Raw genomic sequence first — 72,089 nt, 5'->3', positions numbered from 1 at the left:
CTCCATGGATCCTTCTCTCTCCCTCCCCCAGTGCTGATGACTGGCCAATGAGCTCCATGGATCCTTCTCTCTCCCTCCCCCAGTGCTGATGACTGGCCAAGGAGCTCCATGGATCTTTCTCTCCCCCTCCCTCAGTGCTGATGACTAACCAAGGAGCTCCATGGATCTGTCTCTCTCTCTCCCCACATGCTGAGATCACAGGGGCATACCACAGACCCAACTTTCTATCTGCGTGCCAGGGAATCTGACCTCATGTATGTTTGAACAGCAAACACTTTACAGATTGAGTTTGGAGGACAAACAGCCACCTCCTTGACTCTTCTCCCAGCTATTTTAAAACATACATTAAACTTTTGCAGGCTGCTCTCAGCCCATGGTACCACAGCCCCCTAGATTTGATTCCTCCAGTGTGTAATAATATCTTCGGTACCTGTGCTTCACTCCCTCTCTATCCAAACTCCCTCCCACATTTCCCAGCCTCTCCTGACCTCTGTTCCAGAAGATCTCAGCTAAAGGATACTGAAGAAAATTATTTTCCCCATTACACTATCCTTGCAGTTAACATGGAGTGCTACTCAAAGATTATTGCCAAAATAAATCAATTTCTTAATAGAAATTCAGAGACGTAGAAAGGTCTTCAGAGAGCAACTACAATGGAAAGGAAAGGAAGTGTTCTGCACTAGTCAGAATCTCTTTCTCTGTGTGCCAATAGCAGAGAAAAATGCAAGGTAGATGAGGGAGGGCTATTTTGGCTCACAGTTATGGTCCATCACAGTGGGGAGGGGGCAGCAATGAGCATAATGGTAGCCAGGAAGGAGAGACTAGGGGGAAGAGGAGCGGGGAGAGGCAGAGAGAGAGGGAGGGGGAGAGAGAGACTGCTCTGGTGGGCTTCCTCCTCCTCCTTCCATTCTCTGTAGTCAGCCCTGGTCTATGGGGCATCATCCCCATACCCACCTTCAGGATAGGTCCTGTTCATCATCTCTGAAAACTCCTCACAGATACATCCTGCAGGCTGTAAGCAGGGCAAAGTGAAACCACCAAACTAGGCTGCCCCATGGGTAGAAAAAAAGGTCATTGAGGATTAAACTGCCAAGATATGTCTCTGGTGGGGAGATTTGGAGCAGAGCAATGGAAAAGCAGCTGGATTTTGAGTGACAGCCCACAGGGTGGGGTGGCAGCCGCCAGGGAGGGGTCATTGAGCCAGGCTGCTCACAATGATGAAGAACTAGAGGCTCACGCCCCAGCGCTGATCTTTGAGGCTGAGAAAGGGGAGTCCCTAGTAAACAGAAACCTGCCTTTAGGCCTCTGTTACCCAATAGCAGCCATTCTCTTTACCCAGCCAGGGCCCTCTGTCTAGGACATTACCACCAGCACCGCAACTGGGTGTGTCAGGGGGACACTAACACAATGTGTGTCATTAATCTCACAGGTACTTCTCACTCCATCAAGGTGAGTGTCAACACTGACCATCAGTTACAACCCTGCAACCACAATAGACACCAGGATGGACACCAGGGCTGGTGGTAAAGGATGCCGTGTGCATGCCACAGGCCATTGCTGAGGTCACCTCGGTCCCTCAGACACCTACCTCAGCACTGAACTCTGCTAGCTGACGCAGAGCCTCCTCCCACTGGTGACCTGCTGGCTTTAACCTCCATCCTTCCTCTGTCCTTAACCCCGGCACAGTGGCTTCCTGTCAGCTCTGTGGAATCCTTTAAGCAAGTGTGAGGGCTGACATTATGTTTTAAGTTTTACTTACTGTGCTTAAGAGATCTATAAAATAAAACCACCTCTAACCTGTGAGCCCCACTTGCCTAAGGACAGATAACTTCCTGGAACGCTGGGGGCTGTTGCTCACGTACGATAACAAGCCACATGTCTTCACTTCTGTATACAAGGTTGGCTGCTGCAACTGCACAGGATGTGCTTGATCACACATAGGTGGGAGGTACATAGGCAGGAAGGACCTCAGGACGTATGCTTGCCCCTACTGGGTGAAGATGCAAGTATGTAGCCTGTGGGTTTTGCCTTTATAAGCACCTAATGTAATTTGGTGCCATTCTCTGGGAATCTTCCTGGACCACATTTCATAAAGCTTGCTTCAAATTGGGCTCAAAAATTGTGGTAGTAACCCAATCTCGCCCAGTAGGATGAATAGAAATGACCCAAGCTGAAGGAGATTGAGGGAGCCCCAGGTCTTAGAGATGACATCAGGCGGAAGGGTGGGCTTGTGGGCTGGGCTTCCTCGGACTTCTGCACTGATGTCCTCCCTCTTGGCATCTTGGTTTGTACCCTCTGTCTGTCCCTCTCTGTTTCTGTGTTTCTGCCTTTCTCACCCCTCTATTTCCTTCCCTCTTTAAACTGTACTGACAGGAAAGAAAGACCGTAGCTGGGCTGGAGGGAATAAAAGGAGGCTGCTCCAGGTCTACATCATAAACGCTCGGTCAACCTGGCTTTCCTTTGCCTGGGAACACAAGCTTGTCCTTCAGCAGGGTTCTCATCTAGGATCCCGAGTCTGTGCTCCCACCAAGAGGCTTTCTGACCCTCTGCAGAAGTGGCTGAACTGAGTGGGGGATGGAGTGGGTCCTCCCTCACCAGAACAGCCGCTCACATTTTATCATCTCTATCTCATAGTCTCGTTAACTTCAGATTCATTTTGCTTAAAAAAGAAAATCTGTCTTATAATAGGAAATTAATGTCTTACCATTTTCTGAGTTCTCTTCTGTGGTTAAAGAGTTTTCTGAAGTCTTAGAAAAAAATACCCACAGGCCTGGGACCTGGATGTTTCTTGCCCCCTCTTGGCCTATCAGAGAGTGCCCTGCTTCTCTGGGGAGACACATGGTTCTGACAAATGCCACTGGGAAAGGACTCAGAAGCCAATCTGGTACCCAGACAGAGCACACAGAGTGAGTGCAAGATCAAACACTTTCTCATGCATGCCAGCCTTCCTGTGAAGGGAGAACCCTACCATGTCTGCGCCACCTCTACCAGGAATGCAGAAGCCACCGTATGTCCCCAACATGGCACAGTGGTGGCCTCTGGCTAGGATCCCAGTGCTAGCTGATAGAAGGATTTCCAAGCACAGACACTGTCAAAGCAACTGCTGTGAACTGTACAGAGAGACTGCGGTTCTGTGGGAAGAGTCGCATTGCCATCAGGTCTTTCAGGACAAATTCCATCTCTGTTAATTCTCAGAACATCTGGACACACTTCCCTTTCTGTAACGGAGGCAGCCCTCCCTGGCCTTGACACGAGGTGTACGGAGCCACTGCTGTATTTGGTGAGAAGTGCCAGTCCTTTGCTGACAGGTTAATTAATATTCATTATTCAACGGGGAAGAAAATGCTGAGTTGTTTGTGGTTGGTTCATTAGTTTTAGCCAAATAAAGGATAAACATAATTACTCTCATAAACTACTGTGACAGCACCTAGAAGTTACGGGGTTGAAATGGATGCCCTGGTTGGGGGGAGCCCTGAATGGGACCCTGGGTTCTTAGCAGTGAGTCCAGAGTTTCTGCTTCTGTTGGCTCAGAAGTTCCATCCTCTTTGGACTAGAGGAGTTTGACTGTATCCCAAAACATCACTTATGTTTTTGATGGTGCTTTCGGAAGTGCAGAGGGAGCTGTTCTCTGATGCATCCTGGAGCTAGGAACAAGAACTCTCCTTGTAACCCGATGGTTCTCTCCTGCCCACCAGTTCCTGAATAACTACTTAGAGGCTTAATATTAATAATAAATGCTCAGCTTGTAGCTCAGGCTTATTACCAACTAGCTCTTACACTTCAATTAACCCATATTTCTTATCTGTGTTTAGCCATGTGGCTTGGTACCTTTTCTCAGTACAACATTGTTTCCTCTGCATCTGGCTGGCAACCCCTGACTCCACCCTTCCTCTTCCCAGAATTCTCTGTGTCAGGCTGTCTCACCAGCTATCAGCTAGTCAGCTTTTTATTAACAATGAGAGCAATGCACATTTACAGTGTACAAAGATGGTTCCACAGCATCTCCCTCTCACCTGGGTAAGGGAGTCCCAGGTGTCTCTATTTGGGTCCCCTTCCTCTCCTGTTCCATTCTCTTCCCGACACTCTCAGCATCAACAACTCTACGGGTGAGATCCTACATCTGAGGGGCCCTTGTTTCACTGTATATATGTGTTGAATTCTGCCTAACTAAAAACTATGTATGTGTGTGTTATACACACACATACACACACAAAACACAACACAACACACACACACACACACACACACACACACACACACACACACACACACACACAAACTCAATCCACCTTAAGCCATGCCAAAGAGATATGGGAGGAACAAGCATCCCTTTAGTGTGGGGGGTGGGTGGGGGGAACTGATGGACAGGGGCCTGGAACAAGGTACCCAGCAGTAGAACCGGCTGCCATCAGCTCAGTCAGTGGGCTCACATTGTTTAAAAAAGCCCCAGCTGGCAGAGCGGCCCCTATGCCAGCCCTCCTTTCTGAGAGCCAGTGATGCCTGTGTGTACACCCCAGGCCCCAAGCTCCCAGCGGCCTCTTATCTGAGGCATGTTTCTAGCTATGACATCATACCAGGGCAGGAGTGGAGCCTTCCCAACATGTTCTGTCCTCACACTGTAAATTACTCTCTCCATAGCACCCTCCAGATCAGTGTGTCAGCCATGCCAAAATTTCTATCATGTGTGCACATGTGACTGACATACACACACTCTGGACAGACTGCATACATGGAGTCCTTCTGTGTGCAAACACGTCTATCTGCAGCAGCCCCTTTCAATTCAGCATTCTGTTGAATGGCTCCCCTAAGTGTAACCTGCCAATCCTAGCCAGGCTACTGCATTCTAAGACATGAAAACACCCTTTTATTCGCTCCTCATGCCTTCTCATGGGCTGTGAGCATTTTGTGTTTTATCAACAAAGCTTCCCCAGACCCCTGGACACAGGCTGGCCTGGGTCATTAGACTGAAGGCTTCTCCAAGACAAACTGCAGTTGCCTGTCTGTGTCCCCAACAACCTGCTGCACTATCTGTGTATGACCCACTGATGCTCAGCCGTAAACACTCACCTGAACTGCCTGGGATGAAGATCCCTATATCCAGCTGTCAGAGTAAATAATAAAGATCTGACATTATCCCTTAAGAGTTACTCTATCAGGGCAGGACAGCCCCTAATCAGGGGACCACCCCTAGGAAGTGAAGACATATCCACTTTAGGTCACACTAAAGGAATGGGTGGAATAATTACTCCTTGAATGAGATAATGCACTCTTCTTTCTCCAGAATTTCTACCCTGTACCACAGTCCCAACAAGCCACCATAGAGGGTCTATTGGGTCTGCCCACCTTCGATCCTTACTTCTAGGCAGCTGCTAAGATTTACAGCTCATCTGGCTTTTCATTGAAACTCTAATAAAAAATGTCTTCCACTTTCTTTTTTTAGTCTGTTCTTAAAATCTTTCATTAACCAAGAACCCTAAGAGGGGACCTCAATCTCCTCAGTAACAAGCAGTGACTCCATCAGCCAGTAACACTGCCATCTCAGATTCAAGAGCTAATTCTAGGAACCAGAATGTGAACTTCACAAGGGAGGTGGATACTGCAGGGGCCCATACTAGAGCCAGGGTGCTGTAGCCATTTCACTGAGGCTGTAAACCTGCCCTTCAGATCGAAAGCTCCTGTGGTTGAGGATTCTTTCCAGACAGAGCAGCAGGGTGATATGTATGCAGATGTGGTAAACAAAGAAAAGGGAACAAAAGTTCCCAGCTTCTGTTTTTTAATGTAATCAACATAACAATTGTTATACTAAAAAAAGAGGAAGTAAGCAAAGCTGAAAACAAAATAAAGCCCCATGAGCAATGAGGGCAGATGTTGAGGCAGCATCTGGGCTCCATCAGCAGAGCACCTTCCGCCCTCATCAGATCTTTCCCTCTGTGCAAGGCAGACACTCTGCCTGAGCACTTCACTCTCAGAAATTCAGTCAGCAGCAATTAGTGGGTGGGCTAACTGCTTAAAAACAAGACTGGGTGTGTCCTGCTGGGCTGGGTCCCTCTATCAAGTATATGGTGCCACATCCATGAGAGGGAGCCATCTGCTCCTCTTCCTCAGGTGTAGTGTCTGGAGGGCTCCCTCCCCTCATCAGGCTCCACACCCTTTATGTGAACACAGGATAATCTCAGCACCTGGGCTCCTGTGGCGACACAGGGGGTGGAAGCAGAGGCCCTGTATGAGGTCCTAGCACTCTCATGGTCATCCTGGATAATGAGCCACCCTGGCCCCTGGAGAACCAGCCAATCTAAACAGTGATTATTGATGCTGATGATGACCTTGGCTCAATGAAAAGAAACTGTATTCAGTATTTTCTCAGCAGATGGATGGTGAACCAAAATAATCAATAATAATAAGTAAAGATATGAACATGAATATATATAATTACGAAAATTGAATGGCATAATAAAAACAATCATGGCCTTGGTTCATTAAAAAAAACAAATAACATTTGTAATGCTTTGTGTATTCTTGAAAAGGGAAAGGGGTGGGTATAAAATTTCACCATGGTTTTCACCCTAAAACTACACAAGAATTCCACTCCAAATGCTGGATGAATTACATCAGTGTTATCCCAGATGGCATCCTCCAGTGTCTTCACTGAGTGTCTGTGGAAGAGCATACCCTTTGATTGGCACTGACTTAGAGAAAGCTGCCAGGCAAACAGGAGGACTGGAATTCAGTTCCCAGAACCTAGGGTATGGGATATTAAATGGGAGGTGGGGACAGAAAGACCTTTAGAGTCTGCTTGCCAATTAGCCAACTGGACATCCTTCCAGGCCCAGGGTCCAAGGAAAAATTCTTCCTTGAAAAAATAAGGTGGGGCTGGAGAAAGGGCTCAGTGGTGAAGAGTACATGCTGGTGTTGCAGAAGACCAGAGTTCAATTTTCCAGCATCCACAGCAGATGCTCACAATCACCTGTCACCCCAGTTCTAGAGGAATAAGACACACACACACACACACACACACACACACACACACACACACCACATTTAAAAATGACAAAGTAAATTAAACAAATAAGATGTTCAGCCCCCAGGATGACAGCTGAGGGGGGTTTGGAAGACAGGACTCACAGAGGACACCCTGCTGTCTACACCTCTCCCCCATGCATCTACCAAATTCAAGGAGGTGTCTAAGTAGACTGAAGGCTGGGTGGCATTGAGAAAGTCACAAGGAACCAGAGACACAACTCTCTCTATTCCCACAGAACTTTTGATATTAGAGCATGGTGTTCCAATCCCATTGACCACTCACCCAATATCAAGGGGAAACTTTCACCTTTAAGGGATTAACAGTTAATTTCACCTATGCTAAGTACTTGGAGGTGGTGCCAGATCTCACAGGGTGAGGGTGCAGTCCACAGTTCAGATTCCAGCATCAAGTCTAGACCTCCCAAGACAGAGCCTGTGTTCCTTAAGAGCTTCCTTAGGTTCCACACTTTGCTGAAAGACTTTAAAAAAAGCCTTTAGTCCTAGCACTTGAGACGCAGAGGCAGGTGGATCCCTATGAGGTTGAGGCCAGCCTGGTCTACATAGCAAGTTCTGGGACAGCCCAGGCTACATTGTAAGATCCTGTCTCAAGCGAGGTAGTAGTCTGGAGAAAGAGAAGAGGAGGGGAGAAGGAGAGAGAGAGAGAGAGAGAGAGAGAGAGAGAGAGAGAGAGAGAGAGAGAATGAAACAAGACTATAAAGAACTTGGGCAATGAAACAAAACTCATTAAGAAAGAGACAAATAAAAACTAAAAATTCCTGTAATCAATATTAAAAACTCAGTGAATGGATTTAATAATAGATTAAACACAAATGAAAATCATAACTATAGCTTTGGAACACTGATAAGAAGTAGACTCTGAACTGAATATGAAGAGAGATAAGGAAAGTGGGGGGAATGGAAAATAAAATGGGAGGAGGCAGAGGGCAGCACTGAGGTCTTAGATGACATTGGCAAGAAGGAAGGAGCATGTGGTGGGACAAGGTCCCGAGAAGGTCCCTTTGAAATGTTCTAGCTGATTGAACTGCAGAATGAACAGAAGTGAAGCCGTACATGTGTATGTGGGGACAGAGCACTGTTAAGGCAGAGAAAAGTCCTTGAAAGCAATCAATGTGGGCCTGGCCTTGAGCACCACAGCAGAAAGACGGTAACACAAGGGCAGGGTCACCCAATGGCTGGGGCAAGGCAGCTGCCGATGGGAACCCTGAGAGGATGTTGTCAAGAATGGATGTAAGTGAAGGAATTCCAGAGAACTTGGAGTCAGATGGTCTTTAGCCCGCATTAGAGGAAAGGCTGAGCTGGAGACCAGCAGGTCTGCACGGGACTAAAGTGCACACGATGCACTTAGGTTAGGGGAGGAAAGGAGCTGCTGGAGATGATGCTTCTTCGAGTCTTCTAGATTAAAAACTGCTGGTAACACCAAACTTTGACAAGTCAGTGAGACAGACTGTTGACACCCATGGTAATTACTAAAGACAGTCGAGGGCCAGCAAGATGGTTCACAGGGAAAGGTGCTTGCAGCTCAAGCCCATCCACCTGAGCTTAAGTTCCAGAATCCACTTGGTGGAAGGAGAGAACTGACTCCTGCAAGTTGTCACCTGAATTGGGATGTGTATGCACACATATAAATAAGCAAGTGTAACATTGAGTGAGTTACAGGGTTCCTAGGAGTTGAGTTGAACAAGAAAGTATTTGTGCTTTTCCTCTGCTGACCTACTCTGGTGATAGGATGGCCAAACACCCTAATCTCATCCAATGACTGAGGGAACCAGATGCAGAGATCCATGGCCAGGCCCCAGCTGGAGCTCCAGGAGTTCAATTGGTGAGAAAGAGGAGGGTTTGTATGAGCGAGAATTGTTGAGACTAAGATTGGAAAAAGCAAAGGGACAAATAGCCAAACGAATGGAAACGCATGAACTATAAACCAATAGCTCTGGAGCCCCCAACTGGATCAGGCCCTCTGGATAAGTGAGACAGTTGATTAGCTTGAACTGTTTGGGAGGCATCCAGGCAGTGGGACTGGGACCTGTCCTCAGTGCATGAGCTGGCTGTTTGGAACATGGGGCTTATGCAGGGACACTTTGCTCAGCCTGGGAGGAGGGGACTGGACCTGCCTGAACTGAATCTACCAGGTTGAACTCAATCCCCAGGGGAGTCTTTGCCCTGGAGGAGATGGGAATGGGGGGTGGGCTGGGGGAAGGCAGGGGGAGGGGCAGGAGGGGGGGAGGACAAGGGAATCCGTGGCTGATATGTAAAATTAAATTAAATTATAAAATAAAATTAAAAAAAAAGACGAATCACAAGGACAAACCTATGCAATAAACCCATGGCAATCTTGCTGCAATCCCCTCAAAGCTAATTTTTGCAGTAGCACATTAATAAGCAAGACTTTAGAAGGGAGGATTCCACCTTGGCTAATGTAACAAAGTTACAAAGTTACTTGTTTACCTGGGATCCCTCACTTTTTTTTCTTTTTCTGTAGTTCAAATTGATGTCCTGGGCTGGCAGGATAACTATGCTGTCATCAGGGGCCCAAACAGTTTCTGCTCTCCTGCTCCATCATCTCTTCATATGGAGATGTCCTTGTGGTCCACCCGCCACACATCCACTTTGCAGCTAATAAAGTTTTAAAAAGGGGGAGAGATGAGAGAATATGTCACTTATATCTAGGTCACACTCTAGAATTAGCTGTACAGTTTTTCATGCTTCTCCCCATTGGCTAGGGTTTAGTCACGTGCCCACAGCTAGCTGCAAGGGAGGCTGAAAACAGAACACTGCTAGGCTGATCTATGGGTTTATTTCATTACAAGCAAAAGGGACACAGGTGTTGAGGAGCAGAGAGAAGTCTTTGGCCTTCTCCCCATGGAAGGACTTTTATAAGACTCATGCTTTGTAAACAATATCAAAGATCAAGTGCAAGGAAATTATAACTAAGTCGAAAATACAGGCTTTCGAGTCAGGACAAAATTGCCTGCTGCCTTCAATGGCTTTACACAGCTGTCACTTCTGTGGCTGAGAACAGAGAGGCAGTTGGAGAATGTTTCCTCTTAGATTGATACCCAAGCAGCTGATGCACACACACACACACACACACACACACACACACACACACACACACACACACACAGTGGGTGGCCCATACACATCCTGGGTGTGTTTGGGGACAGTGATGCAGTACCACTGGAAACCACAGGGCTTTGGGGAAGAAAGACCAGGGTGTTCACGGAGCCTGGCTGTGTAAGAAAGATCATGAGGGCTTGTTCCCAGTGTGAGGCATACTTAAAGTCTGCAGGAGTCACAGACAGGGTGGAGGCACACGGCCCCTCTCTCCTCGGGCTGGTGACTGGTGCCTGCTTGCCTCAGAACTCTGGGTGCTGGAAAGTTATAGGCAGTCTGACAAGTGATTGGGCCACGATCACTACCTAAGGTTTTTCATTTTAAACAGATAGTGGGGGGGAGGGGATTGGAGAGGAAGTGAGTCCTGGCCTGTGGGAAGAGAGGACGGGAAATTCTCACAATCGGTCTGAAGGTGCTGCTTTACGAAACACCGTCTTGTGCCAAGTCCGTACACCACCCGTTAGTGCCTTCTCTTTGCTGGCTTGCAGTTCTGCGGAACTGTATGTTAAAAACTGCTTTGTTTTCTTCAGTTTGTTGCTATCGTAGTTCCAACAGCTGCGGAAACTTCTAAACACAGCCGAAGCTCCCACGCCTGGCTGTTCTAAGTCCATTCCAGGATACTGGCTACCTCTTGTGGACACTGTCTTCTTAGTGTGGATACTGGCCACTTCTTTTAATGACTATTTTCCGTATGTAGATTTTGCTGCTTCCCAAAGCCCGCTCTCCTCCAGATACCTCATTACAGCTATGCTTTCAAAGGTACCTAGCAGGAGCCTCCGGGTGCATCTCAGCACAAGGACTCTCATTAGTGGCATGGGCCAGGTGATTATTTATATCGCTTCTATAATTAAAAATTCTGAAAGCTAATTACAATTATCCATCAATGTTAGTGCATGCCAGGGCTGGAGACTGGCGCTGCCCTCTGATAGGGCGCATCCCTCGCTCCCCTTCCTGCTCCTTCTGGGCTGAATCTCTTTGTGAATCTCAGTGCAGCCTGCTCTCCAGTGCGCTCAGTGTTTGAGTTTCGGTAGTTCCTCCACATTCCCAGCTGTCAGAAGAGCTGTTTGTTTGTCGTCTTTGAAACAGGAAGGCAAGTGCCAACAATTGCCTCATCCCAACACCTCAGCTCTCCAAACTGTTCCTGGTTCCATCGCAGCCAGCGCTTCTCGTCCTTCCTTAAAGGGCTCTCCAGTGCCGCCTGGCAGGGCCTCTAGGTGTCGCTTGTAAACACTGCATGTAATTAGTAGCCATTAGTTCCAGCAGAGGCTCAAACAAGGAGAAAACACAAAATACGAAAAGTTTCATTTAATTAACGAAGCTGCATTGAGAGGCCTCCTCGGACAAGCTCTTCTTGCAAGTTAATTGTTAAAACCCCGACAAAGCTGACAGAGATATTTTCATGTGGAAGGGAGGCCTTCTTCCTAACAACAGAGTCCTCATTGCAGTCCCGGACACATACTGCCTGGGACTCTCTCCAGGCCAGCTCCCCACGTGGCCATGTGCTATTCCACTTCTGGACATGGTTTTGCAGACTGCATTGCAAACACTCCTCTCTCTCTCTCTCTCTCTCTCTCTCTCTCTCTCTCTCTCTCTCTCTCTCTCTCTCTCTCTCTCTCGGCTTGTGTGCCCACAGAGATTGGTTTTAAGTGATATCTGTCAAGGAGCATCCCGGTCTGAGAATTTGATGGAAGGAAGCTTATGCAGCACACAAGGCTAGATTTGATAGCCAACATCTTGCTGGAATGTTGGGCAGAGTTTCTCCCCCTTTCAAAACGAATGATGCTGAGTAGGACCAATGTGGAAATAAATCAAGTGTATTAAAAATTAATAACTGTGCCCACTGGCTGCTAACTTTTTTGTTTGTTTGTTTTTCAAGACAGGGTTTCTCTGTATAACAGTCCTGGCTGTCCTTGAACTCACTGAGATCTGCCTGCCTCTGCCTCCCACGTGCTAGGATTCAAGGTGTGCACCACCACCACAAGACTTCTGCATTCTCAGTCCAGAGGCCACTCCCTTGCTGTGAGTACTTTTAGGTAGGGCACAATGGCAGCCCCATGCTCCCCAGCAGAAACTTCTGCTCTCTTGCAGTGGGAGTACAGAAGTGAGGGTGGTAGTGGAAGATTGGGGTGCCTGGGCCAGAGGTACAATATGACACTTCCTGTCAGCACAGCAGAGGAAAAGACCCCAGGAACATGAGGATAATCCACACTGGTTCCCCAACCTTTATCTGCCCAGTTTAGGGTGAATGTTGTTTCTGTGTGGGACTTAAGCACTTCCAGAGGGGTCCTAGAAATAACCAAGTAAGGACAATGAGAGATGATAGTTGACAAATATCCTGTGTTTCTTATCATTGAATTCTGTTTTTCCATCATGTTTTGCCAAGACACAGTCACATGACTTGCTTTGGTCAATGAAGTCGAGTGGTGTACTGTGTGTATTTGGGCGACCCAGTGATCATGGGATAATATGTTTTTGGTCTCAGCAATAATATTGAGTGCTATGTGCAGCAGAGATCAGCCTCGAGGATGAGGAGAGAAGAAACAGTTTAGAGAGCTGATGGCAGAAGATTCACTCCTGGAAACTCGCACGAAGGGAAAACTTTAAAGGACATGCTTATCAGGCAGAAAGAAAGGGAACACGAGACAGAGGGTCTAAAACTCAAGGCAAAAGAAAGAGCAGGCTTGGGTGGAGAGATGGCTCAGCCATTAAGAGCACTGGCTGATCTAGCAGAGAGCCTGGGTTTGATTCCCCGCACCCTCGTGGCAGCTCACAACTGCCTCAACCCCAGCTCCAGGGGATCCAGCCCTCTCCTGATATACACAGGCACAGGTACACAGTGGGGCTCAGACATACACACAGGCAAAACACCCATACACTTCAAAATAATGATAAAGACTTTTTAAAAGGAGGGGAAGGGCCAGGACATTGTAGGATAAGAAAGTGAGGTGGGTCTGGAGGGGGTAAGGGGAAGAGTTTGGGGTGAATGTGATCAAAACATATTACATGAAATTTCCAAAGAATTTATGCAAATGTTTTTTAAAATTAAGTAAATTTTAGTGTTAGCTTTCCCCATTCCCCTTCTTAATCTACCCTCTCACCCCCTTAGTGTTAGCTCCCCCCACACCCCTCCTTAATGCTACCCTCTTACCCTTCCCCATTTAATCCTCCCTTTCTAGTTTCTTCTTTAAACCTTTATAACAATATATTCTATTTCTCCTCCCTTGGAACTGACACAAAGGGACTTTTGAAAAGTCACATGGAAACATACTACTGTAGAAGCTTCTTGGAGTCACATACGATGGGGGAGACAATTCCCCAACTAGACATCTTAGGCTACAAAGTAAAGCCCCAAGTACCAGAAATGGGTTACATATTCTTGTCCTTGTCCGAACAGGGTCTCATAGACCCCCAAACACCACAGGCTACTGTCAGTTCTGATGGTCACCCTCCACACCCTGACGGTAAGACCCTATTGCTGAAGGTACAACTTAATTACAAGGTAGAACATGGATAAATCAACCTGCTACCCAACTAGAGGCTTCACCCCTACTGCCGAGCATCTGTCCGTGGTGCTGGAAGGTACTCTGCTCACCACTGGAGGGGGAAATATGGCCAACATCATCCAGCTATAAAACCTGTGACCCGCTACAGTGACCTGTCTGCAAGACACACTGGTGTAACAGTGCTACAAATGTTATCCTTTGAAGCTGGCCACTTTTTAAAATTAGATTTAAGGCCCAATCTACCAGATGGAACCTGTACCTGACTCTACTGAAGTGTCTAAAAAACTGAAACTAGATAGGTCATGGCCCTAGGGGAAACTCTACTACTGTTATTCTGGTTAAGGGACGTGGCAATAAAATGATTCCTAATGCACACCCACAGATCAGGGCCTCGCTCAGCTGTCCTCAGCACAGCGGTTTCTCTTGTGTGTTTTTTGGTTTTGTTTTGGCATTTTTTTTTGTCTTTTTGTTTTCCTTATTTTTTTTCTGAGAGAGGGAGAACATGAAGTAGGGTGGCAGGGAAAAGCCAGGAGGAGTTGTGGGAGGGGAAGAATATGATCAAAGTATGTTGTATGAAAAATGTTTAAGGCCAATAAATACAATAAAGTTTACTTGACAAATGCTAATAAACCAAAGCTGGCACCACTATTTTAAAAATCATACAGAATACATTGAATATAAGAACTGCCACCAGAGAAAAAGATGACTATTCACAGAAAGTCCAGTTCAAATGACCAGGAAGGTGTTGCAATTTTAAATACACATGAGGCCAATAACATGGATTATAAATTGACGAAGCTAAATTGCATTTAAAGTAAAAAGAATATTTTAAAAATATTTTATTTGGTAATAATTTGATAAAATTGCATATAAATAGACTACTATTGTAAGCTGTTGTTAAGAATCTGGCCCAGTGGGTGTGTAGGACAGGACATTTAAGAGAATATAAATTTCAGATGCTTGGAGTGGGATTCCAAGTCTCAGCAAAAAATGAAGGACCGGCACTATTTGAGCTATCTGTCGAAATAAAATGAGTATTAGGAATCAAGTATTATACATAACTATGAGAACCACTAATGTCTGGATATCAGGAAATGAAATAAGCAACTCTCCTGCTGCAGAATAACCCACAATGGAAATTAGAATAGAGATCTTAAATGATGAAAAAGTACTCACGGAAACAGTGGAGCCATTTCAGGAAGCATTGCTTACCGGAGCTGAAAGACAAGAAAGGTTGAAAGTTAAGGAGGAAACGATTCAACTAAAGAAAGAACATGAATACCAATCAACCTTCCAGAAGCAAATGTTGGATATTAATAAACACAAGAGGAGTTAGGCCAGATAATAAACAGAGACCTAGGCTGGGAGACGGCCCAGGACACAAGTTACCTGTTGTGTGAGTTTGGGTTCTAGGATTCATGTGAAAAAAACTGCAAGTGGGCTACACTCCTGTGACTCCAGCATTGGGGAGGGAGGAAACCTGGATTCTTGAAGCATAATAGATGAGCTGCAGCTCAGGGTGAGACACTGCTTCAAAAATAAAATGAATCTATTTCAAAATAATACAGAGGATTTTGGAAATTATCCAAAGAAAGGATGCATTTGACGTGATAGGCAAGATCTGATCACTACACATTGTACATACATATTGCAATGTCACACTGTGCCCCAATATATGTAATTACTATATGCCAATTTAAAGTAAAACAAATTAAAAATAAATGGCCGTATATTAAAAACAAAGTGAAGAACAACTGAGTAATGATACTCAAAGTCAACCTGTGTACCAGCCCCAAAATCATAACATAGAGGCTTATTATTACTTATGAATGCTCGGCCTTATTGCATGCTTGTTCTCCTAGCTCTCGTAACTTATTTAACCTGTTTCTCTCCATCTGTGTTTTGCCTCAGGGCTTTCTACCTTTCTTTCACTCTGTATGTCCTACTCCGTATCCAGCTGGCTTTCTCCTTCATTCTCTCTTCTCCCCTCCCACTTATTCGCTCTGCCTTCCAGTCCCACCTATCCCTCTACTGCCTAGCTATTGACCATTCAGCTTTTTATTAGATCAACCATGAGCCTTAGGCAGGCAAGAGGAAACAGCAACACATCTTTACATAGTTAAACAAATGCAGCATAAGCAAATGTAACACATCTTTGCCTAGTTAAACAAATGTAACACACCTTTGCATAGTTAAAGTAATATTCTGCAGCATAAACAAATGCAACACATTTTACATAGTTAAAGTAATATTCCACAACAAACCTGAGGTCCCCACATGTACTTGCACCAATGTGCACACACACCTGCATGCACACTACCCAACACTGACAAGCTGACAAGCGTACATACTATACACACACACACACACACACACACACACACACACACACACACACACACACACCATAGGGAGAATCAACAAAGCTAAAAAATACCCAAGTTGAGTCTCGTCTTAGTTAGGGTTTCTATTGCTGTGAAGAGACACCATGACCACAGCAACTCTTATAAAGGAAAACATTTAACTGGGGCTGGCTTACAGTTCAGAGGTTCAGTCCATTATTGTCATGATGGTTCATGGCATCATGTAGGCAGAGATGGTGCTGGAGAAGGAGCTGAGGGTCCTACATCTTGATTCACAGGCAACAGGAAGCAAAGTGTGACACTTGATGTAGCTTGAGCATAGGAGACCTCAAAGCCCACCCCCCAAAATGACACACTTCCTCCAATAAGGCCACACCTACTCCAACAAGGCCATACCTCCTAATAGTGCCATTCCCCATAAGCTCACGGGGGCCAATTGCAAACAAACTACCACAAGTCTTCAGTCTAAAAAAAATAAGTAATTCTTGACAAGACTTATTATCAGAAAGAGAAAAAGGCATAAATTAAAAATAAGGATACTTTTTACAATATGAAAATATAGAAAGCAAATAAATTCATTCTACAACATTAAAAATGTAAATAAGTTATAAGTGAGAAAAAAAGTGGCATGTCTTTAATCCCAGCATTATGGGGGCAGAGGCAAGTGGACTTCTGTGAGTTCAAGACAGGGACCCTGCCTAAAAAACAATTAAAATCCATGAACAAATATCCAAGAAGTAATTTCATATTTCATATTTTTCATATTAAAATTTAAAATTTTTTCATATTTAAAATTTTTTAAAGTAATTTCATATTTTAGAAATCACCAAAATATTGCTAAGATACCCACAACTGATTGGACAAGGCTAACAGTGAACAGAAATTACAATCCCCATTTTCTCTTTAAGATCTCATGTAGAACAGACCTGATCAGGACTCTGTGAATGTGAACAAATGAACTGCGTGAGCTTATCTCAGGAGCACAGGTGGGTTTACCATCACAAAATCGCTCCAGGCTGTTCATCACATGCACAGATTATCTCAATAGATACAGAAGGGAGGGCTTCTAATTACTCCTAAAACCAGTTCTGATGTCTCATAACAAACCAGAAGAAAGGGGGACCTTTCTCTGCTCAGGAGGAAGTGGACATGCGTCAGGTCACTATCTTACTTCACTGTTATAGTAACAGATTTAAGCCATTTAGAAGGGCAGAAGAAACAAAGGAGGAATCTGGAACGGAGAGGCAAACACATTTCTGTTATAGAACAAGGCCCTCTGGACAAAAGAGCCATCCTCAGCCGACAGCTACGGAGCCTGCGAGAGGCCATCACCAATCAGTTCTGGTACTGATGGCTTCCCCCTGAGAAGGAAGAGTGGGAAGGGTCACTCACTGGTCTCTAACGTGACTTCCAGAGATCTGTATGAAATTCTGCACTAACTGCACCTGGCCTGGGGTCTTGGAAGGTGCTAGAAAATAGAGGCTGGAAAAGGCTAATAGAATGGGTGTTCACCTATGAGGCTGTGGTCAGGCCTTTACTGTGGCTGCTTTGGGATCACACATGATCCTCCTGTCAGTCGCCCCCTCACCCCTTCCTTGTAAGGAATCTCAGGAAACTCATTGGTTCCCCACTGTGGGCTTTGGGGGAATGGCACTTTGAGGTAGATGCTGCTTATGTCTCTCCAGGGAAGGGATAACCGGACACTGTATTGTATGCATCCTACAGAGAAGACAGAAACTATCTACTTAAAATTGGGTTAGGACCTGGCTCTGGAACCGCCCACCCGGGAAGGCAGTGCAGGGGTTGGTTACAGGGTGAGGCTCTCTGAAGGGCCGAGTGGGATCACATGCTGGTCCCAAGCTGGCCGCGATGGTTGACTGGGGTTTTCACTGTGGCTGTGTGGTAGGTTGACATGAAGTTTCCACCCAAGGTGAGGCCTGGGGAACCCCGGGCTTCCTACCAGCTTCCAGAGGGCAGGGAAGAAAGGGAGGGAGAAAGGTGGCTCAAAGCTGGGACAGTCAGACATCAACATGGAGTTGACAGACAGAACTGAAATTAAAACTTACTAAGGTAATTCAGTAAAATCCCCAGATATGGAACCTATGCACAAAATTCATTTTGTATTTTTCTCTGAGTGTGTGTATGTGCATGCACAAGTGTATGTTTATGATTTCATGTGTACACACAAGTGTGTGTGTGTGCACATGGGTGTGCACATATGGAGCTGAATGTTGGCTTCCCTCCTCCATAGCTCACAGCCTTATTGCCCTAAGACGGGGTCTCTCAGTGAATGTGGAATCTCATGTAGGTTTCATGTCCATCAAGCTCTCAGGACTGCCTGTCTCTGCTCCTCACCATTCTTCTCTGCTCCCCACCATTCTATGTTTCTATAAATTACCAGCAACCAGCAGAAACTGGTTTTACCAAAAGTAATAAAAATGAAAGATACAAGGCACCCACCCAAAATACAAACTACCTACAAAGATATAAATATGTACATACATAAGTATATAAACATTATGTATGACAATACAAATGTATAATATAGGGACTGAGAGACAGAGCCCATGTGAAAGCCAGGCAGGTGTGTAAACACCTGTAATCCCAGCACCAGGAAGGCAGAGACAGGGGGTCTCCAGGACAAGATGACTAGAGAGACTACTTGAATAAATGAGCCCACAGTTCAAATGAGAGACCTGACTCCATAGATTAGGTGGGCAATGATTGATAAAGACATTTGACACACACATGTACAAGCCCACATGCAAGAATATACATGTATATATATACATATATTAGAAATATGTATATACATATATACATATACAAACATACACAAAAAACTGGCCTAAATAAATACAAGAAAATGAAATGTATGGGCACAATGATAACTCATTAAGAGTCAGTTTAATACTATGTCCATTTAGTTGAATAGTAGTGACAGATTCTCCACTAGGGTCTATGATCCATCTAATCACAGGTTCTTGGCCCACCTGGGTATGGGTTTCATCTTATGGAGAGGGACTTAAATCCAGAAGTCCAGAAAGTGGTTGGTTACTCCCATGATGTCTGTGCCATTACTGCACCAGTGTGCATGCCTTGCCAGACCAGTTTGTAGTTGGCATGGGTATGAAGTTCCACCCCTTAGCTGAGGAACTATTTGCAATTGAAAGCTGCTAGGAGAGGGAAAGTCAGTTTTTGAAGACTGTCACTCCTGATAAGTCTACTATACACCAGCGAAAGGCTACACACCCAAGAATATATGGGCAGCACAAATTTAACTTTAAAAAAAGACATAAGGTTAGGTGAGTAGGGAAGAGGGTGAATCTGGGAGGATTTGGGGAGGGTGGCTGAAAATGATCAAAATACATTGCATTAAATTCTCAAAGAACTAATAAAAATATACTTAAAGAAAGAAAATGAAATGGCCAAGCAAACAAAACCTATCAAAGAAACCAAGAGCTGAGAAGTAGGGCCCTGGGGATGTATCTATCAAAGGGAGTTGTCTCCAGGGGCGGAGATGACAGAGGATACGTCAGGAGGGGCAGCTGGCTCAGTTCAACCCTGTTCTACCCCTTGGTGGGAGGAGTATGTGAATATTCGTGTTACAGCTGATCTTTTCATTATTCATTCCTCTTGCCATCTGCTCTCTTGTGGGTGTACTGCAATTCATAGACCTGGAGACTGTATAATAATACAGTAACACAGTTCTGAAGGAAGCAACGAGGAAACATGACACAGAGAGCCAAATGAATGCTGTGGATGGCCGAGGAGCTTTCTCCAAAGTGCAGGAGATGGGAGGGAAGGGAGGAGGGAGAAGATGCTGGGCATTGCAGATGAAATGCCATTGCAGCTAAGCAGGTCAAGTGGGCATGGGAGGGGAGTTTGGCAAAGAATAAAAGAAAGGGAAAGGCAAGCTGGGTGCCCTTTTTATCTGCGTTGTCTCTTTGGGGACTAGTGTACACCATTGTACTCGTCACTTTCCACATTGTGTGACAAGATGCCTCACACAGATAACACAAGGATGGAAGAAGGATTTCTTTTGGTTCAAGGGTGTGGTCCAGCAAGATGGGGATTTCTCACAGGAGCCAGAGGCAGCTGGTCACATCCTATCCACAACCAGGAAAGAGCCAGTTGAATGCTGGTACTCAGCTTGCATTCTTCTCATTCAGCCATGCCTTAGTGGAATCCACATTTGGGGTGACTCTTCCTGGCTCTGTTAATCTCTCTGGAAACATCAGCTAGGCGATTCTAAGCCCTGTCAAGGTGACAATGCTTAAGTGTCACGGTGTCCTCATGGTTTTGGAAGTAAGCATTTTACATTTAACAAAGTAGTCTTCCATGCACCAAGGTAGCTAGAAAGTGTTCTTCTAAGCACTATTGTTAAAAACTCAGGAACTTATTTTAATATTTAATTTATTCCATCAGACTGACCAGATAAACACAGTGAAGATCTCAAGGAGGAGCAGCTTTCAGGAATGTAGTCCTCTGACAACAAACTCAAGAGGCTAAACTGGGTAATACTGCCCCTCTCTACCTGCTCCTCCCATCACCAGCTCCCCACCTGCTCCTCCATCACCAGCTGTAATACTGCCCCCTCCACCTGCTCCTCCATCACCAGCTGTAATACTGCCCCCTTCACCTGCTACTCCATCACCAGCTGTAATATTGCCCCCTCCACCTGCTACTCCATCACCAGCTGTAATACTGCCCCTCCACCTGCTCCCCCATCACCAGCTGTAATATTGCCCCTCTCCTCCTGCTCCCCCATCACCAGCTGTAATATTGCCCCTCTCCACCTGCTCCTCCATCACCAGCTGTAATATTGCCCCTCTCCACCTGCTCCTCCATCACCAGCTGTAATATTGCCCCTCTCCACCTGCTCCTCCATCACCAGCAGTAATATTGCCCCTCTCCACCTACTTCTCCATCACCAGTGAGGGTTTTCCTGTGGGATGCTTTACTCCACAGTCAAATACACAATGTTGTGAAATTTAAGGACATTTGGCAAGCAAGTAAACAAACAAACAAACACAGCAACAGCATCTGCTATCTGTCTATTCTGTTGTTAACTAAACAACATGTACACCAGTCCGGCTGATTAGGCTTCATCTGCACTCTGTGGAGCCAGAATAGCACTCAGTTGCCTCAGCAGTGTGGGTAGGTGAAGGTCTGAAGTCTAGTGTGCCCAGAAGTATTCTACCCTAAAATGTGACTTTTTGAAGGCACCCCTGACACAGAACCCTGGATAAAGGACTCAGACTAAGGCAAGAGATGATTTACTCCTGGATTCTCAGTAATTGAGCCTGCTTGGTGGATTGCTGACAGGCAGGTTATAGCCCTACAAACATCTGCATTAGTTACTTGTCTCTTGGCTGCAAGACAAGAGGAACTTAGCGGAGGAAGCATTGATTTTGGTGCAGTTCGAGTGTACCATCCATCAAGGAAGTAGAGACTTGAGGCAGCTGTTCCCACAGATCTGCATCCAGAGGAGATGAGTGCTGATACTTGGCTTTATTCCTCCTTTGTTGTCAGTCCAGCGTCCCAGCCCACAGAGTGGTACCCCCACATTCAGGGTGAATTTTGCACCTCAGTTAACCATACCTAGAAAATCCCACATGGACATGCCCAGAGATCATAGATACCAGGGGTTCTACACCAGGGTTGTGATCAGCATAGATATCAGCAGTTCTACACCAGAGTTATGATCAGCATGGACACCAGGGGTCTACACCAGGGTTATGATCAGCATAGACACCAGGGGTCTACACCAGGGTTACAAGCAGCATAGACATCAGGAGTTTCTACACAAGGATTAAGAACAGTGAAGAATTTATGCTTGGCCAGGGCCATTTATGTCCCTATATCATGAAACCAAACCAAAACAACAACAATTAAAAACAAACAAACACAACAAGTAATAACTCTGGTTAGAGAACAGCGAGGACATTTTCATCTCCTGTTACTGTGATAAATTATCCTGACAAAAGCAACTTAAAGCAGAAAGGTTTTGGTCTGGTTCATTTGAGGGCACACCCATCGTGTCAGGTCTGGTTCATTTGAGGGCACACCCATCGTGTCAGGCGGGGAAGATGTGACAGGAGGGATGTGTGCAGCTGCTCACACGGCATCTGCAGTCAGAATGCTGTGCCCAGATCGCAACCCCCAGAGAGACCACCCAAGACAAGCATACCAGAATGCAAAAGCAAGGCTTTAATTAGGGATATCCAAGAGCAATACAAGCCTAGGCAGGGACTTCGTCCAACGCATCCAATGCAGTGGAGGCTGGAGGAAGTGCCCAGCCTGAATTGTGCACAGCTTTTAAAGGCAAAAACCACAAGATTACAATAGCAGGGGATTTCCATACATGTACATTTCTAATTGGGTTGTTTCTAGGGACTTTCCAGAAATCACAGTTTAATCTCACTTCTAAGGGAGTGGTTGCCTATCACCATCACTGTTTCTCATTGGCTGCCCTCAGGTGGGGACATTCTGTGGTTAAACAATCACCATGGAGACCAGGATTGGGACATTCCATGGTCACACTGTCACCATCACATGATTAACTTGTTATTCTGTAAAAATGGAGGAGCTTTGGAGAGACAGGATGCAGCTGTTCACTGGGCATCTGCAGTTAGGAACCAGAGAGAGATGAATGCTGGGTCTCAGCTTTGGATTTGTAATAACATCTAGGACCCCATCCCTGAAAATGGTGCCACCAGCAGTGCGTCTTCCCACCACAATGAACCCAATCAAGGCCACCTCTCAGAGGCATGCCCAGAGGCTTGTCCCTGGTGCGATTCTGGATCACTAGGCTGCTTTAGGATTGCACTGTGAACTGCTATGGGTGAGAGATTGCTCCCCTCTGCACACAGCTGAGGCCAGGAACAGGGTAGGGTCAGTGGGTGAAAAATGTCTAAGAGGAAAACCGAGGGCCAAGGAGTTGAGGCTAAACCAACTTAACAGGATTCTGACTGCAGACAGGCAGGTGACCAGCCCTCATGTGAGAGAAGGTGGAGCCTGATCCGACGTGCTGGTGTAGCAGCTGCTGTCGAAGGTAGGAGTCTACTAAACTCACATGGTACAGGGATACGGGTCTTCCCTACAACTTGGTTTTATCAGGTTATACATTGATGGGCCAGAGGAGCCACGCTGGACTCAAGTCTCATCAAGCAGAGACTCCATGGGCTAGACCACGTGGGGTCTTACATTGGACTGAGATATACAAGACGGCACTGTCAACCACAGTCAATAAATGCATGGATCCTAGCTTGCTTTCTTCCTTCACAGTTCAAGGTCTAACCTATGGAATAATGGCACCTACAGCATGCTGTGTCTTCCAACATCATTTAACAATTGACAGTCCCATTGGGTAACCTGATACAAATGATTCCTCATTGAGACTGTCTTGTCAGATAATTCTAGGATGTGTCAAACTGACAGTTAAAACTGACCAGCACATAGCTGTTGGGGGAGGGGGCGTATGAAGGGCTTGGGGATCTTTAATATTGATAAAAATTACAGACAGTTTTTTTCTGTTTCATGTCTCTTGGAATTTCCCATTTTCTATGGTGAGAAACTTTCCTTGATAACAAAATATTCTCTAAAAGAAGTATATGACCAGGCATGGTGGTTCACACCTATAATCCTAGCACTTGGGAAACTGAGGCAGGAAGATTGTTAGAACTTAGAGACTAGCCTGTACTACAGCAAGGGTTCTTGTCTCAAAATGAACAACAAACAATTATGTCCTAGGTACATCATTGCTGTTTGACAGGTATTTGTTGTATGTGTTAAAAAGAATTTCTCACCAAAAGGCAAGATGAAGGCTATCCTGAAGATACAAGAGTGACCTTGGCAAGATGTTTGCTTTGCTCCAGTGATCTGAGGGGCCAGTTGAATGCTTCTGTAAAGGAGCATTGCAGATGAAGGTGTGCTTCTTTTGTTCTTGTTTTTCTTTTTCCAAAGTGGAAGGAAATCGGTATAAAGCAGGCTTTGCACATCTGTAAGTGACTTGCCATTCTCAGGGAGCTTCAGCAGAGCTGGGAGATGGCAACTGGAGCCATCAGATAGCCTGGGATGCCATGCTGCAGGCAATGCAGTTTTCCACAGAAACATATTTTTTCTTACAAACGGGTGACTCATTGGTATCATCTTGACATGCAGAGGAGATGAACGTGAATCAATAGAAATACGTGTAAGTTGGAATTCAGGGTGCAAGATAGCAATGACCGTCTTAAGCCCCGTCCTTGTGTTCCCTGACTATTCTGCAAAGTCACAGGGCTGTGATTGCTTTCCTTGAGGCTGCAGGGAGCGAACACAGGGCACAAGCCACCCTGGGGATTGTTATCCCACACTGGGTACATTTCTACTCAAAGCAGGCTTATCAGTAGCAGCAGCCACTCCAGACTTGTGCTCATATTTGTTAGATTTCATGGGCAGTCATGGATCCTGCTCCCCATGTGCTCATTTTACAAGCCAAAACCTGTCCTGATGCTCTATTCACAACTGCTGGCACAGGACCTGCAGGAAGCCTGAGCCCGCTGGGGTATTTCCACTGCCTGCCTGATGACCTGGCATGGTGTTCACATTTAGTCTGCTGTTAGCAACTGTGCATTGGCCGTGTGGCTGGTCAGAAGGAACTGGCCCTGCTTGGCACTTGCTTGTTCCTTTGGGAATTAAGGTTCTTTGCAGGCAGGAGTGGAACAGACAGCTAGTGTCCTCGACAGGTTTGTGTTCAGTAAAATCTACTTAAATGACAGAATGTTTAAATCTTATGTCTGTTTATTAAATTACTCAAAAGAGGAGGCACTGGTCTAGGGCTTCATATGCAATATTCCCAATTGCTATAATGAAATAGAAAACTTAATGCCCATTTGCCCACCTACCTATACGATATCTACCCATCTGTCTATATAGACACACTCACCTATTCATCCATCCACCCATTCACACATACATATACTTATCCATCTACCCACCTTTCCACCCACCACACATGTATTCACTGTTCATTGGATGCCATTCTCTGAACCAGGAATTTTGGTAGGCACACAAGGAAGTTTTTATGGTTATCTCTCCCTTTTTCTTTACAAGGCTTTACGGTGAAAAGTTTGCCTTGAATTTCAGAGGAGACGTAGGTCTTGGATTTTGGAGCACTTTGGCAATTGTAAGTTTAGGAACCCTTGAGATAGACTAACTGCACTCTATAATATGTGATAGACATGAACCTGTGGGGGCAAGGAGGGAATGTTATGGTTTATATCTGAGAGGTTTCTCAAAGGCGCATAATACATGGTTACAGGCTTGATTGACAGCATACATCCGCTCATCCATCCAAAAGATGGATGCCTTGGATACCAAGGTACCAAAGACCTTGCCTTCAGTCAGTTCTAGATAAGTATCTATTTCAAAGGCTTCTCTCCATGTTTGCTGGGGTGGATGGGCAGTGAGGGCAGGGACCTCTGTCTCCCTTTTATCCCTGATGTGTCCCTATATACACACAACAATATTTAATTCAGAGTTGGGTTTCAGTAAGCCTTTGTTGAGTGAATGAGTAAGTGGATGAATGAATGAATGAGCAGATGAGTGAGTGAACAAATGAATGAAATAATATGGTGTCCCTCAGCTATGGGCAGTTTTGACCCAGATTGTGGGTCTTTATGTTGGGGTGCGAAGGTTGTTTTAAGCCGCACACACTCCACCTTTAATGGTTTACAGAGACGAGCCAGCACAGCTTCCCTTTATCTGAGCAGGCAGCCCCGCATCTGAGGAATGAGGCTGCTTGCACCCCTCCTCGGGGTAGACATATTCCCAGAAGGTGGGCTGTAAATTACATCGACACCAGTTTCCTTCTCAGGGTGCTGGCAAGGTCCTGAAAGAGACAGAGAAGCCACTCAGGCCTGGGCAGGCATTATCACAGAGTTGCTTATCTCTGGCTTGTTAGTGAACATCCACTTATCTTTCTAGAGACTCATTTCCCCTATAAATGCCTTCACCTGTCAAGAAGATCTTGTGGGGCCCATCCTTCCCCTGCCCATCATAGACATTCACACTCACGACTGACATCTCTAAAAGCAAGGTTAACAAGAGAAAGCAAACTTGTGTGTCAGGTCAGAGAGGTGCACACATACATGTGCGTATGTGTGCGTATGTCTGTGTTCTCTATGTGTGCACTACTGGAGACCAGGTGCCCTCCTTGGTGGCACTCTACATTGCTCTTTGAGTTGGAGTGTCTCCCTGAACCTGCAGTTAGTTAACCATTTCAGCTATACTGGCTGGCCGTGAGTCCCAGGAATCTGTCTATCTCCTCACCTCCCCCACACCCACTTCCTATCCCATCAGCCCCTCACCTCCCCCACACCCACTTCCTATCCCATCAGCCCCTCACCTCCCCCACACCCACTTCCTAACACATCAGGGCCCTCACCTCTCCCACACCCACTTCCTATCCCATCAGCCCCTCACCTCCCCCACACCTACTTCCTATCACATCAGCCCCTCACCTCCCCCAGACTCACTTCCTACCCATCAGCCCCTCACCTCCTCCACACCCACTTCCTGTTACATCAGCCCCTCACCTCCCCCACACCCACTTCCTATCCCATCAGCCCCTCACCTCACCCACACTCACTTCCTATCCCATCAGCCCCTCACCTCCCCCACACCATTCTCTCCACCCCATCCGCCTTTTCCCACTCCATCATCACCTCCCCTTCACAGCCCACATCCCTAATAAACAGTGTAAATGCACCAATGAAGGGCCACTCCCTCCTGTCATCAGTTAGGAGCTCAAGTGTGGCACCTCTGATCCCTTTGTCCCTTGTTCTTAATTGATCAGAAGAGAAGACAGCTGAAGTTAATCCCCCTCCACATTATCTGACTGTTATGTTCTCTCTTTACACCTTCTCAAGGACTTTAATCCCTAATTAGCCCCACTCTTGGATGTTTTTAAGCAAGCAACTTCTCACCATTTAAAAATGAGGTGCGAGTGCTTAATCTTAAATACAATTCCTTTGTCCACACATCTTCTTTCCAGCTGCCACCCAAGTATCTGCGGTTCATGTCTCTCTTCTAAGACCGGGCTCACTCTGCCTCTTCCTCCCATGGTTGTCCTTCTCTTCTCACCAGGAACTGCACATCCGGGACACTCAACTCGAGCCCTGCCAGTCCTGCTCCTTTACCCAAATGCCACCTCCCTCCCTTTGTGGCCAGGCTTCTGGTGCAGAAGACCCCACCTGTCCTCTGCATCACAAAGTCTGTATTCTGGCTCAGACGGTTCTGAATTACTAATGTGTGCATCTCCCTAGGTCAGAGCAGGCTCAGCTGGCTGGCAGACACCAGCCCCAAGCTTACCTACAAGGCTGGACATCTGAGAGAACTGTGCCTACCCACAGGCTGTTTGGTCTTTGAGATGACTTTCTGCTTCTGGTCCCGAGGATCAAACTCGGGCCCTGTGCTGGCTAACATGCACAGGGTGCATGAACAGCCACCGAGTCACATCCTCAGCACCTATTACTTTGTCTTTTATTGACATCATCTGTAACAATATGAAAGACAAGACAGGGCAGGATGACCCCAGAAGCTGCTGTTATAAGATGGAGGGATATGCCTTCACGTTTATCTCTTGCATCTTAAGCCTCAGTTCCTCAGAGTCCTCCAATATGGCTTTATTTGGAGGTGAGGTCCTTTGAAATGTAATCAAGGTAGATCAAGACCATTTGGTTGGGTCTAATATGCCCAATATTCTCAGAAGAAAAAGAGACTGGAAAATAGATGGCCAGGTGTGGACATAGGTCAAAGGCAGAGTTCTCAGGAGTCAGCCCACATCTTGCACCATGGACTCCCACCCTCAGAACTCAAAGACAGGACTTGTCTGTTGTTGAAGGCCCTTTCAGACCCCACAGGGGCTTCCTCCTGTCCTAATCAGATGTGTCTGGAAGAGCTCAGTGATATGATGATGAAGCCACGTTGCTCGGATACCCAGGGAGAGAATCCATGTCACGAACACAGTTAATCACTGAGCATGCCCACTGAGAAATACCACCATCCCATAGACTGTGTCTGATCAATTGATGCTTAGAAACACCGCTGACGGAGTGTGGAGTCAGAAGGGTACCACGTACACCCCGGCTGGGAAATGCAGACTAACATAGCCGACGGCAGCTCACCGTGGCTGCAGGGCAGAAACAAAAATATCGTTCAAAGGGCTATTTCTTGTGGTGCCCTCCCATGAAGGCCGAGCATGGAATGTGTTCCCTGGTGTCTGCAGGAGGACCCTGTGCACAAATTATAAAAGGGCTTATGGTTACCAAGGAAAATGTTTCCTATAGTATAATTTTATCTATAAACAAGCTGTGGGGAGAAAGTAGGATTGACCCAAATGAACATTCCAGAAACAGTCAGAGCCCTGCTGAGAAGAAGGTGAGGTATGAGTCAGGAGGAATCTTCTGGAAATAAGCTGAGAGGAAAGCAGCCTCTTGAGTCCAGACTCAGAGGGACAGTCCAGCCCTGACACCTCCTCTGTCCTTTCTTCTCAGAGGACACGTGGGAGAGACAACCTTGTTGTCTTCCAGGCAGGGAACCCACACACCTGCTCAGAGAGGATGCAGCTGTGTGGGCCCCAGCTGGGTTTCCCTGGACACCTGCGGGCAAGCAGTCATGTCCATATCCTGGAGCCTTGCCCAGCCTGTGCCTGGAGGGCTTCACTGGGGAAGATGCACCTGTAGAGTAGATGGTGATTTTCCAGAAGGTTGTGAGACCTTTAAAGTCCATGAGCCACTGGTGAGATTTCTTCTCCCAGGCCAGAGCAGGGCATCGTTGCATGAGGGTCCTGGAGTGTCTTGAGGCCTGTGAGGGTCAGGGCTGTGTGGGAGGAACGTGGCTCCAACCTGGGGTTTTCTGGGGGCCTTGGGTAGGTTCTTCCGCCAGTTGTTTGTTTGTTTGTTTGTTTTGTTTAACCTGACTCAGATAAAGGATGCACTTTACAGCAGTGATCTCAGCAGCTCTGGGCCTTTGTTCCTGTGCGAGGAGATGGTGCACACATAAAAGAAAGGGAATGTAGAGAAGCCTGTGTATCTGCTGGACACCTCTGCAGAGAGCACTCACCTCTCGGCCTTCTCAGATCCCGCAATCTCCCGGCTTGGTTAATCTGAACCTTTATTGCAGAGGTCAGGAGTCACCAGTACGAACTTGGAGAATGCCTGTTTCTGATGGCTGGAATTCTCATTTGGAATGCACAGCAGACTCCAACCCACCAGGTAAGGGTGTGAGCTGTGACTGTTCCCAGTGCTTATTGCAGTTCCCTGTTCTTCTCTCACACTCTTTCTCCTTCCCCTTCTCTTCTTCCCCCATCTCTTCCTCTTTTCTCCTTCTCCCTCTTCTTTCTCCCCTTCCTCCTCCTCTCCTTCCTCCCTTCCTTCTCCCTCCTCCTCTCCCTCCTCTTCTCCCTCCTCACTTCCTTCTCCCTCCTCCCTTCCTTCTCCCTCCTCCTCTCCCTCCTCTTCTCCCTCCTCTCTTCCTTCTCCCTCCTCCCTTCCTTCTCCCTCCTCCTCCCCTCCTCTCCCTCCTCCCTTCCTTCTCCCTCCTCCTCCCCTCCTCTCCCTCCTCCCTTCCTTTTCCCTCCTCCCCCCCCTTTGGTGTCCTATCACCTTCAAAACAACAGAAGGAGGAGCTGGAGAATGAAGATAAAAGGGCACTCCACTGCCTTCCCGTACAGAGGCTGGAGGAGGTTGACTACTGTCACACCACACTGCCATGTATTAACCAGTCCCACGTGCCCCAAGTATCAAGGGGCACATCTCACAGGACATGTCATGGTATTGTGTTCCCCAAAATATTGTGCACTCCAATAAACTTATCTGGTGTTAAAGACAGAACAGTCACAATATTAAACATAGAGGTTAGGCAGTGGTAGCACACGCCTTTAATCCTAGCATTCCAGAGGCAGAGATCCATCTGGATCCTGTGAGTTCAAGGATACAACCAGACATGGTGATTCACACCTTTAATCCCAGAAAGTGAGACTTTAATCCCAGGGAGTGGTGGTAGAAAGCAAAAAGGTATATAAGTCGTGAGGACCAGAAACTAGAAGCTTTTGGCTGGTTAAGTGTTCAGGCTTTCGAGAAGCACAGTTCAGCTGAGATCCATTCAGATGAGGACTCAGAGGCTTCCAGTCTGAGGAAACAGGACCAGCTGAGGAACTGGCAAGGTGAGGTAGCTGTGGCTGGTTCTGTTTCTCTGATCTTCCAGCATTTACCCCAATACCTGGCTCCAGGTTTGTTTTTATTGATAAGACCTTCTAACAATTCGGCTACAAGAACACTTAATAATTAGGCCCAATGTCCTAGGGAAGTCTCCATCTGCCCATTTACCCAAGAGTGTGCTCTGGATGTCCCAGACACCTGCCCCTCAGTCCAAATCACAGGGTGAATGGGGTCTTGTCCACCTAACTTGGCCATGTAGAGGGACCTCTGCCTTCTTATTGTACAGCACCCCAGCTCTTTTAAGGGAGTTTAAAAAGAAGAGACCTTGCTTTATCTGGCAGAGGGGTTGACACTTTACTTCAGACCCCCACAGTGCTGCTATGGGCGTTGGTGCCAATCAGCCTCTTGTTGAAGGACCATTAGACCTCATGCCTTTCCCAAAGCTCCCCAGAACCTCGTGGGAAGCATTTATTCTAGACAGCTGGAATCATGTCCGCCTCCCCCATGGCCTCAAAGGGGTCTGTCCTTACACTGGCTGTGCCTCAACTGGCCTTTTGAGTTCATATAGGCCCTGTGTCCTTGCAGAAGCCAGCCCTCAAGCTCAGTCCACAAGGGCAGTTATGGCACTGGAGGGCCTAGACAGAGTCCAGTGGCCCTGAGAGGGTGACTGCTGCCCTGGGACTCAGAGCCCAGGCATTCCATATGCACCATCCCCCAGGGCTGAGGGTCCCAGAGCTGTGGGCTACAGATGCAGTCTTGGAAAACCAAGCTCTTTCTCCAAGTGACACAGAGGAGTTGAAATAGATGCCCCCCTTCCAGTGTGGGAGGTTAGGAGTGGGCACCGAGCCTGATGAATTGAGAGGAGAAAGTAAGCTCCTCTGACAGGGCTGTGAGGAAAGATGTGTGCAGGAAGAGATTCATTTCCTCAAGCAAACATAACCCAGGGTGTTTTTCTTATAGGCTGTATTCATTTACTCAGACTGAGAAAATAATTTCCTATTATTGTTCCCTATCCTAAGTCACATTCAGAGTGACTTTATCAAGCCCAGATAAGAATGGGGGGGGGCGGTTGAGCTAGAGAAAACTGAGATTCTGTATGTGGAGTCCAGAGAGTCATCTTAATATGAATGGCTTGAAGAGCCTGTTGACGTTAATGAGCTCATTGTGATTGTCTACAACAATGGCACGTCCATCAAGCCAGAGATGGACTCAGAGCCCAGAATTTCAGCATTTCCTGAGCAACCCCCAGCTTATGGATTATTTATTACTCTTTCAAAGTGTAGCAGTCTTAAAAAGTTTCTTGTTTTTAATAGTTTTTAATTATGTGAATAGAGGTGTGCATGTGAGTGCAGTGCTCCCAAAGGCCAGGAGAGAGTGTTGGATCCCATGGAACTGGATGTATAGTTATGAGCCACCTGGGAACCACACTTGGGTCCTCTGCAGGGGCAGTGTGCACTTAAACAGCTGAGCCGTCTCTTCAGCCCGTAGTCTATTTTTCTAAGTGAGGATGGACCGAGTCTTTCACCTGTGTGCTCAGCTGAGCTCTCTCGATGGCTCGTCTCTTCATTTCAGTTATGGATGCCCATACCTGTTATGCACCTTCAGGCTCCCACCTGCACCCTCACCCACCCTGGAGGCCGAGCAGTCTCCAGACTTGAGATATTCTTGGTGGGAAAATATTACAACTATATTTTATATTCAAGTTGTTTCATTTTAAAGCAACAATAAATGACTTCAGCTGGGGCTAAGCTGGTAGCATGCTTGACTAGCGTTGTGTAAACTAGGCATGGCAGGACACTTCTGTCACCAATGGTTGGGAGGCAGAGGGTCAGTGATGTAGCAAGTATGAGTCCAGTTTGGGCTACGCGAGACCTGTAAATAGATAGATAGATGTCTCAACCCGAACCTGGATTTTCCAAGCTCTTGTCACAAACACTATGTTGAACTATATCAGGTGAGGTAAAACTTTCTGCTTACCCTAAAAGGCTAATAAAATATCAAGTCTTCCCTTTAATCTCAGGATCAGAGGAATTTGATTAATCAGTTGCTTTGAAGGCTGGTCTCTGAAGAGGCTCCTCTACCCCCCCCCTTTATGATAGCACTCTATCAGTCTGTCTATCTATCTATCTATCTATCTATCTATCTATCTATCTATCTATCTATCTATCTATCATCTATTTACATATCTATCATCTATCTATCTATCTATCTATCTATCTATCTATCTATCTATCTATCTATCATCTATCTCTCATACTCACTTAAAACGGAGACTTATTTCTCTTTATTTTATGTGTTATGGGTGTTTGTTTGCTTGTGTATCTGTGCATTGTGTGCATTCCTTGTGCCCTTGGAAACCAGAAGAAGATATTGGTGCCCCTGGACCTGGAGTTATGGTTGAAAGCAATCATGTGGGTCCTGGGAATTAAACCTGGATCTGCTGGAAGAGCAGCTGGTGTTCTTCACCACTGAGTCATCTCTCTAGCTCCTCATTCTCCCCCTTAACTGAAGCTCCTCTAGGCTTTAAAGAGGAAACCTCTCCTTCTCTTTCCGGCCCTACCATGCTCTGGTCTCTGTATATTCTACTGTTTCTGTCTAATGTTCTCTTCCCTCACTAGACCCCATGATGGCCTCAAGGCTCTTTCTCTAACAAACTATCTTCTGGAGGGAATTGTGTGTCAGCTTCCTTTCTGGACAAACTACTGATGATTCTCTCCTTTCAACATGTTTAACAATAATTAGTTGATTAATTACATTATATTAGGGTGACTACTAATAATCAAATGGTAGTGATGAGGGCATTGGTGCAAAGCAGACTTTCTGCTCCCAAAGAGCCTCAGCTCTATTTCCTCCTGAGTCTCAAATAGGGTTGGGGAGGTGTCCAACCCCCAATTCTGCTCTAACCTGAGATTTTACAGAGTCAAGGTCAAGACAAGAAAACTTGACAAAGAGGACATTGGCTATCAAGATATAGCATAGGCTGGGTCTGTTCCCACCTAGAGATGCTAGCCTGTGACTCCAGCTGGCTCCCAACTTCCTGTTCAAGGACAGGGAAAAGGATGTGGATCAACAAAGCCTGACTGGCTGTGTCCTCTTCCTGTTGCTGGTTATTCAGTTGTACGTTGGTAGAGTCTCAGTCTCTATCCCTGCCTCCTCTCCTCCCCTCCCCTCCCCTCTTTTTCCTATCCCATCCCTGCTCATACCCTACCCTTGCGCTGTCCTGATGTAGTTTATGGGGTATTGTGATTGCCTGGAGAGGTGTTGCTGCATCCAGCAAAAATCGGCGTTTTTCTGCAAAACCTTGTGTTTCATCCAATTAACCTTTATCTTGTTTGTTGTAGTAATTTGCACAGCCCGGAGCCATGGCAAGAAAGAGGTTCCCTTTGCCTTAGCCAGCATAGCCAGTCACTCTCTCAGGAGCAGCTGACCTCAGCCATCAGGACAGAGCTCCCCTCCCTCCCCCCTCCCTCCCCCACATGCACAGGGTGGAGCCTCCCTCCCTCCCTCCCCCACATGCACCTGCCCCCACTCCAGCTCACATTAATCTCCCCCAGTGGTTGAGGGGATGCTGAGAAGTCTCTGGTGGAACCTCCTGGATAGAGTCCAAGGACATACATGGGTGAGGCCCAAGAACCTGCATTGTTTCAGAACTTTCTGGGGCCTGAGCTGCCCCCAGATCATGACTGGCAGACACTGGGACTCATTCTGGAGGGCGCTATGCTGGATTCCAGAAGGCTTCCCAGACCTGACTGCTGTGGTGAACTTGACAAGTTGACATCAACCTGGCAAAGCAGCAGAAATGCAGCAGGTTACATGAGGTTTCAACCCTCCCTCTTCCTCTCTCTCATCTCCCTCTCTCTCCTCCACCCTCTGTCCTTTCTCTCCTCTTTCCTCTCTCCCTGTCTCTCCTCTCCCTTCTCCCCTCCCTCACCCTTTCTATCTCTTCTCTTTCTTTTTTTATTCTTCTCTCTCTGTGTCTCCTTGTTTCTGTCTCTCTTTCTCTGTGTCTCTGTATCTCTATTTCAGTCTCTCTATCTCTCTCTTTGTGTCTGTCTCTATCTCTGTCCCTGTCTATCTGTCTGTCTTGTCTCTCTGGAGCCCTGGCACCCTGGAGGCAGCACAGACTAGACACTGTCTACTCTATTCTTATCCCTCAAACTCCCAGCACTGTGCACGGTACTCCAAACCCTCCTGAACTTATCTTTTCCCAGAATCTGTTCCTAGGTCTTTATAGCTTCTAGTGTCATTCAACTTAAGGGGGGGCACCTTTCAGAAAAGAAAACCCTATTATGGCTAGAAACTGGCCTAGGCATGTGGCTTCCATAGGTTCATGCATGTGGCCATGGGGACCTGCTGCTCCCCAGGTGGCTTTGTCTGCATTCTAGCCGTGGCTAAGTCCACTGTGGGCTCACTGTCTTCAGTGTTTGTAATGTATGGACCAGGAATGGTTGGGATCATTCCTGCCATTGTTAGGGGTCGTTCTCAAGCCTGCCTTTGCACAAACTGAAAGAAATCTCTTCCCTGGTCACAAACAGGGAAAGCTCTAGAGATAAGGTCATTTATTCCCCCAGAGGACGCACCCAGCTTGGCAAGCAGCATTGGCCTTAATGTATGGAATGCATTTGGCCAGGACCGTGACAGTCATTAGAAATGGGCCCTGGGTGTCATTACCCCAGAGTCAGCCTGTGAAGTATGCATCCTCTGAGGAAAGAAAGCATTAGGGCGCCCTGAGCTGAATTGGTCAGCCGAAAAAACTCGAGTGCTTTATCCTTGGAAGGAAGTGAAGCCATTTATTGGAGGACAGAAGTTCAGGATAATAGTTAAAGCAACCTGACATTTCCATAAATTAATGAAATGTGTGTGGTTGGCATAATTCAATGTGTGAAGACATTGATCTCTCCTCCCTCAGGCCCAGAGGGAGGCTTCAGGCTGGGGACTGAAGTGGGAACCCAGGACCAATGTCATCAGACCCATGTCAAGGAGCTGGTGACAGGCTTACCTGAGCAGGAGGCCCAATGTGCCTGCACATGCACATACACTTGCTCACCCAGTTACCAGCTCTTTCATCCACACTCACTAGCAGAGAAAAACAGTGTGGCCTGTTCATGTTCTGTGTCCTTCTCCCAGCTGGATTCAAAGTGCCCACTCCCTGGAAGTGAATTATGGCCCCATCTCACAATCCTCTTTCTGCTGTGACCCACAGAGGACCACATACTCTCATCAATCTTTGCATATTCATCACTCAACTAAGAGCCTGGAAGAAAGACACAGTCAAGAAATGCAAGCAGACACTCAGAAAACACTCACTAAGGAGCTAGGAGATTGCCAAAGGGTAAAGCCATGGCTGTGTAAGTGTCCTGAGAACCAACATGGAGTTGAACTTGGCACATATATGCCATATCAATGCTCCTACATCCAGATGGAAGGTAGGGAAACTCTGAGGCCAGGTAGACCAGTACACACAATGGCAAACAACAAAGAGAATCTGTCTCAAAGTTTTCAGAGAGTAAGAAATGGCACCGAGGTTGTTCCCTGGCCTACACACGAGCGCGTATGTGCATGTGCGTGTGTGCGCTGGAGCACATGCGTGCACATGCACACAAACACACACACTGTGGTATACACATGTCTGTTCATATGCACATACATCACACACATACATGAAGATTGGAAGAAAATAAATACCCACTGAGCTAGCTAGTTTCTGTCCCAATCAGAAATAAGTTTGACACAATCTAGAGTCACCTGGTGTCTTAGTCAGGGTTACTATTGCTGTGATGAAACACCATGTCCAAAGCAGCTTGGGGAAGAAAGGGTTAATTTGGCTTGCACTTCCACATCCCTGTTCATCACTGAAGGAAGTCAGGACAGGAACTCAAACAGGGCAGGAAGCTGAAGGCAGAAGCTGAAGCAGAGGCCACGGAGGAGTGCTGCTTCTGTTCCTGTTTCCAAGATCTTTCTCTGAGTTCACACCTTGGCAGCTCTCCATGATAAACTGTAACCTATGAGCCAAATGAACTCTTTCCTCGCTAACTTAGTTTTTGTTGGTGTTTTATCACAGTAACAGAGAAACATCTGGAGCACAGTGAATAAATGAATGAGTGAATGAATGAATGAATGAATGAGTAAGCCAGTCTCACTGCAGAAGGTCCCGATTCACTGGAGGCCACTGGAGGCAGTGACCGTCTGCAGCACTAACTGTAGGGGACATTCATCCTACGTCCTCACTGTAGTACGCACCGATGACGGTGACCATGTGTTAGGGGTGAAGTGAATATGATGGTCATCTTCATTGCTACCTTGACTAGATTTACAGTTCCATGGAAACAAACCTCTGAGTGTATCAATAAGGATGTTCCCCAAAGAGTTTATGAAAAGAGCTAGTGTCAAATGACTGTATTGATTCCAAACACTGTCTTTCTTTCATCTCTGCCTTTGAGTTTACAGGCAGCACAGTTGTCAGTGGGGAGCTAACTGCATGCCTGCCTTACCTCATGTGAGCCGACTCCACCACAGGAAAACTTACAGCACTCAGAAAAGAGGTGTGGGTGATGACCAAAAGCCAATGGCAAGAACAAAACAAATTACATTGAAGTCCTCAAGCAGCCCATAGGCCAATGATCCCCACATTACGCACCTTAGTTTAATTAGGGTAAGACAACCAGCATCATCCAGCGCAGAAAACCCCTCTTAATGAGTGATTGTGCAAAGTTAATGATGCTGACAGGTAGCTAAACATCTCCGTTTGTTTTTCCCAGGGGTAGGCAGGTGCAGATGCTGAATTAGGTCAAGGGCCCACGATGGCAGGGACAGGGAGCGTCAGGTCCACCGTCAATGCCGTTGGCTAAGCCTTTCAGAAACTGCCCCCATCCTTGAGCCCTCCGGGGCTGCTTTCTCTGCTCGTCCCAGTCCTCTGATGCTCAGGTGACTGTGACAATCCTGTGCCTAGTGTGTCTTGAAGTGCCCAACTGCCAGGAGAGGAATTCAAAAATCGTACGGTGGTAAAGTGGGTGGTTTCCAACCCCACTACCCGGTGACATACAGTGTAGCTTCCATCGTGAAGAGACCTGAGTAGAGGATTAAACAGGGATGCCTGCCTGGGTTTCAGCAGCATAGAGTGGAGAGCACAGCCCTTCACAGTCTCAGCTCACAGATGCAATGGGACTTCGGACACCCAGATACGCAGGCTGTGTCCCAGACTCATACCATCTACCTCCTTCCTTAATGTCCCCCAGCACTGAAAGTTCCTCCTAGGCCGTGTCTTGTATCTGGAAACCACCACGGTGCTGTCTAGGAGGCAGGGGTGGGGAGGGACATAGAGGTACCCTGAGGGAGCAGCACACAGGGAATGCAGAGAAAGCGGCGTGCTTACTCCCCACCCTCTCCAAAGTGTTACTGGGGAACGGTTATTGCCCCCTATAACACCCTGCTGAACCTGGGTCTGAGCAGAGGCAGCAGTCAACACACCCTGAGCCTTCAAAAGATGATAAAAAGCATCAAGATATGACAACATTTTCTGTTCATTTCATGGTTAGTCTACAGTTCAGTTTATGTAAGATAGAAATAAGTGACTTGATTTAAATAAAACATAAACAACCTGATAGCTCATGTGTTTGGAAGAGATCAAGAGCTTGAAGGAATCTGTCCAGGGCCAAAGCCTTTGGCTTCCAGCTGGGCATCATTTGGTGGTCAGAGGAGAGCTGGGTGAGCACAGAAGGGCAGGGATGAGAGAGCCCATCAGACCCCTCATTCCCGTCGGTCTTGGCTCTGCTTCGGTACATATTGATGCTAAGGAGCTATTTCAACTCATCCAGACAGAGCTGCTGAGGTGCTGAGCTGGGCACAAAGAGGAGGCCGGTTGTAGCTTTCAAGCCCCCAGTGTCTGCCTGAAACACAGGGTCTTCAACCCGGATATATGGAGAACTGGGGGCAAATGTCCCCAGGAAGCTGGTTGACTCTGTGCCCTCCCTTGGGGAGTCCAGACAGCAACAGAAAGCCAGGTTGGAGTTACGCTCTAGAGTCCTGACAGCCCTGGCTTGGTGACCTTGCATTTGGGCAGCCAGATTGGTTTCTCCTTTGCTTTCTATTCTTCTTGTTGTTCATTTGCTTTTCTCTTGTTTTGTTTGAGACGGAGTCTTAGGAATACAGGGCTGACTTGAACTCACTATGTAGCTGAGAACGATCTAGAACTTCTCACCCTCCTGCCTCTACCTCCCAAGGCCCAGGATCACAGGGGTGTGCTACCATGCCCATCGTATGGGTTGCTGGGCCCAAACTCAAGGCTTCCCATATCCTAGGCATGGACTCTGCTGACTGAGTTACATCCTGATCCCACATTTTATTTCCATGTCTGAAGCATGGCAGGAAACAGCGAGCCTGCTCAGCTTGCGCCACCATGGGAGGAAGGAACGCTTCAGAGTCTGATAGGGGCTACTCTGACTGGGAGACAGCTTTCACAGCAGGAGCTTTCCTCTCGGTGGGCATCAGCTTCAAGAGCTGGACCACCACGGGGCCAGAAGACAGCTCCCTGACTAGACTGTGTCCCTCCAACATAAACGAAGCCAACAGCGCCAGCTCCTCAGAGTCCCACTTGGGTCTCCAGTCACCAAGTCCCGCCTCTGCTTCCTCTCCCATTGTGTGTTTAGCACGGCACATGCTGTCATCACCTGCCTTTGAAGCCGATTCAACCATTAGCAGCTTCTTCATGTTTCTATAAATATTTAAACCGCCAGCACTCAGTAATCACCACCGTATGAAATTAGGACGGATCAGAGGGTGCTGGCTCACCAGAGTCCTTAAGGGGGGAGCTAATCCTTTCTCAAGGAAGCCTTCCTTCCCGGTGCTAAGAGAGGAAACACGAGGGAGCCAACGACTTGAAGGCGTGGAGGAGTTTTAATTCAGCACTGTCTCAGCCAGATAAATCATCCCAGCACTGTGACTTCAGGAACAGCCCACATCCCCTCTGCAGCGGAGGACTTCCAGCCACCTGGGGAGTACATCTGTGGGAATGCCATTTCTCTAGGGCTCCCTCCCCTTCCTCAGCACCCACACTTCCAGAGCCTTGGGAAGAAGGGACATCCCAGTGACCACACTGACCACTTCTCCTCAGGCTTGGGCAGCTCATGAAGCTTTCTCAGGGGGAGTGGTAGGGTTTTTAGGTTTGGTTTGTTTGAAATCACAGTGACCTCTTCCTGGATGATCAGAGGGAGGCTTTAGCTAAGGAAAAGTAGAGGCACAGCTTCTCACTGCAAAACCCAGCCTGGGGCCAGGGAGATGCCTCAGTTTCTAAGCTGTTAGCTAGTCCTGTAAACCTGAGTTTGAATCCCAAAGCCCGTGTTTAAATAAAATAAAACTGTGACATGTGGCTTGAACTTGTAATCTCAGAGCTGGGAGGTAGAGACAGGTGGATCTCTGGGGCTCCTTGACTAATCAGCTTAACTAAATAGGCAAGTTCCAGGTCAGTGGTCAGTGAGAGATCCTGCCTCAAAAACCAAGGTGAGCAGCATTCTGAGGAACACCTCCCAAAGCTGACCTCTAGCCTCTGACCTCTAATCTCTGTGCATGCATATATATGCCTGTGAAACATACACACAAATCCAGTCTAGATCCTAGGCCCAGCACAGCCAGCAGTCCTATGGACCAGTGTCTCCTGGACTCTGGCTCACAGCAGATATCACCTTCAGACCCCAGTGTTGCATCCCGGGCATGAAGGGTTAAGCCTTCTTCTTTCCCAGCACCTGTCCAGGTAGTTCATGACCTGGGTCTCGGGGTTTCTGGTGAGGTCAGGGTGGTTAAGCCTTCTTCTTTCCCAGCACCTGTCTGTGAAGTGTGTGACCTGGGTCTCAGGGTTTCTGGTGAGGTCAGGGTGGACCTGCATCTTAGTTGCGTAAGTTGCTTCTCTTGTTGCTGTGAGAACATACCTGGCCTTAACTGAAGGGAGGAAGGACTTATTTGGGCTCATAGTTTGGCAATATCACCCATCATGGTGGCAAGAGCTGATGCAATGACAACACAGCATTTTCAGTCAGGAAGCAGAGAGGGATGCAGGTCAGGGCTCAGTTCACTCAACCCTTTTATCCAGTCCAGGACTGAATACAGCACTCCCTGCATTTGAGGTAGGACCTCCCTCCTCAGTTACACCTCTCTGAAATGCCCTTCTAGACCAGCTCAGGGTACCAGACTACTAGGATCAGGGCCTCACCTATAGATGGGGCACAGGCTCATCCATATCGCTAGAAGTCATGTCCTTCTGGGGTGGAGGGAAGGAAGGTGTGTGACATTGTGGGCTGGGTAGCATCTGAGTGTGGCCTGGAAGTCAGGAGGCCTGAAACCACCCCCAGGTGATCCCAAATGTACAGCCAGGGTGTCTGACCCCAAACCTGATCCTTTGTATACCTTGTCATGTGATCTCTGGTTCTCCCGAGGCTGTAGAAGAATAATAGCATTGATTGACAGCTGAAGATTTCTCTGTTCCAGATAGGAAATGAAGAGCTTTGATACCCAACAATACTGATCTTTCCAACAGCGATGAAGGGATGGATCCTTTGCCTATTTTCAAGATGAGGTGATGGAGGTTGGGGAGCCCAGTGATGGGAGCCTGGGGCTAGCTAAACCTCTGAGCTGACATCTTGATCACAACCATGGTCCTGCCATGACAGTATTTAAGGAAGATGGATTCGCTCCTCGCCCTTTGGCTAAAGAGAAAGAAGAGGATGGTGTTTACCTGGGAGACGATCCGTCAACTTCCTACCCACTTCCAAGGAGACACAGAGACATTTGGCGTGATGGGGCCTTCTGGAGCACTCACACAGTCTTCATATCTTTCCTGGTCCCCTCTTACCCAGACTGCCTGATGCCATGCCAGGGGTTAATGCCTGGGGACAGATCGCTTCAGTACCCCCTTCTCGGCAGCCACCACCCTCAGAAATAGAGTTCTGATAGCCACACAGCATTGCTGCCAGGAAAAGGAGGCCCTTCACCTGTGAGCCAAAGCCGAAGTGACACCCTCCCTCCCCTGGCTACTGGGGTTGGCTGCGCTCTGGGACTGTGCAGCCTTTGTGAGCACCACACCTCTCAGTGAAACACGAAGTCAGGCTCTAGTAAACACACCGCTGACTGAGTACACAGGGAGTTTCCAGTTCATTTCTCCGCATTATTCTGGGTCTGTGGATAAACAGAAAAACAATAATTGCTGTTGGTAGTGTTTTAATTGGTATCCACTGTGTTTTAATTAGTCAAAGAAAGAGGGAGAGACAGGTGGGAGGAACACTGGCTGCCACCTCACCCAGAGTGTGCACTCACTGGGTGTGGGCAGCAGCACAGGCATTCTTCAGTGAGTATCCACATGGACAACTCCTCCCCAGTCAGCATCGTCCCATGAGTCTGAGCCCGGTCTGCATGCTCCTTCTAGGGGAAGAACACTTGCTAATTAGATGAGCACCGAGTCATCACTGCTTAGCACTGTCCAACAGTCCCAGAAAAGGTGATTCTCAGAGTTAGACGAGGGCCAGCTATAGATGAGGAGACACATTGGCTTTCCAGAAGGAAGAAAGTAGCTCAGATCCCAGTTCAGCCTCTGGGCAGGAGTGAGATCTAGAATAAACCAAGCCCTTGGCTGTTGGTCTATGCTCTGTGGCTGTATCAAAATGTCAGAGGCCAGGTCATTTTAAAAGAAGAAAGGTTCGTGGAACTCCTGGGACTGCTGGCTGGAAAGTCAACAAGAAAGGTCTGCCTTCCTCCTGGCATCTAGCTGGGGCCTCCTTGCAACATCATATCTTGTCAGTGGAGCCAGTGACCTCTTTTATAACAAGGGCTCCCGCGGTGACTCATTAGTCCACTTGTAGAGTAACGCAGCCGTAAGGGCAGAGTCCTCGCAGCCCAGTCACCCCCAAACATCGTTAACACTTGACTTCAGGGACTGAGTTCCCAACCCATGAATGCTGGGAGAAACAAGACAGATCGTGCTGAGGGATATTCTACCGGAGACAATTAGACCGGATTCACAAATGCTAGAAGTGGCTGAGCCAGAGTCTGTGGCTGAGCCAGAGTCTGTGTCGTCCACTCACTCACAGGTCAGTCTTGCAGACTGCAGGCCACGCACCCCCTCCCCTATGTCAACGGCAGAATGAAAACAGGACTGAGGTCCTGCTCTGTAGGGTGGTGAGGGAGTACTGTGGGGCAGAGTCCCCTGGATCTGGGCTCTGCCCCTGAACTGATCGACGCACCGCCTCCCCACCCTCTCCTGATCTTCAGCAATGAGACCGAAGATTTCCAGCTCTCCTTTTCTGTCATCAGCAACATTGACCACACCCCAAAGCAAGACAAGAGAGTGCCTCTTCTGGGGCGAATCTCTTTATACCCCACTTCTCAAACTCCCCAAGCATCCTTTACTTTGCAGTACACAGGGCTATAGCTTTGCCCTCTCCTTCTTCATCCTAGCAGACTAAAGATGATGAAGACTTCTTTTCAAATTTATGCACTACTAGGAGAAGAGCGCTGGTCTTGGGACACTGGGGACTGCCTGGCCTGCCTCCAACAAGCTGGATGAACTGGGACCCACAAATCTACCAATCCACTCCCAGCTTGCATGGCTGATTTGGAGAAAGTACCCTCCATCCAGCTGACCCCTGGTCATCACTAGCTTACAGAATACTGTTTATCAAGTCATCTTCCTGGGGTGTGCATCCCACTTGGAGTTAAGTGGGCCATCGGGATATTTTTTATTTGTCCCTGTCTCTCTTACCAGATCATTGTTCCTAGGATGCAGGGTCTGCCCACACATCCCACCACCACTTAGATCTGCTTTAGGCACTTGCTATACGCAGAGTAAGTACTGCTGAGGAGACCAACAGTTATATAATTAACAGGGGAGGGGGGATATTAGCACACCAAGTCAAATCTAGAAAACCCGATAATGAATCTATCCCAGGGATTTCAAAACACAGGACAGAAATGATGTCTTCCCGACGGAGGGAGCGTTCTCTGGGAGCTCTCAGTGTTCTCCAATGGCCTTTCTGATGGGCAACAAAACATTTGATTTTCTTTAATAGATTTGTCATTTTACGTCAAGTATCCACTCCTATTGACCCATAGAACCTCAATTTCAAAACCATTAAAATCTAATTTTCCACACTGTGCCCCTAAGAGATAGGCTAACTTTCAAAGAATAATTCATTTTCTTTAAGAAAAAAATGCATATCTCTCTATATTTTCTTTTTTATTCTCTAAAATAAGTCAAGAACACAGCTGCTAGCATGGCTGCCGTTGTTCCTCTGGTCTCTCTCAGCTAAGGAACTTAAATGTCCCCGACAGAGGAAGCGGCCTTCACTGTACAGCGCAGGCTGTACTTATGTGGGGGAGCCACAATTACAGGGAGATTATAAAGTACCCATTCCACTCAGAAAGCAGGATGGTAAGCTCAAGGTTATTTGCTTTCAAAAATAATAGATGTGTCAAAGACAACGCAGGACATTTCAGGGAGTCTAACACCACCTCTACAGTGTATTTACTTTCTCAAGTGTTAAACTAACCCTTCCATTTGAAATTCCGAGAGCAGAACACCTAATGAGAGATGCCCAGGCAAGTGTCTGTGGCCCACTTACAGAATCCTCAGCCAACTAATGGGAACCACGTGGGTACCACGGCCTGGAGCTGGCTGAACCTGCATCTTCATGAGCCTGTGCTTCTGTGAGGGGACAGGAAGGAAGCTACATGAACATTCATGCACACAAGTGAGAACCCAGAGGTCAGCCTCGAGCGTCAGTCCTTAGATATTGTCCATCTTGTTGTGGAGACAGGGTCTTCTGTTGGCCTGGAGCTCATTGAGTAGGTTAGGTTGGCTGGCAAGAGAGCCAGGGACCAGTGCTGAGATGACGTCACAAGCCCACTTCAGAATGCTTGGTGAAGACGCTAAGGATTGAACTCAGGTCCTCCTGTTTGTGTGATGAGCATCTTTACCAACCATTTGCTCCATTTTTTAATTTCCTGGTTCAGGTGATGGTGTTGTGGTTTGATAAGATAGAAGGAGTCTGTGTGCTGGTGAATGGCCACAAGATGCTCTCCATGGTCTTTACAAAGTATTTTAAAGCAAACATTTAAACAAACAGAATGCATCTTCCAGATACGCAGGCAATTGGAAGGCCTGCCAGTCATGAGCACATTACATAGACCCGCACAGGGCGGAGGCACCAGGGGCCACTTCATCTAAAGAGATTTTGGCACGACATCCTCAAGCACTGGGGCAGAAAACTGCCTCCTCTGATGCTCCCATCTGCCTGGTGCTTGCTGCTGGTGCCTGGCCAGCTTATGACAGAGTGGTTGGCATGTGACGGCTGCTCAACTGTCTTTTGATTGGCTCCTGCAGGTTGAATGGTATCCAATGGCACACTGCATCTGCGATCCCTAGAATCAAAATGCAGAAGGGTAAGTCTGACCTGGGTGCTCAGGGTGGTCCGGTCCAGAGCACCCATGTTCCAAGGGAGGATCTGAGGAGTTCAGACTTGACGTCCAATGGAAAGGTGACAAAGCAGCCGAGGCTCAAGAGCTGTTGGAACAGAGCACTTTGTGTGTCCATGCATATGTGTGTGTGTGTGTATGTGCTTGTGTGTGTGTGTTTGTGTGTGTGCGCTTGTGTGTGTGCGCTTGTGTGTGTGTGCTTGTGTGCATGTGTGTGTATACACATGCATGTGTGCATGTGTGCGTGTGTGTATGTGTGTGTGCACGCGTGTGTGTGCTTGTGTGCATGTGTGTGCACGTGCATGTGTGAGTGAGTGCATGTGTGTGTGTGTGCATGTGTGTGTGTGTGTCCACATGCACATGTGTGCATAGGTACACACATGAGTAGAGGCCAGAGGACAACCTCAGGTGACATTCCTCAAATGCGGTCCACCTTGCTTTATTGAGACAGGGTCATTTATAATCTTGGACCCTGCCTTGTAGCTAGGCTGGCTGGCCATGGAGCCCCAGGAATTCACCCACCTCCATTTCCCCAGTACTAGGATTATAAGCCCAGCCCATAATAGCTAGCTTTTTCTTTACAAACATGGATTTTCAGGAGATGAGACTCATCATGCTTGCAAGGCAAGCCCTGTATTGACTGGGCCGTCTTCACTGGCTTAAGGCTGTTATTTTCAAAGGGCACATTTCACAAAATCTTCATCCCTCTAGGTAGTTTAAAACAGAATCACGCTCCAAAGAGCCATGCATGGCTACAGAGTGACCGTGAACTCTCTCATCCCCTGAGACATGAGGTTTTTCTCTGGCTCTTCTGTTCTTTGTGAAATCAAGCACTCTGATCTGTCTGAGTTCTGCAGCTCCACACTGAAAGTCCCTTCTGAGGCCTCAGTGGCTCGTGCAGGAACAGCCAGGAAGGGGCTCAGCCAGAGGCTGCAGGGTGAAGGAGGCTGCAGATAAGGACCTGTCAGCCCTGGCCCCCTGTACCCTGCTGTGGGATGTTCTCTATGCTATGAATGTGTTGCTCTGATTTGTTGATAAATAAAATGCTGATTGGCCAGTAGCCAGGCAGGAAGTATAGGCGAGATAAACAGAGAAGGAGAATTCTGGGAAGTGGAAGGCTGAGTCAGTAGATGCCAGGCCACCATCCAGGGAGCAGCATGTAACAGTACACAGGTAAAGCCATGGAACACGTGGCAACACGTAGATTAACAGAAATGCACTGAGTTTAAATGTAAGAGCTAGTCAGTGGTAGGCCTGAGCTAATGGCCATGCAGTTATAATTAATATAAGCTTCTGAGTGATTATTTTATGAGCAGCTGCAGGGTCCATGGGGCTGAGCAGGACTGGAGAAAACTTCAACTACAGTCCCAGGGTAGGGCAGCCTGTTAGTTGGCTCCTTTTGATACCTGTCTCTGTGATAGAAAAAAACATGATTATACGTGGAGACTGCAGGGAAAGAGAGAGACAGTGTGTTTCATGTGTCCCCCCAAGTTCAAGGATCATGTCATCCCAGAGATCTGGCTCAGGCCACCAGACAAGGGATCCTACAAACCCAAGGTCTTGTGCACAGCCAGCAGCAGGCAGGGGTCCTGGGAGAAGAAAGTCAACCCTAGAATCAGCCAGGAGCCTGGAGTGGCTGCACCAAAGACACCAGCAGAGGAAGGGCTGAGTGGCAAAGGAACCCAGAGACTCTGCAGAGGCGAGGTTGGGAGAAGGCCTCCCATCACCACAGCCACATATGGTTCCCAGATGTGAGCATCTCTGTCTTCTCCAGCTGCCTCCACTCTCCTCCTCTTCTCTCCTCTCACAGGCACCCCTCAAGTCTCCAAGAGAACAGGGTCCCTGCTGTGGCTGTGGAGGGCAGCTGTGGTGTGTGAGCTGTGTACGTCTCTTCTTCAAGAGGGTTCGAGGAGGTTTGAGCTAAACACACAAAAATCGTCACTCCAAGAAAAGATTGGAAAAGTGCTTTGAAGCTGCTTAGGAATGCTTCCAGAGCAACCAGGACAGACACTAAATGTCTGCAGTGTGTGTGTCCTCATGCTAGTGGTGAGAGGTGTGAGGGCACACTCCTTGGGGCCAAAGAGAACCTCGGCACACACCTACTGTGTGCACAGGGGTTCTAGGGCTTCTGAGTCCCCACAAAAAAACAATGGCCATTGGTTTTCTCTAGCATGGCTCAGAATCCCTACGAGGTTGCCTCACTCTGTCACCTCCCTCAGTGGTGACACAATCAAGACTCGGACCGTGGACCTGGGCCTCCAGTTCTGTGTTCCCCTGTGAATCCCTAAAAGCAGATCCCCACTCTCTATTGTCATTTATTTATTTGTTTATTTGTTTGTTGTGCAAGCGTTTGTGTTTCATGGGGAGGCCACAGAACAACCTTCAGAGTCGCTTCTCTCCTTCCACGGTGCAGGTCCCAGGAATCAAGCTCACATCACCAGGCTTGGTGGCAGGACCCTTTTCCCACCAAGTTATCTTGCTGGTGGCCCCAGACTCTCACCCTCTATGCATTTATCTCCTTGCATACAGAAGTCACTCAATAAATGCTCTGAGACTTGATGAAGCTGGCACGGGCTCCTTTTAGTTTGTATGTATTTACTTATTGTGTGTGTGTGTGTGTGTGTGTGTGTGTGTGTGTGTGTGTGTGTGTGTAGACCAGAGGACAACTTTTGGTAGCCATTCACGGGGCTGAACTCAGGCCCTCGGGCAGGTGGCAGGCGCCTTTACTCACTAAGCTCTCTCCACAGCCGTCTGGCTCTCAGGCAGACGTTCTCCTTGCTACCGTGAAGCTCTCAGTCTGCTGTGAGCTTGCTCTGCTCTAGTCCACTGCAGGATGCGGGAAGGGCTACAGGCAGACCTGAGAAGTGTCTCTTACTGCAGTTCTTAGCGATGTGTGTCTCTCTGAGCCTGCACGCTCATGCCTCACGCGATGTTGGAAATGTAGATTCTCATTAGGGAGAAGCATCTGTTCATCTGAGAGAGGAGGGCTGGAGTGCGCATGCTCAGAACGAGCTTTCCTTTGAGGTGCATGCTGGGCCTGGCAGCTGTGGCAACAGAGTCTTGCTTTCCAGTTCCTTCCTTCAAGACCATCTGTTTCCCGACAGAGACACATCTTGCTGCACAGTTCTATGTATGCCTCTCTCTGTCTCTCACACAGTCTTCTCCCAAAGCAAAACATCAGGATGTGATCAGTGTTTCCATGGGGCAAGTTCATCTGGACAGACTCTGAGCTACAGGATCTAAATGTGGTGCAAGGAGGTCTTCAGATCATGCACACACATGAAAGCATCCCCTCTGACTGAGTGATGGAGAGGGTTCTTTGCTGATTGTGGTCATACGATGCCCTTGTCAGCCAGAAGAAAACCTTTAAGGCAATGTTCTGTCACAGTACAACCAAGAGCTCCTGATGCACAGGGCATCCTTGTCTGACACCCCCCTCCCCCCCACACACACAGTGACGGAAGGCTGAGCACCCTCTCAGTGCCCTGCAGAACTAAACCTCAAGCCTTGCTAATCACAGTCACCATCTTCTCCTTGACCTCTCTTCTATCCCCACCCCTGACAGTTAGGGTCTCTTGGTCCCTTCATTGAGGACTCCATCCCTTCATTTTTCTAACAGAAAGATATGCAGCAAGCTCCCGTGATGGGAACCCCTTAAACAAAAGAAACAGCAGGAAAGAGTGACCCCCCCCCATCAAGATGCCTACAGCTGATGCTTCCTTTAGTACCACCTGGCTAATAACCTGATCCCCAGGCTGCAGAGCTCTAGCAAAATAATGGAGCTTCAGAGGAGATAGTTGTTGAGAAAGAAGTGTCAGCTTGAGTCCTGGGTTCTGGGGTTGTGGTAGAAACCAATTGAAGTGTCATAGCCCCGGGTTCTATGGTAACAAAATGTCTGAGACTGGGTTCATTTATAAGTAACAGAAATTGATTCACACCTGTCTGGAGTTGGGAAGGTCAAGGTCTTGATGGGACTTCATATCTGCTTCCAAGATGGCACCTGGTCCTCTGAGCAGCAATGCTATCATCTCATGGTGAGGGGACAGAGCCTGAGGAGGTTAATCCTATTCATATGTCACCTTCCAAAGGCCCCGCCTCCCACCACTGCTGCCCTGCTACCACCTTCAACCACAGCACCACACACCAGGAATATGGCCAGCAGGCACATATGCCGGGCCACGGTTTGCCCAGATTTTCAGCTCGAGTCTGCGATGTCTTTGCCTGACCCACCCTCAGGCTCACTGTGAACCCCTAGAGATCCCCATGGTGAACAAGCCACAGTAGGTAGAGGCTTGCCTAAATTGGTCATCGCTGCACAAATATGCCAGGAAACGCTGGTGCGGCTGCTTAGTGGCTAGCTCTGACAAGGACAGGAAGAGGGGGCGGTCCTTGCACTGAGGGAGGAGACTCTTTCCCCAACCTGGACCCTGGCTGCAAGCATCAGCTGTTGTAAGCATGCATGGAGGACAGTGACTCCAGCAGAGAGAAAGTAGTTCCACACCTTGTCTCAGAGAGCCTCCCCACCCCCCACCCCACATCTGGCCAGGGCCGAGTCTGCCTGTCTGCCTTGTGTATGCTGGGCCAATTACACAATGACTCCAAATGAATGAAGATTCTGCCTAATATTTTTAGTAATGATAACACTTAGCAGAAAAGTGCTTTTTAAGGCTCGGAGATGGAGAGCATGGAGTGGCATTTAAAGCAGAGATGTCAGACAGGATCCGCCGCAGCCCTGCTAAATGTCAAACGTTTCATCCACAGAGAAAGTGGCTTGTTAGACATATTTTCCCCCAAACCTGATTAAAACGCAGAGTGCCTTTTGCATATTCGTTTCTGTTTTATGTGATGTTAGCTGTGTAGGAAAGAAACAGAGGAGGGAGGCTGGGGAAGCCTAGGAGGGCTTCAGGCAGGGGTGGCGGAGGTGTGCACGCGGATGAAGTGGAAAACAGCCAGCTTGGGGCCAGAGGGGACAGCAGATCTTTGAACAGAATAAATACTTTGGATGGGCCAAGGCAGCAGAAGCCTGCTAGGCATGTGAGCTGGAGTGTGAGCTCAAACTGATTGGCTGACCGTCTCTCTCTGGAGCTGCGGAGCCCCCAAGGGGAGCAGTGCTTGTGTCGGAGCAAAGTGCAGATGGCAGCCACAGAGTTCCCTCTGGCTCAGCAGCTGAGCTCTCAGGGACAAGTACGACTATTGTCACCCCACTGATCTCACACAGGCCAAGTTCATCCTCCGTGGTAGGGACCCAGGGAGGATGAGGGGAAATGGAGGCATTGGCCTCGGCTGCTGAGAAGCAGACAGAGCACACGATGTGGGAGTGTAGCCTCTCTGGGGCTACACAGGCTCCATCCTCATCCAAACAGCAGGTGCTTGTGGGTGCTGTCGCCATGTCCTGAACTGATGATGGGCTCTGAAAACCATGACGTAAGAGTAGCTTCCGATTTCAGATTTCAGTCACCTAGTGAAGTGTGTGGTCAGTTGACAGGCCTTAAACTCCACCAACTGGCAAGGAGTAGGTGCTCAGAAAGATACACACACACACACACACACACACACTTACACTTACACTCACACTCACACATACATACATACCCACATACTCATACATACAAACACATACATACACATATAAATACACACACTCACATACAAACACATGCTCACACATATAAACACACACATACACACAAACCACAAGACATTCTTAACACAGTCTCAGGTCTACATATACAGGACAAGCACTTTTTAATGCTACCAAGAAATTTCAGTATTGTCAGCTCAGGTGAGCTGTAAGGTGCACGAAGGCACTCACCCAGAGGCCCTCTATGACCACCACATCAGAAGCCTGGAGTCCAGGACTCACTTTCCATCATAAAAACAAGCGGAGAACTCCTCCAGGGTCCTGTGTCCAGGCTCAGGCTGTTCACAGGTGCACTAGGCAAGGAAAAAAGCAGTCGTCAATGTAATTCTTCTAACTGCCAGCACAGAGCCAGAGCAGGCAGGGGCAGCAGATGGAGTTATGCAAACGGCCTTCCTCCGGAGATGAGCTGCACACCACTCCTTCCTGCGGGTTGCGATGTCCCAGCTATGACCGCGTCTTTAGTGCGCCCTCCCAGGAAATTGGGCATTTTTATGCCCTGCGATTTTTGATGTGGAAATCACCCCTGTGCTCTCATGTTACATTAAGAGGTAAAATGATATGCAGGGTGCCAGCTGGGTGGAATCCGGAGGCTGCGAATGCCTGCTAGAGCTAGGACTTTCTGAACTGCGGAACTGCGGCTCTGCATATGTGGCACCAACTAATACCTTTTAAATGGGATTTTAAATTTAACTTAAAAACGAGAGTCCCCCAGCACATAATCCAAATATACAGGGAGAGATCTGACAGGAAGTCACTATCATCAAGTTATTTGGTCTGTGCCTGTGACTGGAAGCCCCTTTGGCAACACAAGTCTGGATTACTTTCTTCCCCTCTGGTATTTCTCAGGCTCACTTTTCTCCTTGGAATAATTTGATTTTTTTTTAAGGGCAATGGCTATTTAAAAAATGAATCAAACATGACTCCTGCTTTCCTTTGCTGGTGTGTGTGTGTGTGTGTGTGTGTGTGTGTGTGTGTGTGTGTGTGTGGCTTCTCTACTGGTTTCAGAGGGAACTCAAACGCTGAATGGATTTGCTAGAAGCTTCTTCTCAGGGTTCATTTGTTTGCCAATCTGATTGGCTGCTGGAAGGAACACACCTGCTTCATTCAATGACAGAGAAGTTAGTATAGGTAACATTAAAGCAGAGGTGGGCTCTGAAGCAATAGCTCAGAGGTTGAGAGCCCTTGCTCTTCTTGCCAAGGGTCCACAGTTCAGTTCCCAGCACCCACATGGCGCTCACAGCTACCTATAACTCCCAATCCCCAGATCTGAGGGCCTCTTCTGACCTCCAAGGGCATCTGTATACATTTACACAGACATAAATTTTAAAAGTTTTAAACTGGGTGGTGGTGGTGGTGGCACACACCTTTAATCCCAGCACTTAGGATGAAGAGGCAGGCAGATATATGTGAGTTTGAGGCCAGCCTGGTCTCAAAGTGAGTTCCAGGACAGCTAGGACTGTTGCATAGAGAAACCCTATCTTAAAGAGCCAAATATATATAATATATATTTATTTATTTATTGGTTTTTTGAGACAGGGTTTGTCTGTGTAGCTTTGTGCCTTTCCTGGAAAAATATTATACATATAATATATATATATATGTGTGTGTGTGTGTGTGTGTGTGTGTGTGTGTGTGTGTGTGTGTGTGTGTGTGTTTTAAAATAGTAAAACAGGTGGCATTCCCAGAAGACATGGCAGAAAGGGACAGGCCATGACTAGACACAGACCACACAGAATATGGTCATCAGCCTGCCCCTCAAATACACCAGCACTCTAAGCTTCTGGATCCCAGAGCCTGCAGAAATCAGGCCATGCATTCCTGCAGCTCTTTCTCTGGTGCAGAGTGAAGACACCATGCTGTGCTGTGACTCCACAGCCTCTCATTTATGGCCTACCCTGTATCTGCCTCCTCTGTGCCTCTTCTCACATGAGCTGTCCCAGACCAGGACATGTGATGTGAACTTCCCACTCTAAGCAAGTATAAAAGTTGGATATTTCCTTGTCTGGGAGATTTGTCCAAAGGCTTTCCTCCAAGTTTCTCCAGGACATCCCAGCTGGGCAGTGATCTCTTGTTGATTTTAAGTTTTCTCTTAAAGTTTATTGATTTTCTTTTTAACTATGTGTATGTGTGTGTTGTGTGTGTGTTGTGTGGGGTGTGTGTGTGTGTGCACTCGAGTACAGAAGCCTGAGACACTGGATCCCTTGCAGCTGGAGCTGATTGTGAGCTGCCTAATAAGCATGCTGGTACCTGAGCCTGGATCCTCTGTGACAGCCACAAGAGCTATGAGCCTCTGAGCTGTCTCTCCAGCCCCAGCCTGTCCCTCTTAATGAGCCTTCTCCAGGTTCTAAAGTGTCTCCTTCCTTTAAGACCCCATCATGCTGTCGCTTTCTAATGCCCTCCCACAGCAAGACTCAACCATGAATGCTATGCTCACTGTGCCCACTCTCCTAATGCAGCTCCTTCCTGAAGAGCAGCTTCGTGGTGACTCCTTTCCTAAACCAGACCACTGACCACTCTTCTTGATCTAACACTCTGCAGCTGCTGGCAACCCAGCATCAGGAGATGTGCAGGTGGGTGAGGGATGTGCCATACTTCTTTACCCTCCTTGCCTTGCTTTTGCAGAAGGCCTCTGGCACCTCCTTTGCCTGGCCCCTGCTGAGGCTAGAACCCACAGAGCCAACCCATCTGACTCCACAAAACTGTCCCCTGCAGCATTTTTAAATTGCACAATCTGTGCGATTCACTGGACATCAAGCATCACTTTCAGGCTTTGGGGCTGCCAAGTCTTCCCTACTTCCTGAGGTGTGTCTGTTGCCTGTGGATGTTCAGATATCTTTCCCTGTGGGTACCAGGGAGCAAGCCTCTCCTTTTATCCTGTGGTTCTGCTGAGACCTCAGAGTCATCCCCAAGGTCCTTTGTGTTCAGCCAGCAAACCACAATGGGGAGAGAATCACTCTCTGTTTCTGGCAGACACAGAGCAGGGTGACATTGGAGGCATGGTCTCTGTCCCAGGCAGCAACCTTAGCACACCCACAGGTACATGCTCGCTGTGAAAGTGTGTCCTGTCTACCACCAGCACAGTGACCTTTTTCTTGGGAATACCATGAAGATGTATCCTGAAGCCAGGTTGTGTCTGGAGTATGTGTCACACCCATGGAGGCTATCTGCCACTTTCACAGCAGAGGCTGAGTGCTTCCAAACATATCACCCCACCTACCCTTGGGAGGAGCCCATGATGGTTGGTGTTAATTGATGACTAGGAAAGTAGATCACCTCAGAGATGGGCCTCTGGAGTTTTATCTTGATTGCATTGTCAAGGGGAGACCTGCCCACTGTGAGTGGCAGCATTCCCTAGGTAAGATCATGGACTCCATAAATGGAGAAATGGAGCTGAGCACGCATGCAGCCATCATTCTCTGCTTCCTGACTATGAATGTGATGCAGTCAGCTGGTTCAGTCTCCTGATGCCTCAACATGTCTGCTGTAGTGAATCACACCCTTGAAGTGTGAACTGTGAATCACACCCTCAAAGTGTGAACCAAAACAAACCCTTTCTTCCATTTGCTTTTGTAGGGATATTTTATCACAACTCCAGGAAAAGCAAAGACAAAACAAAACAAAAAACAAAAATAAGACAGGCTCCAACAGAAAAGGCTCAAGCAGTCAGCTGCTCCAAGCTTAAGGGTTGGAGGAGCAGAAATGGATTGGGTTGGGCGCTGGAATGCTGCACACAACCACCCCTGTCAACTTTAGAGGAAATGTGGTGATCCTGAAGACAGGACACATCTTCAGCTCAGAATGCTGCCTGCCTGCTGGGCACTGAGAAGAGGTGAAGCAGGGATCTCCTCCACCCACCTCTCCATCACCCTCCGTGGAGGAAGTTAACTAGGCAAAGATGTGTTACATTTGTTTATGCTGTGAAATGTTATGCCTTTGTTAATGATGTAAAGATGCGCTACATTTGTTTAATTTTGAAAAGATGAGTTACTGTTTCCCCTTGCCTGCCTAAGGCATTTGATTGGTCTAATAAAAATCTGAATGGCCAATAGCTAGGCAGGAGAGGGATAGGCAGGGCTGACAGGCAGAGAGAATAAGTAGGAGGAGAAATCTAGGCTCCAGAGAGAAGAGAACAAGGGAGAAAGAGAGGGACATGCCTGGGGCCACCAGCCAGCCACACACAAGAAGCAGGAAAGTAGGGTGTACAGAAAGGTGAAAGAGCCCTGAGGCAAAACATAGATAAAGAGAAACAGATTAAAATAAGAGCTAAGACAAGGCCAAGCATTCATAACTAATACTAAGTCTTTGAGTCATGATTTGGGAGCTAGTTAGTGGCCCAAAAGAAAGCCTGCTACAAAGTTCCTCCCATCTTCACATGTCAGCATTCAGATGAATTCACCATGTTTCCCTTCTCTGTATCTTAGGATGTTTGGTTTAAATCTTGCTTGTCAGCAAGGACTGGCCTTCCAGGGCTGGCATGGGGCATTCCTGTGGGGAAGTTCTCCATGTACAAGCCAACTTTCCCCAGCCTGTACTCAAGCCACCTCCTCCTTCAGTGTGCTTTTTCTGGCATGCTCAGGCTCATTTGTTCATGATCCTAACAGTTGTTTAGAGTTTAGGGACTCACCTGCTTTGTTAATGACAGAGAATACCACGCAGCATCAGACAACCAAAGGGCAGCACATTATAGTCAGAGGTCCCTGGAGACTGAAATCAGCCCTACCCACCACACACACACACACACACACACACACACACACACACACACACACATGCGCATGCATGCACGCACGCACGCATGCACGCACGCACGCACATACACATACACACACAAGCACACACGCACGCGTGCACACACACACACATACATGCACGCACACACACACACACACACACACACACACACAGGCCCCCAGAAGCTCTGCCTGGGACTAGAAAGGCCCTGGCCTTGGCTCTCCTCACACTCGTGACTGACTCCAGTACTTCCTGTGTGGCCCTGCATGGCATGGTGCAGATGAGAAGAAAGTGGTCTGTTGGGGCAGGGGCCCAGAGGGCCACTTCTGAGAATGCCATTGCTGGAAGCCAGGGGTGCAGAAGAGAGTCCTGGTTCTGGTCTTTGCTGTTCCCAAAGAAGCCCCTCTCTGTAGAGGCCAAGACACTGGGAGGAGGCACCGAATGCCTCACCTCCTGGCTGGACAAGCTGGACTTTAAACAGCTCATCTGCCCCCAGGGTAGGTCCTTCGAAAATTTGGAGACGAGCTTGATGGTGCCCTATTTCCTGGGGCTCCTCTTGTCATCTATGATGGAGTTCTCCCTATTTCTCTCTCTCCCCCTCCCTCTCTCCCCCTCTCTCCCCCTCTCCCCCTCTCTCCCCCTCCCTCTCTCCCTCTTCTTCCTTCCTAAGCTCTATATTAAATCTAAAATATGCTTTTCTCTTAAAAACTCACCCTCCTCAGTCTGATGAATTTCATACTTCAAATTCTTTAGACAAGAACACAAAAGCCAATGGCTCAGGGTGACTTTGGGGTCATTCAGTTTTGCGGTCTAATCTGAGACCCTAGGACCCTGCAAAAGGTCTGCTGTTCTCAAAGACATTCTACAATTTCTCTGTCATCCCATCCCTATGTGGCATGGCATACCCCCTCGTGCTGGGCCTCTGGGTGGTGTGACCTGGTTCTGGCCTGGGAGCACTGCTCTTAGGAAACTGAGGAATCAGTTCTTCGATGGCTTCAGTCTCTGCTGTCACTCAGCCACCTCCATGGATAAAAGTCCTACAAACACAAAAGAAGTGAAGGCTGCTGGGTCTCTTGTAGACTCTGTGTCCATCTCGCTATAAGTTCGATGCTGTGAACTCCTACTCCTCTCCTAAACCCCACCACACTTAGGGACTATCACACACACACCATACTCTCTTGTCCTCTGAAACCCAGCGCTTCAGCTCCATGTTCACACCAGCCATGTTGAAGTAGCACACTCTGACTCCCTGAAAAATGCAGACATGATGTTTGGGTCTGGTGGCATGAGCCATGAACAGAGAGCGGAATGTTGAGATTGATGAAGTCAGAGATTCCTCCTGCACCTGCAGAGCTCTGCTTTAGCTTCCTGGGGGCTGGAGGGGTGCCCCCGTGAGCCTGCAGATCAAGCACTGCAGCCAGTGCAGGCTGACTCTGGAGGACCCAAGTGTGTCCTACTTGCCCGAGGACGCACAGCTGTGCAGCAGCCCTGCCAGGATCCACATCTGTAGCTCCTTCAGCTGAGTAACACTTCCTTTATCTCCCATTTGCGGTCTTTAATTTGTTTTTTTTTTTAATTTGCATATACAAATCTAAGCAAGAAGGGTGGTGAGGGCTGAAAAACACGCCATTATCCTTTGTCAAGCTAGACATGACAGAGCTTTGCTGGCACTGGCATCAGCCGTGGGGATTCTTCCATGCCCTGAGGAGGCACTTGTGGCTGCTGGGCCAGCCTAAGGCCTGTACAGACAGTACTGGGACCAGTCCATGTGATCTCACACAACTACCCACTGGCTTGGTCCAAGTGGGGTGGGTGCTGCTTGGAGGAGTAGAGATCGCTACAGTCTGAGAGAGCCCTAGACTTCCCCTGCACTGGGTGTCAAGGGAGACACCAAGGAATCTATGTCCCTGGAGTGGAGAAGGATTGGGAGTGGGCAGCTACGGGAGGGGGAGGCCATGGGGGGGCAGCCATGGGAGGGGGAAGCCATGGAGAGGGCAGCTATGGGAGGTGCCAGCCATGGGAGGGGGAAGCCATGGAGAGGGGGTGGCCATGGGAGGGGGTGGCCATGGGAGGGGGTGGCCATGGGAGGGGGTGGCCATGGGAGGGGGTGGCCATGGGAGTGGGCAGCTAAGGGAGAGGGTGGCCATGGGGGTGCAGCCATGGGAGGGGGAAGTCATGGAGAGGGGGTGGCCATGGGAGGGGGCGGCCATGGAGGGTCTGTGAGCTCAGGAGGAGAATTTGAAGAGTTTGAGGCCAGAGTTTATAGCTGCTGAGCAGTCAGGAAGGAGTGGTTCTTGAGCCCTCCAAAAATGGAAGAGCTGTAACTGTGACTCTGACACACAACATCTCAGAAAAGGGTTCCAAAGAGGAAGGGAAAGGCAGGGGCCAGGTACAGACATCAGCTAGAAGGTCAAGGGCAGTGTCCAGGCCAGCATGTCAATACTTTCATTCTAATAGCTCGAGCACTTCGAGGGGAGTGCCTGGAAACTCACATAATCATCTTTTCCAAGAGAATCCCAGAAGTCTCCCACAGACCCATGGTGCAGAGTGATTGACATGCAGAGTGTCCCGGCTCCAGCTGTGCAGACACATCTGCAGGGACCCTCATCTGCCCTCTCACTCTGTGACTGACGGATGGCTCTGGAACGACACCAATGCTCCAGATGGGAACAGCCAGTTTAATGCTCTGCTTCTAAATCTGGGGAGATACAGCGTCCTATCATTAAAGATTCATTTAGACTTATCTTAATAGGAAACAATATAACTCAGCTGGACCCGTACATGACAAATGGCCTTCCCTCAAGAGAAATCTTAAGGCAAGAGATGAGGCTCTCCATCACTGCATTCCATAGTTAATTTCCACAGGGCTGACAGTACCTTGTGTTGTTCAGAGCAATGAGTGCTCACATGCTGTCCTCCTGTCCAAGGCACCACAGACTGACGCCCAAGTCTGAGCTTCTCAGACACAGGGTCATGAGGTGGCAGCTAGGAAAAGCCAGCCAGCCAGGGGCTTGTAGGTCCCCTTGGTTCTAAGAGTGGGAAAGTCTGGAAGTAAGGAGGGTAGACAGGGAAGAGGTTGTGAGATGGAAAAAGGACCTTCCACCATGAAAGAATCCAAACATTCAAGGCTGGGAGCATCCTGAGTCCCTGTTCTCAGGCCCAACAACAGCAATGGGGTGATTTGTGTAAAATATATAGGATTTGGGGGTCAGAGTGACTAGACTTTAATCTGTGGTCCCAACATTTATAAAAGTGTTAGAACAGCATGCTTAAAGGTCAGTCTTGACCTTGAATGCCCTCAAAGAGTGATGACACTTTGAGGTTCCAATTTTATTTTCTATGGAAAGGAGAAAGATGCTTCTCCAACTCCACAGGCTTGCTGTCATGCCTCAATAAAATAACACATACAGAACATGTGAGTAGTACCCAGAGCCCAGCACCCAACACCACCCACAGTGCTGATGGGTACTTGACTAGTCTTGGAGGTGTAGCACACAGATCTCAGCACTGGAAGTCTTAGTCTAGTTCAGGCCAAATTCAATGGAAGTTCAAAATTCCTAGTTCACTATGGGCACGTGGTCATGTCACATCTGCAAAGTGAGTTTCATTCCGTATTTGGGAGCTGGTTGTCTATCTGCCTGGATTTGTGACTAAATAGTTGAGTGGCTGGAAAGGTTTCCAACCATGTGATGGACAGGTTTATGCTAACTTAACCCAAACTAGAGTCATTTGTGAAGAGTGAAGCTCAATTAAAAAAATGCAACCAATAGACTGGCTTGTGGTCATTTTCCTGATAGATGATTAAATGGGAGGGCCCACTGTGGTGTGCTATCTCTGGGCTGGTGGTCCTGAATGCAATAAGACAGCAGGCTGAACAAGCTATGGTGATTAAGCCAGTAAACAACATTCCTCCATGGCCTCTGCTTCAGCTCCTGCCTCCAGGTTCCTGCCTTGAGTTCCTGTTCTGGCCTTCCTGGATGATTTTCCTACATAAGCTATCAGGAGAAATAAACCCTTTCCTCTCCAAGATGTTTATGGCCATAGTTGTTACCACAGCATAGAAACCTAACTAAGACAGAGTAGGAACATGCTTGCCCACCCACCAGCTGAGTAATCTTCCAGGCTCCAGCACTTGTCTTTTCTCCCAGAGCAACACTGGGGTTCAGAATCAGGCAACAGGAGCCCACAGATGATGAGAGGAATGAAGGCTTCCTGCTGATTGGATTCATTGCTCACCAGTCCCACTGGGCTCAGGAGAGCACTACACTTTGAGACACTGGGAACAGGACCAATGAGTAGACCTTAAACAAAAACTATCTCAACCTCATGTATATAGAGAGTGTCAGACACATCCCTCAAGCCACATGGGAATGCTTCCATCCAAGAGAAGACCAATAAGATGCACAGGAGTTTCAAAGCATGTTCTAGCAAGAAAAGTACAGAAATTTGACAGGCCTGGGTGTTTTAGTTTGGATTCCTTTGCTGTGATAAAACACCACAGCCATAAACAGCTTGGGGAGGAGAGAGTTTATTGTGTCTTACAACTCTCGGGTCCATCACTAATGGAAGTCATGGCAGAAAATCCAGACAGGAACCTGGAGGCAGGAACTGAAGCAGGGGCTGTAGAGAAGTGTTGCTTACTGGCTTACTCCTCATGACTCAGTCGATAGGTTCTCATATACATCCCAGGATCACCTGCCCAGGGTTGGTACTGCTCTCAGTGGGCTGGGCTGTCCCATATCAATTATTAATAAAGAAAATTCCCCACAGATCTGCCTACAGACCAACAGAATGGAAGCATTTTCTCAATCAATGTTCCCTCTTCCCAGATGACCTTAGCTTGCGTCAAGCTGACAAAGCAAAATCAAACCACCACACAAGACTACTGACAGTTTTTAATGTGATAACCTAGAAACATGAAGAAAGTAGACTGTGAAAACATCATAACCAAAACTCCTGAGGTAGGGGCCACCAGATGTCATTGAGATGCAGTAAGTGGGTTAGTGCATTAAGCAGAAAAAAAAAATGAGACATGAATAATAATGAGATGCCAGAGAGATGGAGGAGAGAGGACACCAGTAGGCAATGAAGTCTGATTGGTAACAGGAGGGGGCAGTCATGTGGGTTTACAACCATGAAAGCCAAATCTTAAAAGGTCCAGATAGATGAGGGCCTTCGTGACTGTCTACTTGTGATAAAATGCCCCAAAAGAAGCTCAAGAAGGATTTATTTCCGCTCATAGTTCAAAGGGGAACAGTCCATCATGGTGAGGAAGGCACAACAGGGGAGGCATGGTGGCAGGAAAGGGAGGCCAGCTGGTCACATTGCATCCTCACTCAGGAATCACACAGAGAATCAGAAGCACGGCTGGGTTATTAGAATTCGAGGCCCAACCCCAGTGACTCTCTTCTGCTGTTGCGATTCCACAACTCTCCCGAACAGTGTCCCCAACAGAAACCAAGTGCTCAAACATGAGTCTATGGGGGACATTTCACATTCAAACCACAGCAGCAGGGCATGGAAATCCAGCAGAGGTAATAGACAACACGTCCAGTTAGTCTGACAGGGCAGAGAAGTCTTCATGTCCCATCAGGTTTGAGGAGAAAGAGAATAAAGGAAATGCTGTGGGTCCGAGAGAAAACAGGATTTCCCACACAGATGCCTTGGACCTGACAGTGATGTGTAGGGTACACCTGAGCAGAGAAGCTGTTATCTGGCAGGACTCATGAAGCTGTGTCTGGATGCAGACTGAGACAGGACGGAAACAAGTAGCCTCGCTTCCAGGCACTGCTGGACCCTGGGAGAGCTGGGGGGGGGCGGGCAGAGGGGCTCTGGGAGATCAGAAGGTGCCTTGCTGTTTACACAGCAAAGGGGACGGCCCCTGCCCTCCATCTCTCTCCCAAGTTCTGCCCCACTTTCGCCTCCATAAAGCACAGTGTTTAACACTCTTCCCAGAAACAGCAGATCTGCTGTTACACACTCTGATGTTTTCAACCTAATTGAGGCAGTGGTTAGAAATTGGAGACGACTTTACAGCACTCATTAATCTATTGTCAGTCTTTAATTTTATAGACAGAAACTAGTTAGGAGCCAAGTTGTAAAAGTTCTCTAGGGATTCCAGGCCCAACATCCGCCACAGTATCACAGCTTACACACAGGGGGGAGGGGTGGTGAGAGGAGAGCAGGCGGCCACAGTTCAGCCCCGGGGACAGGGGTTTTAAGTCACCTTACTTTTTAGACTTATCTTTGCATTTGTGCATGTTTTTGTATGTATACATGTGTGTGTTGGTGCACACATGTGGAGGTCACAGGAGACACATAGATGTTGTTGCTCAGATGCTTTCCATCTTTTGTTTAAGACCATGTCTCACCTGGCAGCAGTGGCTCAAGCCTTTAATCCCAGCACCTGGGAGGCAGAGCCAGGTGGATCTCTGTGAGTTCAAGGCCAGCCTGGTCTACAGAGTAAGGTCCAGGACAGGCACCAAAACTACATAGAGAAACCCTGTCTCGAACCACCTCCCCCCCCACAAAAAAAGACCAAGTCTCTCATTGGGTTGGAAATCAGCCAAGTAGACAAGACTCATTGGCCAATAAGCTGTGTGGTTTGAGTGAGATGTCCCCCATAGGCTCAGGCATTTGAATACTTGGTCACCAATTGGGGGAACTGTTTGAAGAGTTTAGGCGATGTGGTCTTGTTGGAAGAAGTATTCCCAAATGGAGTTGAGCATTGAGGTTTCAAAGCTGTGTGCTGTTCCCAGCGTGTTCTCTGCTTCCTGCTTGAGGTTTAAGAGGTGAGCTCTCAGCTTCCTGTTCTACTCACCATGCTTGCTGCTGGCACACATCCATGCCATGATGGTGACTCTAACCCCTGGAACCATAAGCCCAGGCGAATCATGGTCATGGTGTTTTATCACAGCAGTAGAAATAACTAATACAGAGACATAGGAATCTGGCTACCTCCACCTCACATCTCACTATCACTGAGACTGGAGGCATGGCCCATCATTCCTGGCATTTTTGTGAGTTAAGGAGACCAAATTCAGGAGATCAAATTGCAAGTCAAGCACTTTACCAATGGAACCATCTCCCCAGCCCAGGCCCTTACTTCTTAAATCACATCTCTGTGAAAAAAGCTTTGAGACCACAGAACATCAGGGATGAGCATTCCTCAGTTTCACTCAGCATCTCCACATGACCACTCACAAAGACATCAGGATGTATCTGGAGGTGCAGCAGGGCTCTCATCACCTATCAATGTCAGAAGAGCTCCATTGCACAAGTGAGTCTGTCATGTTGCTTGGGGCTGCATCTGCAACAGTCTGTGTAGGGTCAAATGCTAGCTGATGAGGTGTGGTAAGGCTGCCAATACATCACGATGACAATAGATACTGGGTAAATGCTGCATTCAAAATCCATTTGGTCCATCATGGTTCCTTCGGAAAAACCTGCCAGAGGTAACTAGCTGTCCATCAGGGCAAGACATGAGGTCAGTCTCCAAGCTTCCAAGCACCAACTGTGTCCCCAACATGTTCTACATGTTACCTTCCTCTCTCCTTCAGGTGTTTACTAATTCCTTAAGTTGGGTCAAGAATGGTAGACATTCAGTTTGCCTTCAAGAGGCAAAAGGTATGTGAAGTTCTAAAGCTCAGGGTGTGGTAGCCAGTGGCCTGGGTAGATGTTGTCTACATACGGACTCAGAAGAGCAAGGACTCCTAATACCCAAAGGGAGACAGGACTAGGAGGGTCTCCCTGATGAGGGCACCTTGAAGCTAAGAGCATGACAAGAGAAAATACAGCGTCTAGCATTCTTTATGGATTCCATGGTGAGACGGGATCCCCTCTGGCTGCTTCTGCAGCACTCAGCCAGCAGAGTCGGTAGTTTATGCTAGGGCTAGTGTTCCAGGCTGCCCATAGCCACACCCTGAGGGAGCCACTCACTTCTGCTTCAGGTCTCTAATCTTCAACACACTCGAGTTTGCCATTAATGAAGGGTCACGGTCAGAGTCAGAACCATCTGTATGGTTTGCAAAGTAAAGCTGGAGATGTGGGCTGCATTGGTGTGGCGTCACTACCCGGAGACTCCTATGCTAAGCCTTTTAGAAGAATTAGAAACTCTGAACACATGCTGTAGGCTATCTGCCCTCCCACCATGGGCTTCTTCCAGCCCCTCCCACCATGGACTGTTTCCTGCCCCTCCCACTAGCGACTATTTCCGGCCCCTCCCACCATGGACTGTTTCCTGCCCCTCCTCCCATGGGTTGTTAGAACTAAGTTTTATGCTCTGTCAGAACAGGTACCAGCCTAAGAGCTTTTTAGACACAATTAACTTTCTTCCTCTCACCTGCCTCCAAATCAGTCATTCAGATTTCATCATTCAGCTATTCTCCTTTTTCTCCTTTAATTCACCTCTAATCTTTTCTTGAAGCAACGGGGCACTTAGGGAATTAATTCAATGGAGCCTTATCTGTGAACTCACGGTGACCACTGCCCCATGGTGGAAAATCAGTCTCAGTGCAGACACAGTTCAATTGAGACATGAAAACTCCTGAAAGCTGAGCCCATCAAGGCGTGCTGGAGAGGCCATTGCCATGGAATATTAATAGCAGGAGGAGAGATGTGACAGGAATGAGGTAGCAATGGACAGGCAATCCAACGTAAACTTCTTTTCGTAAAAACAGCTAGCGTATGGAAGGCTGATGTCACTACCCTGGGACATGGGGAGTCATTGCTCCTGAGGTGCTTTGTCTGGCACAGTCCTTGCACTTTTCTTATCTGTGAACATGAGCTCTTTCTTGCCTCTTGTCTGAGTATTGTCCCTACACTCATCCACGCTGGTACTTTTGTATCTGGACCGTCGGTGTCAGTCACCATGTGACACAATCCACCTTGAGAGTGTGTCACAGCCACTGTATCCATGCCTTCACTGTCAGGCACAATGATGGTATAATAGTTACCTTCTTATTGCTGGGATAAAACACCTGAAGGGAGCCACTTGAGAAGAAAGGCTTGATCTGGCTCACAGTTTGAGGACACAGTCCATCATTGGGGGCAGGGGTTGCATGTCAGCAGGAGCATGAGGCGGTTGCTCACATGGCATCTACAGCCAGGGAGATGGACGCTAGAGCTCGGCTCACTTTCTCCTTTCTATGCAGTCCCGGCTCTGAGTCCATGGATTGGTGCTGCCCACAGGAAGTGTGAGGCTCCTGTGGCTGTAATAAAATACTGTGGCCAAAAGCAAAAGAAAGAAGAAGTAGTTTATTTCAGATGACAATTTCAGAGCAAGATTTCCTAACAGAAGCAAGAGCAGCAAGCTGGCTGATCACATCTTATCTGCACACAGGAAACAGAGAGATCGAACAGGAGGTAGAACCTGTTGATAAACTCTTAAAGCCCACCTCCAGTGGCATACTTCCTCCTGCAAGGTTCCACCTCCTAAAGGGTCCATAGCCTTCCTAAACTGCTTCACCAACTGGGGACCAAGAGTTCAAATACCTGGGTCTATGGGGACATTTCTCATCAAACCACCACAAACTTCCCACTTACATCATTAAGTGCAGTCATCTCCCTCATGGACATGTCTAGAGTTGCTCCCATATCCCACCAAGGTGACAATGGATATGAATAATCATAGATGGTTCCCTTCTGTGTCACAGCAAACCTGCTGTAATGTAACTGTGGGGTATATGGGGTCAAATGCTTCTTTAGTGTCTATCTGGAAGAATAGAATTGCGGGGTCTCTGTGTGGACATTCTCCTACATGATTGCAGAGCAGATGGAGCATAATAATCATGGCTTATTTATCCATGCCTTGGATCATACATTTCTCTTGCTTCTCTTTTATAAAGTTCTATAAAGGATATTAAGTGTAGCTGGTCCCTTCTGTGAGAGGAGCATCTGTGATCAAACAGTACTGTCTGAAAGCATTAACTCCTGACTGCTGAGATGCTAAGCCTCTGCTATGGTCTGATGTCATACATGATGGTATTGGGAGGTGGGGACTATGGGAAATGATGAGGTCACAAAGCTGGGGCATCAGGAACAGGAAACCTGAGTATATAAAGGAGACCCAGAGAGACAGCTCATTCTCCAAGGACACAGTGAGAAAGGGTCATCTGTAAGTCAAGAAATAGACCCTCACCTGATATGGGATCTGCTGGATCTTGATCTTGATTTTCAGACTCCAGACTGTAGGGAATTCCTACCTACTTGATAATCTATGCAGTTTAAGATCTACCCTTCCTTTTTTCTTTCTTTCTTTCTTTCTTTCTTTCTTTCTTTCTTTCTTTCTTTCTTTCTTTCTTTCTTTCTTTCTTCCTTTCTTTCTCTTTCTTTCTTTCTTTCTTTCTTTCTTTCTTTCTTTCTTTCTGTTGTGTGTGTGTGTGTATGTGTGTGTGTGTGTGTGTGTGAAGTTGACAGTGGTGTCTTTCTCAATCACTCTCCACCTTGTGTACTGAGGCAGGTTCTCTCACCTAAGTTCACCAATCTGCCTTGTCTAGCTAACCAGCTTGCTCTAGGGACCCTTTGTCTCTGCCTCCCATGCAATGAGATTGCAGGTGGCTGCTCTACCCACCTGGGTGCAGGAGACCTGCTTTACAGCAGCTCTTTATCTGTTGAGCACCTCCATCAACATTAACAAACCAAGGTGAACACTCTACATGTGCTTTCGCCATTTGGCTCAGCTCTTATGAACTATTATATTTTCTGCCCATCTACCTATTGACATAGATGCATCATTTGTATTGATTTTAAGAAATCATGTATTTAAAATAACAGCTTGTGGGCAAGACATGAACTCATTTTTCCCAGTCACATTTTTTATTGTTTAATATGTTTCCCATAAGGTCACACAGCCAGCTCTGTGAATCCCAACCTGGTAGATAGAACCTGTGTTGAATGCCCACTCTTCCCCTCCAACATTGGCCTGGAAGAGTTGCCAGGGAAGCAGGACTTTGGGGCCTCCATTTTGGCATAACTTACAAAGATACTAATTCCTTAAAGAAAGAATGACTGTGAACCCGCCTCTGCAGACAGTGGGCAGATGTTCATCAGAGGCATTGTGCTTCCGTCTCTGGAGACCTCTGATTGAAATCAAATCATTGCACTGAGGACATTGTTCCGGGGAGGAAGGCACGTTCTCTGCATAAAGAGCTCTCTTGGCTGCTTCAAGACAGTAACTGTGGAGCTGCCCCAGCACTGAGGTCTGCAGGGAGCATGTCCTTTGAAGGCTGACTCTTTTATGAACATTGTATCTTCTTTGTCATGGAACGCTGGCCTCTGGACAATTGAACAGCTCACAGCCTGTAGTCCACACTCTCAGCCAGTGCTTACTGAGATGACTATAGCTGTGTATCTGTCTCATTTTCCTTCCTCATTCTCTTTCCACCTCACTAAACTCTTAATGAAAATGGAAGTGAAAAGCCAAGGAGATGGTTCACTCAGCACAGTATCTGCACCATAAACACAAGGGCATGAGTTCAGGTCCCCAGCACCCATGTAGAAAGTCAGGGGGTGGCAGTGTACTTCTGTAACCCCTACACTGAAGGGAGGTGGGCAGAGACAGGTGAATCCTTGAAGCTATTGGTCAGCCATCCTAGCGAACCCATGAGATATGGGTTCAGTGAGGGACTTTTTCTGCAGAGGACCAGAGTTTCAGACCACACTAAGTGTGGTTTAGGACCACTCACATTAGGTGAGTGCCACTGGCTCTCTACATCTACAGGTTTCATGTCTGTGAGTTTAACTGACCACAGAACAAAAATATCCCCACCTAATGCACACCCATACTGAGAGGTAGACATTTTTTCCTGTCATTATTTCATAAACAATACAGTCTGAAAGCAATTTACATGCTGTTCTAGTTCATCTACTGTTGCTGTGATAAACACTGACCAGAAGCAACTTATGGAGGAAAAGGTTTATTTTTTCTTACAAATCTTAGGTCACATTCCATCACTGAAGTAAGTCAGGGCAGGAACTCAAGACAGGAATCTAGAGGCAGGAACTGAAGCAGAGGCCATGGAAAAATATAGCAAGCTTGATGGCTTGCTCCTCATGGCTTGCTCAGCTTGCTTTTCCTATACAAACCAAGACCACCCAGGTCTATCACCACCCACAGTGGTCTGGGCCCTCCCGCATCAGTCACTAATCAAGAAAGTGCCCCACCATTATGCTCACAGACCAAACAGGTGGAAACAATTCCTCAGTCGATGTTCCCTCTTCACAGGTGACCCTAGCTCATGTCAGGTTGGCAAAGCTACACAGCACATGAGCACTGGATTATACCAGGTCTTGCAGGTAACCTGGAGATGGTTTAAAGTGCAGGAGAGAATGTGTCTGTGTCAAGGTTCTGTGAAAACACTGCCCTTAACCATCTGCTGGTCTCCATTTTGACTGGGGGTTGTTTGAGGTGTTGAAATTGGAGACATCTGTACACAGGAACTTCCAAGGCTTACTGACTTCAGTTTGCATCCTTTGTCATCTAGTCAATGCCGACAATGGAAGAATGTTGCAACAGAGTCTACATGTTGCACTAGGGATTGGACCCAGACAATGCAGAGATGTAGCAGGATGCCAGACACCCAGAAAACCCAGCTGATCAAGAAACAAGGCATCTCATGGAGAGAGGCAGAAGGTGGGAGTCAGTTGACTGAGTGGCAGCCTGGGAGAAGGATGGTGCCCAGGTAGCAATAGGCAATGGCAGGGGACGCATGGAAAAGGTAAGTCCAAAGCTGGGCTCTGGGTTCTTTGACCACAGAAAGGTGTTTGGCTTTTATTCAAAAGTGAGGTTGACAGAAAGTCTACTGTAGCAAATGCAGGAAGAATGGATGGAAATGAAGGCCAGAGAGAAGCCAGGGGTCTGACTCTCCCTGAGCAAGCGGGAGATGATGGAACAGGGACCACTGCCTTGATCCTAGGAGGATGCATCCAGCAGCAGGCACAGTGGGGGACAGAGAGCCCCCCAGGAAGCAGCCTGGATACAGATGCTGGGCCAGCTGCAGCACCCCCCCCACCTTGTGTGGAGATAAGTAAGAAATTATAAAGCCCGTTTTCTGCAGAATGAGAAGCTCCCATCATAATGAAGGCTGAAAGCTGGGTGGTGTTATTCTTGAAGAGGACTTTTGTTTCTGTCAGTGGTTTTTTACTAATTACCATAAGTACCGTCCATTTAGGATTTTGCCGTAATTCCAGTCCCTATTAGTGTGTAAGCGGTGCCTTATCTCTGCCGCAAGCTACTGTTTATTCATGGGATGAGACAGGACATCACGGGCATTGTCACATCAAATAAATGTTTTTTGTATTACATTGTATGCAGTAAGAATGGGCCAGAAGTGATTTGCCAAATAGGAAGTGCATTTGAAAGTGAATTTTGAATTTGAAAGAAAACTCACTTGTTTCTGCTCGGTGTGTATGACAGGGCGTCTTGTGTTCCAACTTTTATGTTTTGAGATTTTTGCCTTAAGGAAATATGAGCTGACTGGTGGGCTGAGACATCAGAGAGGGAAGGACTCACTCACAGCACTGCCAGGTCACCTGGGACAATGGTGCCCACTGTCATTTTGCACCGAGTAGGCATCTCACTGGCTATCAGAGCCAGAAGGCCTCCATTTCTCCATGCTTCATCAACAAAGATGTCAGCTACCCAGCATGTCAAGTTGGAGCCATACGGAAATGAAGCTGGCATGTTTTGCAGAGCTTAACTGCCCAGGTGCCATTAGGATTCTGAGCAGGGCTTTTAGGAGCTACCAAATAGAATACACATCTGTAGGGACCCAGGGAAGATCACTTCTCTCCATCTAGGAGACACATATGGAAGCAGACAGATGTTTTGGATGGAGATGGCCAGACTAATTTGCAGTTTCTAACTCTGCAGAGACACAATGTTCTGTCATTAAACATTCATTTAGGACCATCTTCATCGGAAACAATGTAACAGAGCCGCAAACCTAGATGACAAATGCTGCTTTCTGGACATAAAATATTAAAGTGCAGCCTCCAACTTTTCTCCATCTGATCTTTTGTGGAAGTACTTGGATGGGTTAAAAAAAAATTGACATCTCAAAGCTCACTCTTACCAGGTGCTTGCTTTGTGTTGAACAACATGCCACAGGCAAAATGGAACTGATGACCGGCAAGACACAGTGTAGCCACTGGAGAAGCCTCCAAGAAGATTGTGAGCATTTAAGAATAAATTCAATAGGGGCTGGAGAGATGATGGCTCGTCAGTTAAGAGCACTGGCTGTTCTTCCAGAGGATCCAGGTCAATTCCCAGCAACCATGTCTGGCAGGTCACAGCTCCAGAGGATCTGACACCTCTGGTCTCCAGGGATGCCTGCATTCATTCATGTGCACCTACCATGCATGCACATGTACACACACACACACACACACACACACACACAAAAAAAAAAAAAAAAAAAGAATAAATTCAATTTAAGCAGGATGTGTCCCAATAAATAGTAGTTTTCCTGCTTAGATTTGGTTTAAAATGAACTATGTTTTTAAACTTCCTCAGATGGTTGGACATTCCTCTGCATTTTATCAGGCCATTTGGAAAGCTTTGTATATGCACTATATACTCCATGAAATTCTTTCTTATTCAAAGACTTGGTTGTGTGATACTATTCTCAGAAGTGAACAAATGTCTGTTCATCCTAGATAAGGAACTGAACACAGACCAAAGTAATGATTCTATGTAAGTCCAGCTTGGTGAGGCATTTGAGTTTGCTGGTATTACTTACAGGAGCATGGGAGAGGGGTGACTTCAGGTGTAACAATGATTCAAATGCAGCTGTATAGTGGAAAGCCCACCCCAGCATTGGTGATGGCTTATAAAAGGTAGAAGCCTGGATCTCTCTGTAAGACTTGCAGGCACCTCAACAGGTTTGAGAGTAACCTCTCTCCAACAATACTGCTTAGAGAACCCAGAGGGTGTCTTGTGAATTTGGTAAGTTTCAGGGACTTCCTGGAAGTCGTTAGTTGTTGACTCCTGAATTTTATCTAGCCTCCTTGCAGGATGAAATGTTTCAGTTCAGGAAATTTCCACACAACATATTTAATTAAAAACCAGTTCTATGACATCCAACTTCATCATTCTTGGTTTACAGGCTCAGAATGAACCTGCTTTTCCATTATACACCCTGAATTCTTTGCAATCATTTTGGAAACCTGCCCATTTTCATAAACAGTTCAGAGGTTTTTGCATCAGTTATTTGTTGATATTTTTGTAAACAAAACTATAAATAAGTAGGACATTCAAGAATTTGCTATAATTCAGCCCCCTTATGGAAATCAGATGTCTGTATTGTGACGGGGTCTGGACGGTCTGCTTCCTATCTAGTCAAGTCTCAGGGCATATACCTGTGTCCACACCACATGTCTCCCCACCTGGTACTGTAAGAGTTCCATATTTATTGAGCTGAATGAACGTTTCATTTCTTAAGTCCTTTTTTTGACAAATAACTTGCCCAAATGATTGATTTAGAAAGAGTTTTGTGATATAGTGCAAAGAAGAATCTATGGGGAGTTGATCAAGCCTCCACATGAGAGTCGGAATGAGCATTTGATATGCATCAGCCAGGTACTGGCCTGGTGCCCCATGCCACTGTCTTAACTACCTTTGAGGCTCTCCAGAGAGTATCAATCAAACACCACTGTCCAGAGCCCCTTGAGTTGCTCAGTTGCCATCAGGAATGCCACAAACTTCAAGCACATGCATGTCTTTTCTCAGAGCTCTAGGGGGAAAAGCCCTGAATCAAGCTATGAGCACCCTGGTTCCTGGTGAGCTGGCCTTTTCAGCTTTCTGGATGTGCCTTCCTACTGCACCTTACCTGGCCTTTTCTCTACATAAACACACCTTCTCCTAATAGGAGCAGAGTCTTATAGTAGCCCTGTAGCAGGTTTTCTTTTGGGCACCAACTATCTCTCAAGCCTTAAACTTCTAAGCAGGTTTGCATTGCATCTGGCTCCACCTGGCTCAGGGTCTGTGAAAGCCAAGATTTAGGCCCCATGAGTCTGACTGAAAGCTGTGTTCAACTGGGAGCTGCATTCAACTGTCCCAGCTCTAAGAAGTTGGTGCCCACATGGTGGCAGTCATTTTTACTGAGCTTGCTTTCCCTAGGGCAGAGACTCTTGAAAGAGCCAGGAGCTATATCTGTTCCTCTCTCCTAGCTTTCTCAGGCCATCTGTGGAGATTGGGGCCCCAAGTTGGGTGCCAAATGTAGCAGGCTTTCTTTTGGTTACCAACCAGTTCCCAAATCATACACAGATTATGAATTAGTTATGAATGCTCAGCCTTATCTTGTGCTTGTCCCACTAGCTCTTTTAACTTAACTTAACCTGTTTATCTTCATCTACATTTTTCCTCAAGGCTTTTTACCTTTCTTTCATTCTGAATGTCCTGCTCCATGTCTGGCTGGCCCTGGTGTCTTCCTCTTTCTCCCTCATTCTTGCCTCATCTTTCCTCTCTAGAGCCTAGATTCCTCCTCCTACTTATTCTCTCTGTCCACTAGTCCCATATAGCCCTCTCCTGTCTAGCTATTGGCTGTTCAGCTTTTTACTAGACCAGTCAGGTGCCTTAGGCAGGCAAGGTAAAACAGCAACACATTTTTACATAATTAAACAAATGTGGAATAAACAAATGCAACATACCTCTACATAGTTAAAATAATATTACACAACAGGACTCCACTCTACTATTTAACCAACTGTATTGACCTCCTGTCCCCAGGCACAGTCACATAGAGGTATAGGCTTCAATATATGAATTTTTGGAGGAGCCTGCTCAATACCTATTATCCCTTTAGCCAAATAAAGTTAAAAACTACAGAATTGTAAGATAATATTTGAATGAATTTATGTTTAACTTTTAACTTTGGAATTTTGAGGTGCACATCTGAGGTATTTTTACCTACAGATGGACTACAAGAACATTGATAACCAAGAGAAAGAGCACACTGGCTGCCTTCAAATGCCTTGGTGTGCCCATCTGTAGCCACTCCTCTGTTTCCCTCGTTCTCAGGTAGTTAACAGATCTCTGTGT

At 47.4% G+C, this 72,089-nt stretch overlaps 2 long non-coding RNA genes across 2 annotated transcripts in view; one reads left to right on the top strand and one right to left on the bottom strand.

Annotated features, from left to right (window-relative positions):
* The first annotated feature begins 22,557 nt into the window (after nucleotides 1–22,557).
* On the top strand, nucleotides 22,558–41,347 carry LOC121827448 (uncharacterized). Its single transcript, XR_006069766.2, has 3 exons — nucleotides 22,558–23,078; nucleotides 29,189–29,280; nucleotides 40,702–41,347. It is a non-coding gene; the product is annotated as an uncharacterized LOC121827448 (long non-coding RNA).
* Nucleotides 41,348–69,464: 28,117 nt separating this feature from the next.
* The window catches only part of LOC143272077 (uncharacterized), an 11,441-nt gene continuing 8,816 nt past the window's right edge, over nucleotides 69,465–72,089 (bottom strand). Inside the window, exon 3 of the long non-coding RNA XR_013049511.1 lies at nucleotides 69,465–72,089. This exon is cut by the window's right edge and continues 1,331 nt beyond it. This is a non-coding gene — a long non-coding RNA (uncharacterized LOC143272077).

Source organism: Peromyscus maniculatus, chromosome 2 (genome assembly GCF_049852395.1).
Source record: "Peromyscus maniculatus bairdii isolate BWxNUB_F1_BW_parent chromosome 2, HU_Pman_BW_mat_3.1, whole genome shotgun sequence".
In the NCBI taxonomy this organism is placed as follows: Eukaryota; Metazoa; Chordata; class Mammalia; order Rodentia; family Cricetidae; genus Peromyscus; species Peromyscus maniculatus.
The sequence above is the reverse complement of the archived record's forward strand: the minus strand, read 5'-3'. Positions and strand labels throughout refer to the sequence as shown.